This window comes from Tachyglossus aculeatus, chromosome 5 (assembly GCF_015852505.1).
Source record: "Tachyglossus aculeatus isolate mTacAcu1 chromosome 5, mTacAcu1.pri, whole genome shotgun sequence".
NCBI lineage: Eukaryota > Metazoa > Chordata > Mammalia > Monotremata > Tachyglossidae > Tachyglossus > Tachyglossus aculeatus.
This window is the reverse complement of record NC_052070.1, coordinates 80,040,314-80,112,402: the sequence shown is the minus strand read 5'-3', so window position 1 is coordinate 80,112,402 and position 72,089 is coordinate 80,040,314. Positions and strand designations below refer to the sequence as shown.

The window sequence follows — 72,089 nt, the reverse complement described above, 5'->3', positions numbered from 1 at the left end:
AAAGAGAAAAGTGTGTCTGTATATATGGGGAAAGGAACTGGGAGGTGGGAGAGGGGTGAGGGAGAGGCACACAGGAGAGAGAGAGACAGAGAGAGAAAAACAGAGGAAAGAGGCAGAAAGAGACAGAGAAAGACAAAGGAAGAGACATAGAGACAGCGCTGGGGAGAAGCTGACAGAGACAGAGACAAAGAGAAATCAATCAATCCATCATATTTATTGATTGCTTATTGTGTGAAGTGTACTATGCACTTGAGGAAGTAAAAAACAACAATTTAACAGACACATTCCCTACCCACAATGAGCTTAAAGACTAGAGGGGGAGATAGACATTAATGTAAATAAATACATTTTGGATATGTACGTAAGTGCTGTTGGCTGGGAGATGGGATGAATATATCTATAATTCTATTTATTTATATTGATACCTGTTTACTTGTTTGGATGTCTGTCTCCCTGCTTCTAGACTGTAAGCCCGGTGTGGGCAGGGATTTCTCTCTTTATTGCTGAATTGTACTTTCCAAGTGCTTAGTACAGTGTTCTGCACATGGTAAGTGCTCAGTAAATACGACTGAATTAAGGGAGCAAGTCAGGGTGACGCAGAAGGGAGTGGAGGAAAAGGAAAAGAGGGCTTAGTCAGGAAAGGCCTCTTGGAGGAGATGTGCCTTCAACAAGGCTTTGAATGGGGGTAGAGTAATTGTCTGTCAGATATGAAGAGCCAGAGAAGGAAAGAGAGGCAGAGCGACAGAAGGAGACAAAGAGACCAAGAGAGACAGAAAGAGACAGAGACTGAGAGAAGCAGAGAGCAATAGGGAGAAAAGTCCATTTAGAGGACATGACTTCAAATATAGTCAAGCAAATTCAAGCACAGCCTCTCAGTAGGAGCTTGTGGGCACTGGACACAAGCTCCCAATGTTGACACAAGCTTGCCCACACAGATAATTCTCCAACAAAGTGAGTGGTTTTAAACTATTTTGAGGAGACAACATGCCGCCGCCCAAGGGGATGACACAAATGAAGGTGATTCCAGGCTGAGGTATTGTCTTTCACAACTCACCACAACTCCCACTGGGTAAGGAAGTGAAAATGGTGTCAATTCTCATTGCAGAAAGTCTGCTGAGCTTGGTGGAAATTTCATTAGTGTTTGGGGAAGACCAGGAGTGTGTTTGCAGGAGCTGGCAAATTGGGCCCCAGCAAGAAGGCCACTTTTCATTTCTATGTCGGTTCATTTTTGGTTTTGTTTTTTGGTTTGGGGTTTTTAAAACACGTTTGCTTTGGGGGAAGAAGGAGAGTAATTCGCAGTGGGGTGCATAGGAGGTGGAAAAAGTTGCCTAGGAACATTTTCCAGCAGGAGATTGCCAAATTGCTGAAGTGATTCAGAATGACTGAAGCAGCATGGCCTAGTGGATAAAGCATGTGACTGGGAGTCAGAATCTGGGTTCTAATCCCAGCTCGCCTCTTCATCTGGTGTGTGACCCTGGGCAATTCACTTCACTTCTCGGTGCCTCAGTACCTCAGTACATCTGTAAAATGGGGATAGAGATTTTGAGCCTCATGTGGGACATGGACTGTCTCCAGCCTGATTAGATTGCATAATAATTATAGCATTCGTTAAGTGGTTACTATGTGTCAAGAACTGTACTAAACACTGGGGTAGATACAAGATAATCAGGTCCTACATGGGGCTTATAGTCGCAGTAGGAGGGAGAATGGGTATTGGATCCCCATTCTGCAGATGAGGGAAATGAGGCCCAGAGAAGTTAAGTGATTCACCCAAGGACACACAGCAGGCAAGAGGCAGAATCAAGATTTATAATAATAATAATGGTATTTGTTAAACACTTACTATGTGCAAAGCACTGTTCTAAGTGCTGCGGAGGTTACAAGGTGATCAGGTTGTCCCACGGAAGGCTCACAGTTTCAATCCCCATTTTACAGATGAGATAATTCAGGCACAGAGAAGTTAAGTGACTTGCCCAAAGTCACACAGCTGACAGTTGGTGGAGCTGGGATTTGAACCCATGACCTCTGACTCCAAAACCTGTTCTCTTTCCACTGAGCCACGCTGGATTAGAACCCAGATCCTCTGATTTACAGGCACGTACCCTTTCTACTAGGCCATGCTGCTTCCCTATCCCATGTATCTACCCCAGCACTTAGTACAGTGTGTGCCAGAGAGTAAGCACTTAACAAATACCATAAAAAACCCCAAACCCCCAAAATATCCAGAAATCTGGGAATGTGCCCTTCCCTGGGCTTCCATCTTGGCCTGTCAATTACCTGCCACTACCTGCCACTGAAGGCACTGGGTGAAAGAATCAGAGCTTTCAGCTTTATCACATGCAAAGCCACTGCTCTAAGCTCAGGGATAGGCCTACGAGATAACATAGGAAGCGCTAACAGAAGCAGGTGCTAACAAAAACAATGTGGCCATGGGCTAGGAGCATGGGCCTATGAGTCAGAGGCACTGGGTTCTAATCCCGGCTCTGCCACTTGTTTTCTGTGCGACCTTGTTAAAATCACTTTACTTCTCTGAGCCTCAGTTTCATCATCTGTAAAATGAGGATTAAATCCTATTCCCTCCACCTAGACTGTGTCCAGCCTGAATATCCTCTATCTACCCTAGTGCTTAGTAGAGTGCTTGGCCCAGAGTGAGTGATTAACCAATGCAATAATAATATTAGTATTCTCACTATAGGCTTCCAGATTAGTTGTCTAGTTGGTACTTTGAAAACGAACCTTCCAAAACCAAGTCTGTATGAATTTGGTAGACGTGTTTATTTCTCATTGAGGCTAGTTTCCTCGGTCTTCAATGCCAAGATAATAATAATAATAATAATAATAATGGCATTTGTTAAGCGCTTACTATGTGCAAAGCACTGTTCTAAGCGCTGGGGAGATACAAGGTGATCAGGTTGTCCCATGGGGGGCTCACAGTCTTAATCCCCATTTTACAGATGAGGGAACTGAGGCCCAGAGAAGTTAAGTGACTTGCCCAAAGTTACCCAGCTGACAAGTGGCGGAGTCAGAATTTGAACCCATGACTTCTGACTCCAAAGCCCGGGCTCTTTCCACTGAGCCATGCTGCTTCTCTGTGACTCTGAGTCTCGATGACTCTGTGACTCACCTTTTTTGATTCAGGGAGCTCAGTACATGATCTGTTGCCCTGGAAATAATCATTTGGGACAGAAGAGGTGGAGATAATTTTTTAGGGTATCTCTTCAGTGGTTACTATATGCCAGGCACTGTTCTAAGCATTGGGGTAGATACAAGGCAATCAGGTTGAACACAGTCCCTGTCCCACACGGAACTCACAGTCTTAATCCGCATTTTACAGATGAAGGAATTTAGGCACAGAGAAGTGAAGGGACTTGCCCAAGGTCACACAGCAGACAAGTGGGGGAGATGGAATTAGATCCCAGGTCTCTGACTCCCAGGCCTGTATTCTATCCACGAGGCCATGTGAGTTATAGTGAAAAACAATTCCCTATACGAATGATATCAGATGCTGATGCTTAATTGTTCAGAAACAGGAAGAAAGCTAAGAAGCTTAAAGCACATCAAAGCAATGAGCCAGGACTCTGAATTCCTTGTTCTAGTAGGTGCTATAATTTTGATTTAGTGTCAGACCCTGAATCCTTTGCCATAAAAATACTGTAAAACCACATCTCCCTAAATTCATTTAAATGTCAACATTTGATGGACACCGCCTGTGAAATAGCCCCAGCCTATCTCATATACAAGTTCACTGGACTGGAGTCTCCATTTTACTTCCATGACGGGAGAACTCAATTGAGTTTAATCAAAGGTACTTGTGAAGCAGATTGCTGATGGGCTGCAGAGGAGAGTTGAGGCATCTCTATTGCTGCTGTGCAACCTTGGGCAAGTTACTTCACATCTTTGTGCCTCAGTTCCCTCATCTGTAAAATGGTGACTAAAACTGTGAGCCCCATCTGGGACAGGGACTGTGTCCAACCCTATTTGCTTGTATCCACCCAGAAGTTAAGTGACTTACCTAAGTTCACGCAGCAGAGTGGCAGAGCAAACTCTCCTAATGAGGGGTTTGGAAGGAAGCCTGTGAAGCTCTCCAGGAATCTGTGGATCATGTAACATCAGTACTCAGGTTAGCAATGTAAATGGTGCCCAGTATCTCTCTTTTTCCCAACCCAACTGGTACCCCCCTTCTTGTATGGCACAGTGGATAAAACATGGGCCCCTAAGACCACATCCCTGTGCATTTGTGAGATCCAACAAAGCGGGCTGAATGCTATTCATCACAAAGGACCCAAGAGAGTCCCAAATAAAGGGCCTGAGACCAAATATGAAGCATTAACATTGCCAACACTCTCCCTATTAGGGATCGGTTCAATCCGGTAAGGTGGTATGTAACATTTACTTACGCTGCTGGCTCTTTGCCAGCTCAGGTCAAGTTCAAATACTTAAATGCCTGCTGGTTAGTTATTGGACCAGAAGAAAGTCCAGCTGGTTCTGATTAAGCCCAAGGAGAGCCGGTTCTTCCCAGGGTGGCCCCCACAAAGACTCCACAGGTCCTGGGGCTGCTGCCCTTTCCAAGGGCCAAGGTTCTTTCTTGGCAGAAAACAACTTTCCAGTTCAAGAACAGGGTTAGTTCCCCTAAGCAGGCTCAGAAAAGGGGGTTCCTGGGGCTTTTGCAGACCACGAGTGTCTTCTTTGCAAATTATCATTCTGACAGGTTAAATGTCAATGAATCTGGAAACACAGATTTACAGTCCTTCAAAATACATACGAGTTCAAAATATAGGGGGCATACCAGATGACAAAATTGGGCTGGATCTGAATCCTTCTGGAAGCATTTTGTGAACTGGGTAAACCCAGGAAGCCCTCTGTGACTCTGAGGCCTGGCCATTTCCTTTGCACCAAGCAAAAAAACAATCAAGAGAAGCAGCGGGTCCTAGTGGATACAGCAAGAGCCTGGGAGTCAGAAGGACCTGGGTTCTAATCCTGGTTCGGCCACTAGTCTGTTGTGTGACCTTGGGTAAGCCACTTCACGTCTCTGTGCCTCAGTTACTTCACCTGTAAAATGGGGAATAGGACTATGAGCCGCATGGGGACCTGGACTGTGTCCAACCTGAATAGCTTGTAGTAAGAATAATAATGTTGGGTAGGGACTGTCTCTATATGTTGCCAATTTGTACTTCCCAAGTGCTTAGTACAGTGCTCTGCACACAGTAAGCACGCAATAAGTACGATTGAATGAATGACAGTATTTGTTAAGTGCCATGCACTGTTCTAAGCACTGAGGTAGATACAAGGTAATCAGGTTGTCCCATGTGGGGCTCACAGTCTTAATCCCCATTTAACAGATGAGGGAACTGAGGCCCAGAGAAGTTAAGTGACCTGCCCAAGGTCACACAGCAGACAAGTGGAGGAGCAAGGATTAGAACCCACGATCTCTGATTCTGAAGCCTGTGCTCTTTCCACTTAGCCATGCTGCTTAATCTACCCCAGGGCTTACTAACAGTGCCTAGCAAATAGTAAGGGCTTCAGAACTACCATTAAATGGGATCCTTTCTCATTGAAACCAGGCCCAGCCCCTGCCGGAGAGGGGAAACTGATTCTCTGTTGATCAATACCTACCCAGGTGGATTTGTTCCCCCTGACAGGCAGTGTATTAGGCAAGAGATAATGAGGACAATAAGACCGCCTGACACAAAAATTTCAGTAGGAAACAAGCAATTACACTAGGACAAACATTCCAAATGCCAATCACAATCATCTGAACACATAACAGTGATTATAGAATGATAACAACAAAGGAAGACATTAAAGGCTTGCTTCTTCAAAAAAAAAAAAGAAAGAAATGAACTGCCACTTTTTCCCTCTCAGTGTATGAAGGGGTGGGTGTTTTAAACATATGCTTTTTTTGTGTCAATTAGTTATCTTTGTCTCCTTGTCCTACAGTAAATTGGAAAAACCCAAGCCTAGTAAAGTACTTATCCCAGACACATTCTCATTCACAATAGAAAGAGGAAGTAATGACTCAGAAAAGAGTCAGCCAACTCCTTCTGATCTGGCTCTGGGCTGGTGTGAGATTTCTGGGAAATAGGCAACTTCTAAGTATATGACATCGGTGATTATTCTAGAAGCAGCATGGCACAGTGGTAGGAGTCTGCGCCTGGGAGTAAGAAGGTCATGGGTTCTAATCCCAGCTCCACCACTTCCCTCTTGTGTGATCTTGGGCAAATCACTTAACTTCTCTGTGCCTCAGTTACCTCATCTGTAAAATGGGGATTGAGACTATGAGCCCCATGTGGGACAGGGACAGTGTCCAATCCAATTTGCTTGTATAAACCCAGTGCTTAGTACAGTGCCTGGCACACAGTATACACTTAAATATGACAATTATTATGTCCTTACAAAGAATGACCAGAGGTGGGAATGGAATTAAAACTAGCAGATTTGGAAGACTTTTTTTTAACGTGGTACTCGTTAAGCACTTACCATATTCCAGACACTATACTAAGTGCCGCAGTACATACAAAACAATCCAGATTGGATACAGTCCTTGTCCCACACAGGTCTCACAGTCTTAATCCCCATTTAATAGATGTGGTAACTGAGGCACAGAGAAGTTAAGTGACTTACACAAGGTCACACAGCAGACAAGAGACGGAGTTGGAATTTGAACCCAAGTCCTCTGACTCCCAGATCGATGCACTTTCCACTAGGCAACACTGCTTCTCCATTCATTCACTATCTACACCTTGTTGTCAAGATGGTTCCTCATCCTTTTCCCTCCACTCACCAACTCTTTATGGGCCCCAGGGCCCCAGAAGGAAACCAGGGTCATCTTCAGGAGCCCCCTCCTTCCTCTCCCCCTCGTTCCCCTCTCCATCCCCCCCGTCTTACCTCCTTCCCTTCCCCACAGCACCTGTATATATGTATATATGTTTGTACATATTTATTACTCTATTCATTTTACTTGTACATATCTATTCTATTTATTTTATTTTGTTAATATGTTCTGTTTTGTTCTCTGTCTCCCCCTTCTAGACTGTGAGCCCACTGTTGGGTAGGGACTGTCTCTATATGTTGCCAACTTGCACTTCCCAAGTGCTTAGTACAGTGCTCTGCACACAGTAAGTGCTCAATAAATACGATTGATTGATTCTTTCATTCATTCAGGAGCTGGGCTGGGCCTGGTTTCAGCCATATGGAGCCTTTCTTGGTTGCTTGGCTCAAAGTTGACCTCTCTGTTTAGTATTAAAGGAAAATGCCCCTCTCCTGAGGTAAGTGCTGACTCCATCCAGAGAGATAGTGCTTCTTACAGTCATCATTGATCAAAATGTCCCATGGCAGCTGGGGCCACCCCAGAGGACAGTGGGCTTCTCTTGAATGAACTGTTTCCTAGATTCTTTGGCCACAGGGCTAGTTGACCTTTAGTTAGTTGAACACGTCTGCTGTGACCTTGGGCAAGTCACCCTACTTCTCTGTGCCTCAGTTACTTCATCTGTAAATTGGCAAGTAAGACTATGAGCCCCACGTGGGACATGGACTGTGTCTAACCTGATTAGCTTGTTTTAACCCCAGCACTTATTATATTGCCTGGCACATAGTAAGTGCTTACCAAATATATTAAAGAAAAACTTAGTAAAATTGATTTCCTCGGGACCTTGGCCCAAGGTCTTATCAATCAATCAATTAATTATTGAGAATTTAGAGTATGCAGAGCACTGTATTAAGCGTTTGGGACAGTAAAATATAACATAGTTGGTAGACACGTGCCCTGACCACAATGAGCTTACAGTTCATTCATTCATTTAGTCATATTTACTGAACACTTGCTATGAGCAAAGTACTGTATTAAGCACTTGGGGGAGTACAATATAACAACAAACAGGTGCATTCCTGCCCACAACAAGCTCACAGTCTAGAGGGAGCTTTTTATGGTATTTGTTAAGCCAGATACTGGTCTAAGCACTGGGGTAATACAAGGTAATCATGTAGGACATAGTCCATGTCCCACATGGGGCTCACAGTCTTAATACCCATTTTACAGATGAGTTTACTGAGGTACAGAGAAGTTAAATTATTTGACCAAGATCACATAGAGGACAAGTGGAGGAGCTGGGACTAGGACCCAGGTCCTTCTGACTCCCAGGACTGTGTTCTATCCAGTAGGCCATGCTGCTTCTCTAATTTACTGTCTAGAATGCAGAATCCATTCAGAGATATTGAGTAGCCACACAGTATTTCCATTCACATACTATGTGACCTTAGGAATGATGCTTGCCCTCTCTGTGCTTCAGTCCTTCTGTATGGGCTGGTGGAGGAGGCATGGGAGATATGGTCTATTGGAACCCACTAAGACAGAAACAGGCACCCTGATAACTTGGGAGCAAACAGCAGGTGTTCAATGAAGAAAACAACCACTGCACCCAGTAATTAGCAAACATATATAGAGTGTACCTGGGCACAGGGCGCTATATCTGCACTGTAGTGAAGAATTTGTTTCAATCGTCCCTTGGAGTTCATCCATCATCTATTACTTAGCCTAAGCAGCCCGATTCCAACCTCCTACCTTATGACATGGCTGGTCCCAGGAATGTTAATGGGGGTTTGGTCAGAACCTATCTTATTGTGCCCTTCTCTCAACCTTACACCACCCAACTTTTCAGGTGATAGGGAGATTGACTTAATTGAAAGAACATGGCAGGAATTTTCCCATTAAAAATATCCCTCTCCCTGCTCTCCCTCACATCTCCCTTCTCCCCCCCCCCCATTCACCCACTCTCCCCTCATCCCTCCTCCTCTCTTTCCCCTCCCACTTCTTCATCCTCTCTCACTCCATTGCTCTCTCTCCCTCCTGCTCTCTCTCTCCACTTCTCTCCCACTCGCTCCTTCTTTTGCCCTTTCCATTCCCCCTTCCTCTCCCCTCCCCCTTCCATCCTCTCTTTCTCTTCTCCCTCCCACTCCTTCACCCCCACTCCCCAGTCTTTCTCCCTATCACTCTCTCTTTTTCTCTCTTCCCTCTCTGGGAAAGACCTCCAAGAGATTCTTTTTTTTTTCAAGCAAACAACGCTCTTCATGATTAAGTACAGCTCCTTCTTATCTAAATAGTCCACAGATGTATCGGCGACAGGAACTTTCTGCTCCTATTAGGAGTTTGCTCTGGGACCCATCTCCTCCTGGCCAGCTTCTATCTATCCTTGCAGATAGAAATGAATAACTAATGAATTCTTTAGTAAAAACCCCTCTGCTGGCCAAACTGTCCATCCGGGGCTTTTCTAATGCTGTCAGATGATCAAAGTGGTGGGATTTCTCCCCCCTCCCCACTTTGAAATTTTTTTGGTCCCCCTCTCAAGTTTGAAGTTGCCCAGACACGAACATAAGGAACTTGAAAAACCCAGTTCTATCATCAGATTTCTGATCCTACTTTAGCTGTCAAGGTAAAACTTCTAAGGAAACTGCATCAGAGTTTACCACCCGACCTTGCTTCATTAACCCCAGTGAAAGAGAATAGGGGGAGCCCACCACGGGGAAAGAGAACTCAGAGTTGCCAGGGGATGAACTGAGAAAGCACAGAAGGAAAGCTCGACAGGATGTCCTAATTAGAGGAGGCAGCAGAAAAAAGAATCCCTCTGACATTGTTTGCTTGTTGTGAGGGTTATATAGAGGGCATCCAGGTGAGGATTCCCCTATTTCTCTTTCCCCACCTCCTGTGAGCGTCTCTCCTCCTCCTTCCCTCAACTCTTCTTCTCCTCTCCTCTCTTCCTTTCCCTCCCTGCTCCCAATGTCCCACTTCCCCCACTTCACCTCTGTTGTATTGTTCTCTCCCAATTACTTAGTACAGTGCTCAGCCACATAGTAAGTGCTCAGTAAATACCAGTGATTGATTGAGTTCCCCCATGCTCCACCTCCACCTTTGCTCCCATTCTCACAATGTTGTGACACCCAACCTCCTCTCCTGTGATACAATTAATTGATCAGTGATATTTACTGAGTGCTTCCTGTGTGCAGAGCACTGTTCTAAGCACTTGGAATAGTGCATACCATAAAGCTGCTGACAGGAAATCTTCCATCAAGGAGCTCACAACCTTACCTTTCATAATATTGGAAGCAGCAATCCCTGGGCTGACTGTCTGACCAATCTTTCTCTCATTATTCTTCCTTCTTCCCCAACATGTTCTAGTTTTCTCTCCCTCTCTCTCTCTCTTCCCTACCCCCAACTACATCACACTGTCTCCCAAACCCAACTTCAAGACCCCATTTCCCACCATTAAACTTTGAGTGAGAAGGCAGTCCATTCAGATTTTTGGATTTCTTCAAGACTACCAGCAATGTGGCTTAGTGGATAGAGCACAGGCATGGGAGTCAGAAGGACCTGGATTCTAATCCTGGTTCTTCCATTTGTCTGCTATGTGGTTTTGGGCAAGTCACTTAAATTATCTGGGCCTCAGTTACCTCATCTGTAAGATAGGGATAAGACTGTGAGCCCCATGTGGGACATAGACTGTATCCAACCTGAATAGCTTGTATATTCTCCAATGTTTAGTACAGTGCCTGACACAAGGTAATGTTCAAGAAATCCCATGAAAAAAAATATTTGCACATTTCACACTTTTTCCTCTGTCTTTCCTTTTTTTATTCCCCCATCAACCTATCCTTCTTTCTTATTTTTCACATGTGCATGTATATGGCCTCTGCTGATCTACGTAAATGTGTGTATATGTGGCTGTGGTTGTGAAAGTGATTGAGTTTTTGAGTGCACATACATACATGTATTTGCTTGTGGCCACAGAGGTGAAAGAGCATTTTTCCAGGGAAGAAGGAGGAAACCAACCCTGAGGTTTCTGGAGATAAGGGATGCACCTGTGGGCTTTCTAGGGTTGAAGCAGTTTCTGCTGGTGTAAAGAAACCAGAGGCCTTATTGAGCTGAGGAGTCTCAAGTCTCTGAAGCAAAAGCCCCCCTGGAAGACACAGGGTTGATCTCCTCTTTCCCTCCTTTTCCCTAGCAAAGCAGCCTTGTCAGTAGTCCTGCCCAGGCTCAGGAAACTACTCAGGAACCCCTGGGCCTCAGACTCCACTCTATCTGTATAGCCCTGTCCAGCAAGGCCAGGCAAAGGTGACCAGAAGACTGGTTACCTCAGGTGGGATTGGGCTAAGGCCCAAGAGAGCAACATCAGAGGGAGCAGGGAAGAGCAATCAGAGAGAGAGAGAAAAGAACCAAGGAACATTGCTAGAAAATTCATGCATTACTCATTTCTATGTGTAGATCATATACAAGTTGCCACAGATTGGCAGGAGATGAGTCCCAGAGCAAAACCCAAAGAGGATCAGAAAATCCCTGTCACAGATATATCTGGGGATTACCCCCAGATACAAATACCCCACAGATACATCTGGGGTAAACAAGGGACTCTACTCCCTGGTCTTCTCTTCTCTTGAAAGTAAGTTAACGACCACAAGTTAACTAAATGTATTGTCTTGAAAAGATTCCCAACTGGGCAAAACATAGGAGTGTGTCTCAGCTCCACTGGGTCAAAATATTTTTGTTAGAAGAGACTTTATCAACTAACTTTATGGTATTCTCCTGTGTTTAGTATAGTGCTCTGCATGCAGAAAGCACTCAATAAATAGAAATGACTGGTTGATTTGGAGATGCCTCTGATTGCTACTGGTCTTATACTGTTGTGCATTCGTGAAAGCTGTCATAATTGTGGTATGTTAAGCTCCTACTATATACTAAGCGCTGAGGTAGATACAAGATAATCAGGTCCTGTATGGCGTTCACAATCTAAATTAGAGTGAGAACAGGTATTTAAACTTCATTTGAACTGAGGCACAGATAAGTGAAGTGATTTACCCAAGGTCATACAGAAGACAAGGGGAAGAGCCAGGATTAATAATAATAATAACAATAATGATGGCATTTGTTAAGCACTTACTATGTGTCAAGTACTGTTCCAAGTGCTGGGAGGGATACAAGGTAAACAGGTTGTCCCACACAGGGCTCACAGTCTTAATCCCCATTTTACAGATGAGGGAACTGAGGCACAGAGAAGTGAAGTGATTTGCCCAAAGTCACACAGCTGACACAAGTGGCAGACCCGGGATTAGAACCCAGGTCCCCTGACTCCCAAGTCCAGGCTCTTTCCACTAGGCTACACTGCTTCCTCTGTCATCTCTGATTGTTTCTGGGCCTTCAGTCTTTCGCTTCTCCCAGCAATGACTTCTAATGGAGGAAGAGGGGAGACAGATGAGGAGCATGATAATTGCATTGGGGGTAGCCTGGATCAAAGAAGGCTGGAAAGTACTGATTTCAAAGAGTGAATTTACCTCTAGTGGGCTGGATGTTTTTATTGTATTTGTTAAGCACTTACTGTGTCAAGCAATGTTCTAAGCATTGGAGTAGAAACAAGTTTATCATGTTGGACACAATCTCTGTCCCACATGCACCTCACAGTCTAAGTTGGAGAGAGGAGGATTTAATGATGAAGAAACTGAGGCAAAGAGAAGTTAAGGGACCTTCCCAAGGTCACATAGCAAGCATTTGGCAGAGTCAGGATTAGAACCCAGGTCTCCCAACTCCCAGGTCTGTGCCCTTTCCCCTAGGCCACGTTGCTTCTCCTTGCCAACTTCTGAGAATGGTTTTTCAGACACTATGAATAAAAATGACTGACTTTCAAATTTGTTTACTGGCAGATACAAAGGGGCAGAGAGCAGGTGCTCGGGCTGGTGCTGGGAAAGTATCAGTCAATCCGTGGTATTTATTGAGCTATGTACAGAGCAGTGTACTAAGTGCTTGGGAGCATGAACTACAACAGAATTATCAGACATGTTCCCTATCCATAACGAGCTCACAGTCTAGATGGGAAGGATGCAGGGAGGATGAGTGTTCACCTGGGAGCCATTCTCCAAACTAATGATGGACTTCACATGCAAGCAGTCACTGCTTTAAACAAGAAGAGGCAGGTAAAGCAGAGCTGGGTGAGGCAATGTGGGTTGCCTCTGGGATTCCTCCTAGTGTAAACCCAGTGTGGCAGCAGCCAGTATTTAGATATTCAAATCATGTTTTGGCCAAAATCAACTCTAGTTCACTCTTGTGGACTCTCCTTGAAATTGTTATTGGTTGGCCACCCTGGCAGTGGATGAGTGAGATGTTTTTGGACTGCAGAACCTGACCACCTAACATAAGGAAGGAGGAGGAGGGTCAGATTCAGAGGAGCAGACACAGTGTATTTCCCAGAACAAAACAGCAAGACCACTGTCCTGGAATGTTAAATCCATTTGCCTTTCTCTCACCCTGGGCAAACATCTGGACCTCAGCTTCCTCTTGTGGAAGGAAGATTCAAACACCAGCCCAACTTGCCTTCCCCCCCGCCAACCCCATATGGCTCAGAGAGGGGATTTGGTGATTTACCTGATAGGACAGGTTTGGAGGTTGATGCTTTATGCAGATGACATAGGCATCCCCACAAATAGCAAACACTTCAATTCAAAAGGATTGAGACTTGTTCCTAGACCTTATTTTGTCTGTGAAATCGTGCCATCTGAATCATGTGGGACATGACCCACATTTCCTCAAACAGAGACCATTCCCATGGAGGATGAGGTGGCTATATCAGTGGTGGGGTATTGATGACCAAAGCCTTTGGGTCACTCTGTGGAAAGCCCAAGGCAATTTAGATAAAACCACTGTGTGTATGCAGAGATTTTGGAAATGGGTCCTTGAGGTTTCACTCACTCTTTCTTTAGATTGATCACTTCTGAAAAGTACCAGACTGAGGGTGGGACTTTATCAATGCACTTGGGCATCTACTTCATCATCATCATCATCATTATTGGTGTTTCTTGAGTTTTTACTATGTGTACTAAGCACTTAGGAGAGTAATCAGTTGTTCTCATTCAGGAAGAATGAGTTCAAAGGTTGGTCCAGGATTTTTGTTTGTTTGTCTTTTAAACGGTGTTTATTAAGCACTTACTATGTGGCAGGCGCTATTACTTAGCCCCAGGGGTAGATACAAGATAATCAGGTTGGACACAGTCCATGTCCAAGGTCTGAGATTGGGAGATGGTCCAGTAATTGGGAAACTGACTATTCCCACAGCTGCCCTGGCAAGCCAACTGTGACTGAGGAGATGTCCTCAGGCAAGAGTTGGATGATCCAATCTGGAACAACCTGAGCAGTTTGGCTTTCATGGCAGAGCAGCACCTAGAATCCTTTGGAAACTTGAGCTGTTTAGATTTAATCATCAATAGTTTGAGGGAGAAATTGAACAGTGGAGGCGACTATAGTCGGCAAAGTAGCAAGCGTCGGTCCGCCCTAGGTGCAGATACTAAGGGGAGGGGAATTACTCAAGAGAAAGAAGCCAGGGAAAGAAACTCTGGCAGGCCAGAAAGATCAGGTTTGGTTGAACCTCCTTTGAGAATGGGATCATGAGAAACAAGAGGCAAGCGCCGATGAAAGTTTGTTTAATAGCGGTAGATGGTGAGAATGCACACTGGGCAATCACTCTGGTTTTTGCTCCCGAAAACCTTGTTGCTTGTTGTTTGCTTGTTCCAGACTACCCAATCCTCATTTGAAAGCCATAAAACTGAGATTAGAAAATAACGTCTTTATAAAAATATGAAGAGTTGGGGGTGGAAAAAAGAAATCACATTGCCATTGATTAATTGAGCAAATTTTAGTTAACTGATTATTGATACATGACAGGAAAAGCATGAGAATAAGATGTGTAACAAAAGTGATAACATCAAAACATCTGGTAAAATAATGCAGAACAAGAAACACTGAAATGAAATGGAATGTAAGACATTTTTCACAGTATTCAAAGCTTTCATATAAACTTGGAATATAAAATAGGCTATATGGGGACTCCGGACAAAAGAAAACACAGCATTGTTGAATGGATCTGTCTTCATTAAGACACAGAGGTGCACTGTTAAAACCAAAATTCAGTAAAGTAGATATGGTGTGTGCTGAATTTCAGGGACATCCACTGAAATGGCCCAGGGCACTGAACACACCGACAGGTATTAGGTGTCTGATGAGAAGAAACAGTTCCCAGTTTTTGAAAGCAGGAAATTCACAATTTAGAGTCAAGTGAAAAGTTAAAATTCTTTTGTCATGTCTATGCCTGAGCCACTGTGGTCAAGTGCAAGAGCTCCAGATGGCTTCTGCCTCGGAGGGGATCTCAGTGCACATCTACCAGCACCATGCAGTCCAAAGCGGAAGTCAAAAAGAACAAGAACACTTTCTCTTTAAATTAGCAGTACAGTGCAGAGTACCTTTTTTGTAATGGTTTGGAAGACCCTCTAGGCCTTACCATTTGTCCTGGAGAACTCTTTACTTATCCAGAGCGCTTGGTACATTATCTTGAAAGCTTACTCTTGCAACTTTTGCTCCTGTTGGCTTGAGGTAACAGCATATTATTTGGAAGTCTTCAATCCAGAATCTTAAAGTGATACCAGCAATGAACAATGATGCCTGTTGTTCTTTCAGAACATTTTTCTCCCGGCTCCCACCCAGAAAATGCCAGAATGCTTAAAGACCTAATTACTTTATTTGGAATACCTTTCTTTGGCCTCCATGTTTTTCAGAAATTGGTACTGGGGATGGGCAAGGTGGTGGCGAAAATTTCAAAAAATGAAAAGAGACTTCAGAACATACATGGTAGAAGTAAAAAATCTATGGACCACCACCTTAATGCCAAACTTGCTACTACAATTCACAAACTGAAGACTGTTGCTTTATACATTTCCATTTCTTATTATTTAAATCTTTCTTAAAATTTCATTTCTATGAATCTCCTCGTAGACATAATATCCATTCAGTCCTTCGCACAGATCTGCAGAAACTGCTGTTATATCAAAACCATTTAAAGAATATCACCCCTTTGAAAAAGAAAAGTTCCACACATCACACATACACGTCTCCTCAAGGACTTCCTTATTTCAAAACAGGAGATGGGTAAAGAGCAGAACGTGATGTACCACCAACCAAATCTAAAAACCTAGAACCTCATTCTCATGGGCTTGTTCTGAAGATCAGTTACAGCAGGAAAGAAAAATGACTATACTCCTAATCTATGTACGTACAAATGTCAGAAAAAATATTAACTGAAATATAATATATAAGGTCTGCTAATAACCTTCTGCTTTGTTAAAAAGCCCAGAGTAAAACAAAGGAACAAGGAGTGTTAAGATGACACTGTCACTAGTTTTATATATGGTTAATTACACTATGACTCTTTCACTGGGGTAGCCAGGGTGACAGATGAAATCTTAAGAACAGAGCTCTTCAAAATAACGACTCTTTCTCCCCTCCTGGGCTACAGTAATTGCAACACAAACTCCCCTCCCCACCACAGACACAGAATCCAGGCACAGACATCTTCCCAAAGGGCTCAGTAGCTACAAGATTATGGATTTCCTTAACCACTCGCTGATTTAGCTTGTTTTCAAAATCCAGTAACTAACCACCCCATGCAGGGCTGCACAAAATAGAATAGAAAGAAGAAGTAGAAGTTGACTTGTCTAAAACTGCTTCCTAAGGATTTGGTCCTGAACCGAGACTGGTTTTGAAATGATGATTGATCATCATCAGTGGTATTTATTGAGTGCTTACTTCGTGCAGAGCACTGTACTAAGTGCTTGGGAGACTACAATTCAAACTGAGTTGGTAGACACATTCCCTTCCCACCAAAACTGATGTGTCCAATTTTCAAATTTCACTCGCTTGTCCTGATGAGTTTCATCCCTCCTAATTTAGCTTTATACATGAATATTTTAGCTGAGGACTTGCTATGCAGAGATAAATAACAATGAAAAATGGGCAGGGGACCAGGTGGGTTATTTGGGTTTGTCTTTTAAAATCTGGACAATCCAAGCTTAATTTAGAGTCTCTTTTGGGTTATAAACAAGGAACCTAAAGCACGTTGTTTTCTGTTGGTTTTTTGAAGCCAAAGAAATAATGAGAGGGCATGCAGAAAAGTTCCCCCCCCACACCCATAGACAGACGATCAGACAGAAACCTTCAGAGTGGCCTTCAGTCTCTTCCAGAAATCCTCTTAGCAACCATCCTTCTTAGATACAAAACGGATGCCTTCCCTAGTCCCCGGTGGCAGCATTACTGACATGGTAAGAATCCTTAGAATTTTTGTTGGGTCCCCATCGCTTCTGTCCAGCTCTACGCAGGTCTTGTATAACAGCCAGGCAGAGGGATAAACAGCCCTGTTTCCCCAAGGAGTCAAAGAGACTGTTAAAAAATATATATATAATCAGCCTTTCTTTACTTCTCTCCCAATATAAACTGTTCCTTTCCTTGGATGAGTGGAGCTTTGTAAGACTGTTTTATTTTATATATATATATATATTGGGAGCAGGAGAAAGGGGCTATTAAGAATTGTTTTCCTGGGTTTTAATTTTAAAATGCTATCATTATAGGGCATTGCCTCTTCTATGTGCCCCTACAGCATACCTCCTCTCTACAGGAAAGGATTATCCTCCTATTTCCCAGATATGTTCTCACCCACTTGGTTCGCCAAATAACTAGAATTGGTTTTGTCCTCCAACCTAGCTCCTGTTAACTCCTCCGGCAGTCTATCGGGGAGAGAGGAACGTTGCAACGCTTGGTATTGCCTGTTTTTTCTTATTGCGGTCTACCTTGTGAAATAATCTCATTTCACCTTTCCTATCTGTTCCTCTGTTGCAGCCTCCTTACCGCTGACAGAGTTTCTCCATTTAAACAGACATGCAACTGGTATAAATAAATCGGCACCTAGTTTTACGCAGGGTGCTCCTGACATCTCAGGACAAAAAAAAAAATGGCTTTGTGATCACCCTGGTCCCTCCCACACCGCGCCTCCTGCTTTCAATATTGGCTTTACAGGGGTGGCTCTGAGGGGCCTGGGGAGGTGGGGGAGGGTAGAGGAATGCTGGAGTGGAGGCTTAGAGAAGCTATAAACACACAAAAAGAAACAAAATCAACTTGGGCACAACATCCACTAGTAACAGAAGGAGCAATATGTGTGAACCACCAAAGTTTCCAGGGCTGCCTCAAGTCCTCCCCACCCTCGCCCTTAAAACCCTCTTCCCTCCCCCCGCCCAACCCCAACCCCGAAATTCCACCCTGGCTGAGGATCATTTGAAGACCGACTGAAACGTGGGGCACTCGTGATTTTTCATTTTCTTCATGAAGTTTTTGAACTCCTTATTTTTCTTATCCCACTTGTGGATCGCCGTCAGCAAGTACTGGGTCTTCACCTTGCGGCCCATGATGAGGAAGTGGTTGCTGAGGTTGTCCAGCTGGTGGCAGGGACAGTCCGCTCCATTCTTTAAGTACAGGACCAGCTTCTTCAGCTCCTTCTTCTTAATGGGGCCCAACTTCAGTGGCTTCTTCTTCTTGGGCACAATCTTTTTGTCTCCATTTTCTTTTTTCACTTCCTTTATTTTCATCCTCAGAGCTAGAGGGGGAGAGGGAAACACAGGGAGGGACAGAGGGATGACATTGAGTTTCAGTGCATATACCCCACCCACAAATTGGCATTTGTAAACTTCGGGGGATCAAAAACACCATTCATTCATTCATTCATTCATTCAATCATATTTATTGAGCGCTTACTCTGTGCAGAGCACTGTACTAAGCACTTGTGAAGTACATGTCGGCAACATATAGAGAAGGTCCCTACCCAGCAATGGGCTCACAGTCTAGAAGGGGGAGACAGACAACAAAACATGTAGACAGGTGTCAAAATCAAAACCATGAGATCAGAAACTCAAAACTTGAGAAGCAGCGTGGCCTATTGGATAGAGGCCAGGCTGGCCAGTCAGGAGGACCTGGGTTCTAATCCTGGCTCTGCCACTTGTCTGCTGTGTGACCTTGGGGAAGTCACTTAACTTCTCTGTACCTCAGTTATCTCATCTGTAAAATGGGGATTAAGACTGTGAACACTTTGTGTACATCATTATTATTATACGGACTGTGTCCAACCTGATTAGCTTGTATCTACTTCAGTGCTTAGTATATTGCCTGGCACATAGTATGTGCTTAGCAAATATCATAAAAAAACTCCTTGAGGGAAGGGATCATAGGTACTTATTCTATTACCCTCACCCAAAGGCTTAGTACAGTGTTCTGCACACTGTAAGTTTGCAATAAACCTTTTTGATGGATAATTTAGAGGGCAATTTGCTGCCACCTTGCAGTAAATTGAAAGGCAATATGGAAGCAGTTAAAAGGGGTCACTTTTAATAGAACAGTAGGTTTGGTTACCCCTAGGTGGGACACACTGGAAGAGATTATGCCTTCTGTTAACCCTCCATTAATGTATTTTTATTGGGTAGAATCCTATGTACTTCCCAAGCGCTTAGTACAGTGCTCTGCACATAGTAAGCGCTCAATAAATATGATTGAATGAATGAATGAATCCTTAGGCCCTAACAAGATCCCTTTACTAGGAGCACTGCATGCACTGAATGCACTGGGCATTCTGTTTGACTGATGTAAACAAGGAGAGCAGAAATAAAAATTTCTTTCTAGAGGGGTGAAAACCAGTCAGGGGAGGAAGGAATTCATCCACACACATGAACACAATATCCCAAAATTCCCAATCCTCACTGGCACATACACCCCTTCTCTCCTGTGCTGAATAATCCAACCCTGAAAACCTCAACTTTCTTAACGCAGCCCAGGAGATGATAGCAATAGGAAAATATTTAGCCCTCTACTGGGTAGGAAAGTTTCGTCAGTGCCTGATTACCTCACTCAATTCAAATGACAGCAAGACTTCCACCCATAATCCAACAAGGAAACATTTCAATTAGAGTTTAAACCCAACACTTCAGATGTTGGCGATGTGAACAGGCAGGATAAATTAGCTGAGAAGGCTGGTCTGCACTCCCAATTTTAATGTATTTGGAGCAACTCACTAGATATTATAGCAGTCCCTGGTTTCTCCCCTCAGCCCAATGGAGACAATAGCTGTTTGAAATATGAAGGATTTCCCCATTTGGAAAAGGCTTTTGATCCCAAGTCTGGTTAGTCCTGCCTGGACTGGAGAGTTTTTGTAGTTAAAAACAAAACAAAACAAAAAGACACAGTCCAAAGTCAAGTCTCCAAATACAGAACATCTAAATGAAGGCTCATTGGAAAAAAGATTTGGCTCACACAAAATTAGGCTCATAACTGTCTCCAGGTTCATTCAGGTCTCTGAACTGATCATTAGTTTGTAAAATGGGTTTCTGCTCAGTCAATTCTCTTCCCTCTAGATCAGGTGCATTTTCCTTCTCCTCTCCAGTTTCTGTACAAAAGATGATGGGGCCTCCAGATCCTCCCCAGTTCAAGCCTTAGTTAGTCCATCCCATTTGGATGGATCTGGCCAGGCTGGATTACCATTTTCAGTTTCCCCGTCCATGACTCCCTAAATGCACAACAGTACCTGCAGAAGCTGAGGAGAATAAAACAAGTGTTTCTTTTTTTTCAATCTCTCTCCTTCTCACCATCTCTTTCCCTGTGCTTCTCTGTCCCTCTCCCTGAAATTCTGATTAAAGCATAAATCTGCTTCAGGCAGAGAATTGCTGATTCGAATGCAGGGCTTTATACTGTATCCTGACATCCACAGCACAGCTGTTTGAACCCTCTAACAGGCTGGAGGAGAATGGAATTGCTGCAAAGACACCTATGACACAACCTTTGCATTGACCACCTTGTCCCTGGGTCCAACCAGAATCACCTTATGTGCTTGTACACTCCAATTTGCACAACTCGCTGTCCCCATATCTTCTGGGGCAGAGATGGAAATATGTTTTTAGACACCAAACAGCTGTGTTTCAGGTCCTGGGTACTAAAGGTCCATAAGTCTGAACTAATAGTCAAACTGCTCTCTTAGGTATTTGGAATTATGGAAGTTGTTAAGTGCTTACTATGTGCCAGGCACTGTACTAAGCGCTGGGGTATGTGCAAGGTTGAACACAGTCCATGCCCCATGTGGGGCTCACAGTCTTAATCCCCATTTTAGAGATGATGTTAGTGAGGCACAGAGAAGTGAAGCGACTTGCCCAAGGTCACACAGCAGCCAAGAGGGATTAGCTCCAGGTCCTTCTGACTTCAAGGCCCAGAGCATCCTTCCACAGAGCATCACTCCTTAGCAACCTGGATATCTTTTACCTCTACCAGGTTCTCTTTGGTCTTCCTATTGTGCGAAGTCTTCAATAACCTGCACTTCCCACTGCTAGGTTTAACCCGCTCCTCAACTTCTGTTTTTCCTACTTCCGACTAGGAGATTGACAATGAGTCAGATGAGAATTTCCTTCCAATTCTTCCTCTCAGACTTTACTTGGGGCGGAATTCCAAAGTCGACACAGAACCCTCTTGGGTAGGAAAACTCAGAGAGGAAGCGAGGCTCAGGAACTAAGCAGCAAAGGGGAGCCAGGGCTCTGATCCCGGCTCTGCCCCTCCCTCCTCAGGGACCCTGAGTCAGAAAGCTTCTTTTGTCTTTGTTTTCCCCTTTGTAAATCACGGGGAGAAAGACAGGCCTACCTTGCAGGTGGGGAGGAGAGAAATACTCCAGTGAAATAAAATGACTGTATAACCCTCTATGTGGAGAGCTGAACGCCAAGGCCCTAAAAATGGGTTTACTTTTTCATAAGTCCCTGGGTTACCAGAAAAACTGGTGGAGATCTTTATTCAACTATTTGGGGGTGAGGTGGGTGGAGAAGGCGAGGGGGAGAGTTGTTTTGTTTGGTAATTGTTTCTAGAAGGCAAGTTCCAGGCGGCTGCACAAGTGCCTGCAGCTGGGAAACAAGCCTCCCCCAACAGTGACGACCGTGTCAGGCAGAACGAGACATCCGGCCCTCACAGCCGGACCGCTCTCACCCAAGCAGAAGCGCAGAGCAGCCAACGGTTCACGCACCTTCCTTTGGAGCACCGCACTCCATAGGAGATTGCTTCGATGGAAAATATTTCTCATTTGGTTCAGTTGCTTTTGGAGTTAATCACAACTTGAATCAGAAATTAATGTTCTTTTGCCATGACCATGTAGAGGAATTTAGTTTACATGGGGTGGGTGGGAGGGGGGAGGGAGGTGGAAATGTGTTCTACATTAAAATAATAGTTTCTTGCCATTTGTCTCTCCCTTTTTTGCGGGGGGGAGAGCACATATGGCCAAAAATTACTAACATCTTTCCATCTTTTGAGGTTTATTTTAGGGATGCAGATTGCAAGTATTGTTTTTATAGGTGATTAGCTGTCCTAGGTGGACTTTCCTCTACATTCTGTATGCATTTGTAACCACACCCACTGCAGTATCTGAGGTGGCTAGAGGGAGCAGAGAGAGCCAAAGCAGTCTGACCCTTTGCTGGTCTTCAGTCCCAGCTCCCATTCTCCCTCTCCAGCTTGTCAGCAGTGAAAGGATCCAGAGAGCTCTGGAACCTTTCCCCAGTTGCCATTTTTTCATATGGTATTTGTCAAGTGCTTACTGTGCCAAGCACTGTTCTAACTGCTGGGGTAAATATAAGCTAATCAGTTGGACACAGTCCATGTTCCACATGGGGCTCACAGCCTTAATCCCTGTTTTACAGATGAGGTAACTGAGGCACAGAGAAGTGAAGTGATTTGCCCAAGGTCACACAGCAGACACATGGCAGAGCTGGGATTAGAACACAGATCCTTCTGACTTCCACCCTGTGCTCTATCTACTAGGCCACGCTGCTTCTCTTAGATTTGGGAATGGTGGCAGAGGGAGCAGATGAACATCCTCAAGAGTCAGCAACAGACTCTATGTCCACCTCTATGTCCTGAGCCACCCCAATGGCAGCAGTGCATGTTTCCTCTTGCCAGAAGTCATACCGTATTACTCCATGCAGAACAGCAACAGTGAGTACTGATATCTGTCACTCAATCAATGGTATTTATTGAGCTCTTGCTGTATGCAGAGCACTGTACTAAGAGCTTATGTCCTTGGTAGGATTTTCTTTGAGTTTAGTTGCCATATATTTAAAGGAATTCAACAAATCAACACCTTAGATTTTCCCTAACATATCTTGATTAAGCATCATTTGTTCTGATTCCCAACATTCCTGATAATTGCAAAGTCTTAACCTAAATGTCTTGGCCAACAGATTAAAAGGCAAGAAGAGGGCTTGCTTGGAAAACACAAAGCTTACCTTGAACAGGCTAGGTGATCAACCATCTCAGACATATCTAGTGGAAGTATCTAGATTTAGCCACATCCTAGAATGTGGTGATTGATCCCCTCCAGGAAATGGGGTTTGCAAGGTGACTGGCAGAGGGAGAAAACAGAGTGGGAGCCCATTTTCTAATGCTCACAGTTATTCCTACATCTTGGTCTCTTGCGTAGGCAATTCCAGACCAATCAATCAATCGTATTTATTGAGGGCTTACTGTGTGCAGAGCACTGTACTAAGCACTTGGGAAGTACAAGTTGGCAACATATAGATACAATCCCTACCCAACAGTGGGATCACAGTCTAAAAGGTAATATCTAAAAGATACCATTCAAGGCCAGCAAAAAGTGCAACTCATCAAGAACAACTGTGCAAATGGGACTTGGCTATCATTGACAGAGTATCATCAACTGAATAAGGGGGTCTCCAAATGTAGACCCTGCATTTTGCATACATGAGCCTGGCTTTAATAATAATAATAATAACTGTGATTATTTAATAATAATAATGACATTTATTAAGCACTTACTATGTGCAAAGCACTGTTCTAAGCGCTGATTTTTTAAGTACTTACTATGTGCCAAGAACTGTACTAAGTGCTGAGGTAGAGACAAGATAATTAGGTTCCGCATGGGGATCACAGTCTAGGTAGGAAGGAGAACAGGTACTGAATCCCCACTTTGCAGATGAGGGAACTAAGACTAAAAGAAGCCCATAACCTTGGCATTGTCCTCAACTCATCTCTCTCATTCCATCCACATATTCAACCTGTTACCAAATCCTGTCGGTTCTACCTTCACAACCTTGCTAAATCAATCAATCAATCAATCGTATTTATTGAGCTCTTACTGTGTGCAGAGCACTGTACTAATCGCTTGGGAAGTACAAGTTGGCAACATATAGAGACAGTCCCTACCCAACAGTGGGCTCACAGTCTAAAAGGGGGAGAAATTCACCCGTTCCTCTCCATCCAAACTGCAACCATGCTGATCCAAGCACTTATCCTTGACACAGCATGATGTTATGGGTGAGCACAGTCCTGGCAGTCAGAAGGTCATGGAGTTCTAATCCCAGCTCTGCCACTTGTCTGCTCTGTGGCTTTGGACAAGTCACTTAACTTCCCTATGCCTCAGTTACCTCATCTGTAAAAAGGGGATTAAGACTGTGACATGGACTGTGTCCACCCTGATTTGCTTGTATGCACCCTAGTGCTTAGTACAGCACCTGGAACATAGTAAGCACTTAACAAATACCATTATTATTATTATTATTATTATTATTATTATTGCATCTGCCTCCTTGATGACCTCCTGAACTCCTATCTCTCCTCTCTCCAATCCATACTTCACTCTACTGCACAGATCATTTCTCAACAAACACGTTCAGTCCACGTCTCCCCACTCCTCAAGAACCTCCAATGGCTACCTCCAGTGGATGCGGAGGTTCTCTTTGAACCTCCGCATCTAAAAGAAACTCCTTACCATTGGCTTTAAAGCCCTCAGTCATCTTGCCCCATACTACTTCACCTCACTAATCTACTATAGCCCAATCCACACACACTGCTCCTTTAGCACCAGTTTACTCACTGTGCCCCAATCTCATGTATCTTGGGGATGACCCCTTTCCCATGTCCTCCCACCAGCCTGGAACTGCCTCACCCTCCATATACACCAAACCACCACTCTATCCACTTTCGAAAGATCATTAAGGTCACACCTCCTCCAAGAGGCCTTCTCCATTTAAGCCTTCTTTTCCCTGGCTCCCTCTCCCTTCTGCGTTGTCTATTCACTCAGTTCTCAGATCTTTGGACATTTTTACAATGGAATTTATTGAGCACTTACTATGTGCAAAGCACTGTTCTAAGCACTGGGGAGGTTACAGAGTGATCAGCTTGTCCCATGGGGGACTCTCAGTCTTAATCCCCATTTTACAGATGAGGTAACTGAGGCCCAGAGAAGTGAAGTGACTTGCCCAAAGTCACACAGCTGACAAGTTGCCCTATGCCCAATCCCATAACACTTGTGTACACATCTTCAGAGATTATAAATTACTAAGTTATTCATATTCATAATAATAATAATAATAATGGCATTTATTAAGTGCTTACTATGTGCAAAGCACTGTTCTAAGTGCTGGGGAGGTTACAAGTTGATCAGGTTGTCCCACGGGGGGCTCACAGTCTTAATCCCCATTTTACAGATGAGGGAACTGAGGCACAGAGAAGTTAAGTGACTTGCCCAAAGTCACACAGCTGACAAGTGGTGGAGCCAGAATTTGAACCCATCACCTCTGACTCCAAAGCCTGAGCTCTTTCCACACCATTGCCCAGATCCATTTTCTAAAATGTCATTTTACAAATGTCTCCTCATTCCTCCCTCAAAAACTTCCAATGGAGAAGCAGCATGGCCCAGTGGAAAGAGCCCGGGCTTTGGAGTCAGAGGTCATGGGTTCAAATCCCGGCTCCACCAATTGTCAGCTGTGTGACTTTGGGCAATTCACTTCACTTCTCTGGGCCTCAGTTCCCTCATCTGGAAAATGGGGATTAAGACTGTGACTGTCCCCTTGGGACAACCTGATCACCTTGTAACCTCCCTAGCACTTAGAACAGTGCTTTGCACATAGCAAGCACTTAATAAATGCCATTATTATTATTATTTCTTTGAGAAGCAGCGTGGCTCAGTGGAAAGAGCCTGGGCTTTGGTGTCAGAGGTCAGGGGTTCAAATCCTGGCTCTGCCAACTGTCAGCTGTGTGACTTTGGGCAAGTCACTTAACTTCTCTGTGCCTCAGTGACCTCATCTGTGAAATGGGGATTAAGACTGTGAGCCCCCCGTGGGACAACCTGATCGCCTTGTAACCTCCCCAGCGCTTAGAACAGAGCTTTGCACATAGTAAGCACATATAACCTCCCCAGCACTTAGAACAGTGCTTTGCACATAGTAAGCACTTAATAAATATCATCATCATCATCATCATCATCATCAATGGTTGCCCATTCCTCTCCACATCAAGAGGAAATCCTGCCCATTGGCTATAAAACACTCAATCAGCTCTTTCCCTCCTACTTATTTACTCTTCTCTCCCACTACATCCCAACTCTCAATCTTCACTCCTTTCAGGCTCACCTATTCACTGTTCCTTGTTCTCAACTCTCCTGCTGCAGACCTCTGGCTCATGTGCTCCCAGGTGCCCAGAACTCCCTCTTTCTTCATATGCAAAAAGACCATAGTTCTCCTCATCTTCAAAGCCCGTCTATCACATCTGCTTCAAGAATAATCTCTAATCTTCCCACCTTTTAACTCCCAGGTGTCCCTTCTGCACTACCTAAGCACTCAATTTAATGCAACGTATGTAGCCCTTATGTTTCTATTGTATATGCTCTATTACCATCCTTATCCATAATTTAAGTGTCTTCCTCTTCACTAGATTGTAAGCTCCCTAAAGACAGGGATAATAATAATGGTATTTATTAAGTGCTTACTATGTACCAAGCACTGTTCTAAGTGCTGGGGTAGATACAGGATAATCAGGTTGTCCCACGTGGGGCTCACAATCTTCATCTCTATTTTACAGATGAGGTAACTGAAGCACAAAGTTAAATGACTTGCCCAAGGTCGCACAGCAGACAAGTGGTGGAGCTGGGATTAGAACCCACATCCTCTGTCTCCCAAGCCCATGCTCCTTCCATGGTGTCTCCTAGCTTTTGGGTATTGTCTCAAGCTCTTAGTACTGTTTGCTGCACTCAGTAATAATAATAATAATGGTACTTGTTAAGCGCTTACAATGCGCCAAGCACTGTTCTGTCCCATATAGGGCTCACAGTCTTAGTCCCCATTGTACAGATGAGGTAACTGAGGCCCAGAGAAGTGAAATGACTTGCCTAAGGTCACAAAGCAGACATGGGGTGGAGACAGGATTAGAGCCCAGGACCTTCGACTCCCAGGCCTGTGTTCTATCTAGTAAGCCATGCAGCTTCTGGCTCAATAAGTAGGTGCACAATAAATGCTATTAAAGAAAAGGCTGCACTCTTCACCATGGAGTTCACCTTCACCTTTGTGGCTATTTTGTTTAGCAACACCTGGAGCTGGTGGGAGGCTAGTGAAGCAGCATGGTCTAGTGCATAGAGCACTGCCCTGAGAGTCAGAAGGACCTGGGTTCTAATCTTGCCTCAGCCACCTGTCTACTGTGTGACTTTGGGAAAGTCACTTCACTTCTCTGTGCCTTGGTTAACTTCTCGTGCATTGGTTACCTCATCTATAAAATGGAAATTAAGACTGTGAGCCGTATGTGGGACAGAGACTGCATCCAAACTGGTTATCCTGTACCTACTCCAGAGCTTAGTATAGTGCCTAGCACATACTAAGCACTTAACAAATACTATAAACAAACCTCATTTCACTACAATCACATTTCACAAATCTACTGACTTCGGAGACCTGTGTGAGAAGCCTAGGATTGGAAATCACTTTAGATTTTTCTCTTCATGAAGAAAGCGTCACAGGCACAGAAAATTCCACTAGGGCAAAGCTATTTCTTTTAGGTGCTATAGTTTTTTGGATAGCATACACCTGTGGGACTAGAAGACATATTCTGCACTCTGCCTTTCTTGTAAACATAATGCCGGATGAGCAATTCAGAGTCCGTTGGCCTAATCATTTGATTTTGCAGTGTGCTAAATCCATATGGGCTTAATCTAAGGTACAAAATTAAAAAGAAGTATTTAGAGCAAAGCACCTTGTGTTGTGGTTTTACTTAAAAGAAACGTATCTTAGCCGTTCTGGCAGCGATCTGGGAACATCAGAGCGGCAGAAGGTAATGGCTTTGGCATATCTCCTTTACAATAAACACCTATACGCTCTACAGGAGGAAAGAAGAATACAACAGCTTAAATGAAGTCAATCACTGGGATTGATTGAATCTTGGCTTCAGATTTGAGGTTGAGCTGCCAAGACAAACAGCTTTTCCTGCCACAGAAGCACCCAGTTTCCAATTTCCCCAAGTTTTCCTGCAAATAACTGTCTTGAGTGAGAGAGATGTCTCCAAAGCAGGGAGAGGAACGGTGGAGAAAGAAGAAAAGGGCAACTCAGATCTAACTGAAATGGACAAACCACAAGATATTCAAGACCCTCCAAGAAATATTGAAGGAGATTATTTTGGCTTCTTGGTTCCTACTGGGGGATATTTTGAGTAATCTATCTTGGATGATGATTATTTAACTAAATGAATAAGGAAGCTGCCCCCAAAGGATCACATGAGGCTCATTCTGAAGCCAGGTGCAGTTGGACCCAAGTGTTCCAGAACAGAGTTTATCCTGAAACAAAAAAATTAATAAATGTGGTATTTGTTAAACTGTTACCAAGTTCCAAGAACTGTACTAAGCACTGGGTGAATGGAAGGGGGGAGATAATCAGGTTAGACACCCCTTGTCCCACAGGATACTCACAATCTAAAGAGGGAGGGAGAACAGGCATTTAATCCCCATTTTACAGATGAGAAAATTGAGGCACAGAGGTGTTGAAAGGTCACACACCAGACAAGTGCCAGAGCTGGGAATAGAACCTAGCTCCTCTGACTCCCGGCCCTGTGCTCCTTCCTCAAGCCCGGGACTAATTCTCAAATTAGTGGCCCAAAGGACTGAGGTCTAATTATGTAACCACTGCTTTCCTTAGTGGAGAGACTCTTCAGAAGATGGGCTTTCACTGCCTTTGCAGCCTCCAAAATTATAATCTATTTTTGCACACAACAGGTACTTAGTAAATAGGATTGATTGACCCAATTCCAGGCAGGCTACCTTAAGTGAACCTGCCCCACCCCTGCACTCCCCAACTTTCTGCACCCCACCCTCACCCCATGATCTTCTGACACCCTCCCCTTTCACTCCAAATCCACACCATTTCCCCTTTGGCAGATGTAACGCAAGAGATCACAGCCCTGGTAAAGACCTCATTATGGCTGCAAGATTTGGGATGGGAGTTAGCAGAAGAGGGAAGTCCAGTGGGGAAAGAGCCTCCAGTTTGTTCTATCAAGTCCCCTTCTTCCCCTCTTTCTCTAGCTGACCTTGGGCCCCCTGATTTTCTAGACCAGGGACTGAAGACTCCTGGTTAGGAGAGGGGCCAAGGGGATGGCAGTGGCTACAGCGGTGAGGTCCACCACACTGGAGTCACAGAAAATAATTCAGAAATCGATCCACAACAGGGGAGGGTCCATGAAGCCTGTGGGAACAGAGATGGCTGGGCTAGGAAGGACGAGGTTAATTCCCGGGTGAATTTGCTAAATTCAGGTTGGAATAGTGACTTATGTCCCGCTGACTTGAAACCTAGGAATGAACAATTCCCAGCTGAGGGGCCCAATCCAAAATCTTGGACTCACCTCAGCCTGAAAATCTGGGACAACCCCAACACTTTGATAAGTTCCCTCAGATCTCACTCCTATCCTCTCCCATCTTCAAAGCAATGATGAAGAGATTTCTGAGGGGGAAATCTATGGAGCATATCTCCCCAAAAGGCTACTTTGAATGCCCCCTGCCCAAACCCATCCTACTGATAGATGGCAAGAGGGACATCTAGGAACTTGACTTAGAATGAATAGGGTGTAAAGATGAGAACTCATAGTTTCTTGTATTTTTATTAAAATCCAAGCCAGCTCCCTTGCTCTGGTTACTTTAGCCTGGGGAAAAAATTGTCAGTTGGTGAACTAACAGCACTAGTTCGGTAAGGTCATCGTTCTCTGACACCATTCTCTCATGGTTCTCCTCCTATCTTCCTGGCTGCTCCTTCTTATTCTCTTTTGCTAGAACCTCCTCTACCTCCTACCATCTCGCAGTGGGGGGGTCCCTCATGGCTCAGATCTGGGTCCCCTTCAATTCTCCATCTACACCCAATCCCTTGGAAAACTCACTTTTCCCATGGCTTCGACTATGATGAAGATTTCCAAATCTGTATCTCCAGCCCTGAACTCTTTCCTTCTCTGCTGTCTTGTATTTCCTCCTACCTTCAGGATATCTCTATCATGATGTCCTGCAGACACCTCAAATTTAACATGTCCAAACAGAACAACTTATCTTCCCACCTAAACCCTGTCCTCCCCATGTCTTTCCCATGACTGTAGACAATACCACTATCCTCCCAATCTCACAACCTTGTTAACTTGGCATTGTCCTCAACTCATCTCTCTCATGCAACCCAAAAATTTCATCTGTCACCAAATCCTGTCGGTTCGACCTTCACAACACTGCTAATTCCACCCTTTCCTCTCCATCCAAACTACTACCACGCTGATCCAAGCACTTAACCAGTCCATACTACGCTCCACTGCATGGATCATTTTTCAAAAAAAAAAAAGTTCTGCCCATATCTTTCCACTCCTCAAGAAGTTCCTAAGGTTGCCCATCCACTTATGCATCAAACAGAAACTCCTTACCACTGGCTTTAAAACACAATCAGCTCACTCCCTCTTACCTTATATCACTGACCTCTTGCTACAGCCCAGTCCACATACTTAACTCCTCTGTGGCCAGCTGTGCCCTGATCTCACCTATCTTGCCACTGACCCCATTCCCACATCCTCTCCCTAGCCGAGAACTCCTTCTCCCTCCATACGCACCAGACCACCTTTCTCCCCACCTTCAAAACTTTATTAAGGTCACATCTCCTCCAAGAGGCCTTCCCCAATTAGGCCTACTTTTTTCTGGCTCCTTCTCCCTTCTACATCGCCTAGGCACTTGGCTCTGTGACCTTTGGGCATTTAATATTCTCCCCATTCTTAACCCCAAAGCACTTATGTTCTTATCTATAAATTATATATTAGTTCAGTGCTCTGCACACAGTAAGTGCTCAGTAAATACCATTGTTGATGAGATGATGATGATGACCAATAGGGACTGTTTTTCCAACATAAGGAGCCAAGAGGGAGTGGGAGAGGGGAGGGGGAAGGGAAGGGGGGAAAGGAAGGAAAGGGAGAAGGGAAGAGAAAAGGAGGAAGAGAAGGGACGAGGGGAGGGGAAGCAGAAGAGGTGAGGGACAGATCTCCCTAACCATGTGATTTGCACCCTGCCATCCCATCTGAAGAAAGTGAAATTCTAGAATTCAAATGCCTACTTTAGCCCCTGCTTAATACAAGATTTCTGGAACCAAGGAATGGACAAGACAACTTGAATTTTGAACACCCCCATTTCCCACCAGATATAATTTGGGGAGAAAAGTTGAGCAGCTGAAATATATGCTTTCACACCATAACAGTGAGATAAACTCCTCTGGCCTTACAAATGAGTGATTAGATAATTCCTAAAATAAATACAGATAATAAACCAGCTGGGTCCTTCCCACTTTGAATAGACCACATCTCACTTTCCCTTAGGCCACAGCCAACCATTAGCCCCTCCCACTGACAAGGTTTGCAAAGCTGTCTACACAGCACTAGAGGGAAGCAGAATAGCCCAGGGGATAAAGGATGGGCCTGGGACTCAGAGGACCTGGGCTTTAATCTCAGTTCCATTACTAACCTGCTGTAGGACCTTGGACAAGTCACTTTACTTCTCTGTCCCTCAAATTTTTCAACTCCAAAACGGGGATTCAATACCTGTTCCTCCTCATGGGGCCTGTGAGCCTCATGTGGGAAAGGAACAGTGTCTGAACTGATTAACTTGTATCTACCCCAGTTCTTAAAACAGTGCTTGACACATAACACAACACATTTAACAAATACCATTTTAAAAAAAATGGAGGGTCAGACTCACTGGTGCTTACTGTCTGAACTAGCAAGACCATTTCCCCCATAGACACTTTTCCTTCAGTAAGTCTTAATTCTGCAAACCTGAGTCTGATTGTATCAGTTTCCACCTTGGAAAGAAGTGGAAAATGCTCTTCTTTCTCAGCCTCTCTAAATAATGAGGAAGCGAGATATTTTTGGAAGATCAGGACAACAATTTGTAGCTGTTTTTCAGGGTTACTGTTTTCCTACAAGGAAATAAAAGTCCTCCGTACCAATGCTTCGATTTGAGGACCCAGATGTGTAAAACCCTTTACAGCAATCAGTGCAACAAGACCTGGTGGGCTGGGCTCTGGATCATCTGGTTTCCGTTCCTGATTTGTATGGCCTTGGGACAGTTACTTCTGTATCTGAAGTGATGAAGAGCTCAATACTGTCTATACAAAATTGAACATCTCTTCTCTCCAGATCCTCCCCTCAGCCTAGATTTCCCATCACAGAGGACAATATTCCCTGTCTGAAGCCTGAAACTTTGGTAATATCCTTGCTGCCTCCTTCTCTTCCTACCCCCGTATTCAGTCTGTCAGCAAGTCCTGTCATCTTTCCTCCACAACGTTTCCTGTGTCCACCCATTCCTCTCCCTCCAGAATAGTTACCGTGCTGGTCCAGATACTAGTCATTTCCTTCGTGGCCAGTTATATGAGACTCCTCGTTGATCTCCAGCCTCCAGTCTCTCCTCTCTTGAGGCCACACTCCACTTTGTTGCCCAGATCATTTGTCTAAACTGTCAATCTGCACTCATCGTCCCACTCCTCAAAAACCTCAAACAGTTGCCCATTCCTCTCTGCATCAAACAGAAACTCCTGATCATTGATTTTAAGTTACTCAATCAGCTCTTTCCCTCCTACTTACATGCTCTTCTCCCAAACACTCCACCTTACACTCCTCATTTTTCTCCAGATAACTCACTCATTGTGCCTTACTCTCAAGCCTCTTGCCATCACCCTCTTGTTCATGTCCTCCCCAATATTAGAAGCTCCCTCCCCTTTCATCTCCAGCAATCCACAGCTTTCCTCATCTTCAAAACCCTTCCGAAATCCTACTGCCCCAGGGAAGCCTTCCCTGCTTAATTTATATTAATTATATTAATTAAATTAATTTCTAATCTCCCCAATTTTTCCCAACTGCCCTTTTAGCACTGCTGGTGCCTTTTAAGCACTAAAATACTCTCAGCCTCCTGAAGTATTTTTGTACATATCTTACATATCCTGTCACTTAAGAACTAACTCAGTTCAGATCCCCTTCTTCAGAAGCAGCATGGCCTAGTGGAAAGAACATGGGCTTGGGATTCAGAAGACCTGGGTTCTAATTCCACTATGCCACGTGCTTGGCTGACCTAGGGAAGCAGCATGGCTCAGTGGAAAGAGCCCGGGCTTTGGAGTCAGAGGTCATGGGTGCAAATCCTGGCTCCGCCACTTGTTAGCTGTGTGACTTTGGGCAAGTCATTTAACTTCTCTGTGCCTCAGTTCCCTCATCTGGAAAATGGGGATTAAGACTGTGAGCCCCACGTGGGACAACCTGATCACCGTGTAACCTCTCCAGCACTTAGAACAGTGCTTTGCACATAGTAAGTGCTTAATTAATGCTATTAAAAAACCCATCTCTGTGCAGTTTCCTCACCTGTGAAATGGGGATTAAAAACCAGTTCTCCCTCCTGCTGAGACTGTGATCCTCACTTGTATTTGCCCTAGTGCTTAGAACAGCGCTTAGCATGGTAAGTGCTCAAATACCATAATTATTATTAAATACCATAATTATAATTCCATCTATCTGAAATTCATTTTACTATTTCTTTTGCTAGACTGTAAATTCCTTGAGGGTAAAGATCATGTCTACTAACTCTACTGTACTCGCCCAATCAGTCACTTATTACAATGTTCTACACACAGTCGGTAGGTGTTCAGTAAATACTATTGATTGGAAACATCCCTTAAAATTCATCATTCTGGAAAATTGTTTCAGTGAGTGACTGGGGCACTCCATCATTTTGGAAGATGGATACTGTCTAAATACAAGGGGATGTTATCCTTTTGGTGTTGCTGAGATGAATTGTCAGCCACCTGCACAAGTAAGCAGGGAATGTGTCTGTTTATTGTTGTATTTTACCCTCCCAGGTGTTTAGTAATAATAATTAATACTTGTAGTATTTGCTAAGCACTTACCATGTGCCAGGCACTGTACTAAGTGCTGGGGTTGATACAAGCAAATCGGGTTGGACACAGTCCCTATTCCACGTGGAGCTCACAGTGTCAATTCCCATTTTACAGATGAGAAAACTGAGGCACAGAGAAGTGAATTAACTTGCCCAATGTCACACAGCAGATAAATTGTAGAGCTGGGATTAGAGCACACAATACAGTAAACACTCAGTATATTCGACTGACTGACTGAAATTCAGAGACAGCAAGAGAGCTTAAGTCCATTGTGACAGAGTCAGAGAAAGGCTCTGACCGGTCTTGGAGATGGAAGGAGAAGGTGGGATAAAGTCCCAGAAGGGAACTGGGAAGTGGAGCACTCAGATGCTCAAAATCTCAGCCCCTTTTGTCCTCCTTGGAATTCACACCTCCGAACAACATGCTCCCACCAGGATAGTTTCTAGCCTAGAGTAGCCGCGGCAGCCGAGTAAGAGGAAAGACAGCCTTCTGCTGAGACATCCAGAAAAAAACCTTCCTGAAGGCAATGGTCAGTGGGCAATTGGTCCAGTGATAAAGCAACCTGATAGATCATCTCAAAAGCCAGAGAAATAGGCAAAACAAAATTCTGACAAACCTGGCCTACAGATAAGGAGGTTAATTAACCAGTCAATAGTTACTGAGCACCTACTCTGTGCAGAATACTGTACAAAGCACAATATAAGCAGTGTGGTCTAGCGGAAGGAGCATGGTCCTGGGAGTCAGAAAACCTAGATTCTAGTTCTGACCCCATTAGAGGCCTGCTGTGTGACCTTGGGCACACTTAACTTCTTTACGCCTCAATTTTCTCAACCACAAAATGGGGATTAAATACTTGTTCTCCCTCCTACTTACACTGTGATCTCCATGTGGGACAGGGATTCTGTCCAGCCTGATTAACTTGTAACCACCCCAGTCTTAGAACAGTGCCTAACACATAGTAAATAATTAACAAATATAGTAATAATAATAATAATAATAATAATAATAATAATAATAATAGAGTTAGAAAACATGATCCCTGATCTTAAGGAGCTTACAGGCTAGTAGGAGAAACAGATAAAATAATTAAGCATGGTGAGCAAAAAAGAGAATAGAAAGATAGATATGTGGATGAGTAGAGTATCCAAGTCTATATATAAAAAATGGTCTTTATGTGGCTGAGAGCAGAAGTGGTGAAAAAATGCTGAAGTAGTAGTTAGAGGGACATGACCTGGGGAGATGAAGAATATATGTAGGAAGGCCTCCCGGAGAAGGTGGAATTCCAGAAAAGTTTTGAAGATTGGAGAAGTGTGATTTTGTGAGTTTTTTTTAAAGGTATTTGTTAAGTGCTTATTATTCCAGGCACTGTACTAAAGCACTGGGGTAGATACAAGATAATCAAGTTGGACACAGTCTATATCCCAAATGGGTCTCACAGTATCAATCCCCATTGTCCAGATGAAGTAACTGAGGCACAGAGAAGTTAGGTGACTTGCCCAGGGCCATACAGCAGACAAATGGCAGAGCCAGGATCCTTCTGGCTCCTAGGCCCATGCTCTATCCATAGGCCATGCTGAATTTGATAGGGGAGGGAGTTCGAGATAGGAGTCAGAGGTGGGAGAGATGAGAGTGAGGCATAGTGATAAGGTGACCTTGAGGGGAATGAAGAGAGTGGATGAGTGAGAGAGAGAGCTGATGGATAAATAATTAAAGTAAGTGTTCCCTTCCAACTTTACTTAGGACTCAGTTTTTCCCATGACTATACCTGATATATGGTGGATCAATTTAACTTAATCCATTTGTTTGTTAGATATCAGGACTGCAACCAGTTTTGGGTCACTCTGGGGCCTGAATTCCATTCCCAGAAGGTTCCATTCACGCATTTAATCATATTTATTGAGTGCTTACTGTGTGCAAAGCACTATACCAAGTGCTTGAGCACTGTACTAAGTGCTGGGCTGCTGATTTGCCCAGGGTTAACAGCAGCTCCGATATCTAGTTACAGTCAGGTGGACTATACCCCGTTTGCATGTCAAATATTAATTCTGCCCCACATCCCAGGATGGAATTATTGATTCCAGGGTTAGCTGTAATCTAATGAGAGGCAGAAACTTGCCTATCTGCTCATCAGCTGTGGGGATAGGCAGGGCAGAAAACCTTGTGAAGCAGGTTTCTTTGCCTATCACAGAACAATCTTGGTACCAATCACTTTGGAAGCTTCTGTAAACCAGGTGCCTGCAGGGATGATTCTAGGTTAGGTGTGCACTGCAATTTCAAGAACTTGCTCTTTCTGCCCCTCTTCTGTAGGATGTTGTGTGAGACAGAAATCTGTTCACCTGTCTCTCCCCCTAAAACTAACATAAAAGATAATTTGAATTTGTTGTTTTCTGTTCTCTCATACGCAGCCACAAGTTTCCCCAACTCAGGCCCAGAGTCTTAATCAATCCTTGATATAACCTTTTGTATTTTCTCACCAATCAATAATAAGCCACGATAAGGTACCAGAGTTGCATTACAGTAGACGCAGAGTTCCACGTATGAGAAAGCATTCACATTTGGGCTGGAAGTCAAATAATAAGTTGCCATCTTGTATTTCTACTGTGCCTCACTAAAAAGAACTCAAAGTAGTTCCCACGGTGCGGTATTTAGGCAAGCAGTCTATTCCTTCATGACCTCCAATGGCATATCTCTATTTGAAAGCATCTCCCTGGTCTGGATGGCCCCATATGGACAGAAGCCTTTCTAGCCTCCTTTTGAGAGCCTCTTGACTATTTCTAACAAATCTTGAGCCGGTTTTGATCATTTTAGCCCAGGCAGGGAAAGGGTCTGTTGTACTCTCTCAATACTGTACTCACTGGTTAGTACAGTGCTCAGCACACAGTAAGCGCTCAACAAATTCGATTGAATGAAGTGAATGAATGAATTTCCCTCCTTGGGTGGCAGAGTTGATCTCTCCTCTCACCTCAGATGTTCTGGACATGTCTTACGGCCCTGCATTATCTTTGGCTTCTTCCACAATGCTTGCCTGCGGCGTTATAAATTATATCCGTAAAGCTTACTGAAGTGGATGAACAGCAGACTTGATGTCTATATTTTTGTTCTGCTCCGTACCGATGGTACGATATGCCAGGAGCTAGGATGCTTTATTTTAAGTTGGTGATCGCTCATGTAGAATTCCATTCGCTGTGCCAAATCCTCCAGATAATGGCAAGACTTTATTCAGGCAGAGTAGCTGCATCAATTCTCCCTATTCTCAGACAGAGGGCACATTTTCCTTTTACCCTTGGGATAGCACTGTTTCTTGGGTAACAACTATTCTCTGTTTTCACTCTTCACTTCTCCCTCAGACATCCCCCTAATTAATAATAATAATTATAATAACAATTGTGGTATTTGTTAACACTTACTATGTGCCAAGCACTGTTCTTAACACTGGGGTACCTATAAGGTAATCAAGTCATAAACAGTCCCTGTCCCACATGGGGCTCCCAGTCTTTATCCCCATTTTACAGATGAGGTCACTGAGGAACGAGGAAGTTAAGTGACTTGCCCAGTGTCACACAGCAGACATGTAGTAGAGCCGAGATTAGAACCCATGTTCTCTGACTCCCAGGCTGGAGCACTTTTCACAGGTCACTTATCATGATAAAGAGAAAAACCCACAAAGGCCGAAAAAGCCAAGTCCCAGCTGGAAATGAGTCGAGTGCTTGGAGAGCTGAAAACTCTCTAGCCCCTGAACTGAATGGCTCCCTTGTAGCTGGAAAGAGTTAGTGTGTCTCCTGAAGCATGTAGTTTGCTACCACAGAGGCTGTCCTCTGAGCGCCTACCTAATTTAACCTCCGCTTTCAAGGGGCCTCTTTTCCCCAGAGGTGAGTCCTCAGATTTGGAAAAGCCCAAGCCATAAGGATAGCAACAGACGGTAATGCTATCTCTGCCATGACCTTCTCTGACCTTTCTGCCTAAGTGAACTCATCCCTTCTCAAGTATCCTCTCAATCACCACGCCCTGGGGAATGTTTCCTTTTGTGGGGAGGGAGAGATATGAAGATTCATGGGGATGATAAGAGTAGCTGCCCCTGCCAGTCCAACACACACACACACACACACACACACACACACACACACACACACACACACACACACACACACACACACACACACATGCCCTTACCTGATTGAATCCTGAGATTCAGGGATGACTTGACCCAGCCTTCACTCCCATTTGACTGTAAACTCCTTGTGGGCAGGAATCGTGTCTACCAACTCTACTGAACTATACTCTCCCAAACATTTAGTACAGTGCTCTGCACACCATAGGTGCTCAATAAATACCATTGATTGACTGTTCCAGGAATGTGAGTGGTGTTCCTACTGAGGAGTTAGCTTCTCGAGGGTAAGGAACATGTATATTCATTCTTTGGCCCTCTCCCAAGGCTCTGCATCCAGTGCTTAATAAATTACAATGATGGATTGATTGATTGAACCCTCAACTCAGGGTATAGTGAAAGCCAAAGTTGAATCATCAGCTTCATCAATTTCAGCTTCCCCTTGGCCTTGTTATGGGTGCCTTTAGCAATAGACCAAGTGAGTTCCGTATTGCATCAGTCGGAGAAATAGGGATCATGGAGGAAGAGAATGAGGTCAGAAGTCAGTCACAAAATAGCAGAAGGAGAAGGAAGAGGATAGATGGGAAAGGAGATATATCCTGGTGAAGCCAGGATCTAAGAGGATGGAGGGTGACAGAAGAAAGAGAAAGGGAGAAAGGACAATGGTCCCGGAGGTGGGGGCAGATAGCACAAAAAGAAACTGAAATCCCTGTGAGGTTAAGGGCAAAACTGCCAAGAAAGAAGACGGCTGGAGGAAAGTTCCCCTTCTGGGGAGCTCCAGTATCTAATCCCCAAAAGACCGAGGGAATAATATTATTTGCCCTTGCAAGTGTTAAGAGTTAGTTGGCCTTCTCCAGAAAATACAGTTTTCCTCTTCTAAGAGTCCTGGAGACCTGTATCAGGGAACAGACTATCTGCAGCAGGCAAAGACTACAACCAATGCCCAGTGGCTGGGCCTTGAAGAACATCTAGCTGTCTCTTCCATGCGGATTTGTTTGGGATCACTTTCCAAAGGGAGAGGCCCTCTGCTCAGCACTCCCAAGATGCAAGCAGCAGTATGTGCATGTTTTTGCTCTTCCCTTTGGGCAGGGACAGCAGAGAAGCAGCATATTCTACAGGATACAGAGCACAGGCTTGGGAGTCAGAAGGATCAGGGTTCTAATCTTGGCTCTGCCCCTTGTCTGCTGTGTGACCTTGGTGAAGTCACTTCACTTCTCTGTGCCTCCGTTACCTCAACTGTAAAATGGGGATTAAGGCCATGAGCCCATTTATGACAGGGACTATGTCCAATTTGATTCCCTAGATTCTACCCCAGCACTTAGTACAGCGTCTCTGTCCTCCCCATGACTTTCCCATCACTTTAGAGGGCACCACCCCTTTTCTGTCTCACAAGCCTGTAACGTTGGCATTATCCTTGACTCTTCTCTCTCATTCAACTCACATATTCAATCCATCACTAAATCCCGTCGGTCCCACCTTCACAACTTTGCTAAAATCTGCCCTTTCCTCTGCATCCAAACTGCTACCATGTTAATACACTCACTCATCCTATTCTGCCTGGATTACTGCATCAGCCTCCTTGCTGACCTCCCAGCCTCCTGTCTCTCCCCAATCCAGTCCATACTTCACTCTGCTGCCTGGATCTTTTTCCACAAAACCGTTCAGGACATATCACCCCACCCCTCTCAAAAAACTCCAGTGGTTGCCCATGCACTTCCACATCAAACAAGAACTCCTCACCTTTGGCATTAAAGCACTCAATCACCATGCCCCCTCCTACCTCACCTCGCTACTCTCCTATTACAACTCTCTTCTAATGCTAATCTTCTCACTGTGCCTCAGTCTTGCCTATCTCACCATCAAATCCTCACCCATGTCCTGCCTCTGGCCTGGAATGCCTTCCCTCCTCAAATCTGACAATTACTCTTCCCCCTCAAAGCCTTATTGAAGGCACATCTCCTCCAAGAGGCCTTCCCTAAGTACCCTTTTTCTCTTTGCCCACTCTCTTCTGTGTTGCCCTGACTTGCTCATTTTGCTCTCCCCCTGGCCCCCAGCCCCACTGCACTTACATATATATATATATATATATATATATATATATATATATATATATATATATCTGTAATTTATTTATTTGTATTAATGTCTGTCTCCCCTGGCCTCCAGACTGTAAGCACACTGAGGGCAGGGAATGTGCCTGCTTATCGTTATACTGTACTCTCCCAAACAGTAAAGTGCTCTGCAAACAGTAAGCGCTCAATAAATACAATTGAATGAATGAATGAATACAGTGCCTAGCACATGGTAAGCGCTTAACAAATGCTACTATCAGCAGTGGCAGTAGCATCCATTTGCAGTGGCTCATCATCTTCAAAGCTAACCTTTTGCATCATCTTCCCTTTTTCCCTTCCAGATGCTCTTTTCTTCTTTATGTGTTCTCTCACCTGCACCCTGCCCCAAACAGGACCTCCAGGGCTCTGATGAGTCTACTCACCTTTCTGGAAACTTGTGGGCTCTCAGTGTACACACACACACACACACACACACACACACACACACACACACACACACGCCTATACTCTCCCTCAACTAGAGCTGGCCAATATGCCAACCATCAGAAAGATGGGCTCCTTTTGGTGCCTGAACAGCTCAAAGCTGGATCAATCACTTCATGTAAAACACTTGGTTGAGGTAAATATGACAACAGGGACATTGATAAAGTTGTTCCTCCTAGGGCTGAGGCTCGTGAGGAAGAAACAAACCTTGGAAGCACTGCCCAAGGCAGCAGAGATTTTTTCCTCACCCCCATAGGGCCAGGTTTGGCAGATCATCTAAGCCTGCTTCTTTGTCCCAGCCCAGCTCTCTAGGGTTTGGCCTAGGGGCATCAGTGGGGTGTTTTCTTGCAACAGGCATTTTTGGGTGAGGTGGGTACCCAGAGCAAGGAGGACATGTCAGCACACATGGAACAGGTGAGACACCCTGAAAGCTTTTCACATTTCCAGGAAATTTATTTATGCCCCTGGATCATCCATCAATCTCCCAGTCCAGTCCCCAAGACAATAGCTACCATTCCTTGGACCACTCAAGCACCCTCCAGGTTCTGCTCCTTGAAAAGTCATGTGATGTCAATGCCTCTTGATGTGATTTAATGCCTTCCCGTTCGGCTCAGTTCCAGTCTAAGAAAATCACAGATTTGCAAGCAGCTTCCCAATATTACCCTCATGACCCCTTCCCTTTAGCCCAGTCCAAAGGGCTTATGGTGCAGATGAGCTTGGGAGGGGGACAAGACCTTTCGTTTGGACCAGCTTCCCAGGACATGCAAGAGGTCTCAATCTCTATCAGAAAGGGAGATAGGGGAGTGAGAGGAAAAAAAGAAAGAAAACTCCTCTCTTTCTTAAGGCTGACTCTTCTTTCCTTTGACTAATCTCTCAAAACAAGGAAACCTGCCAGAAGACACATTAAGGCTGTAAGAGAAGAAGGCTGAAGGCGAGGCCCTGTCAGTCACAGGGAAAAGTAAATAGCTCGTATTGATTTTACTCCCTCTCTAGTGCAGCGAGACTTCCACACTCAGCAGGTTCTACTCTGAAACTCCAGAGATGGCTAGGAACAATAAACACAATAACCAGAAGAAACAGGCCCGGGAATCGGTTCCCGGGGCTCCTGGGGTGCATACAGCCTGAGTGGAAGAGGGTGGTCCAGTCAGTGGTCCCCCCGTGGGCAAAGACAAGCTTCCAAAGCTAGCGGGGGGCCCGGAGTCAGGGGGAAATGTCGGGCCCCACGTTTCACTTGTTCACAGTGCGGGAAACCCAGGGAATGACTTCAACCTTCCATTTCAGGGCAGCCTGGCCTGACCGGGCTCTGCTGCTGGCCTGCTGCATGACTTTGGGCAAGTCACTCAATCTCTCTAGCACTCAGTTTTCTCATCTGGATATACTTGGAGATATGATGCCTGCTTTCCTTGCCTCTTTGTGCCTGATCTGAATAATAGTTATGGTATTTGTTAAGCGCTCACTATGTGCCAAGTCCTGGCCTAAGCTCCGGGGTTGGTACAAGATAATTGTCAGTCGTAATGCCTGTCCCCCATGGGGCTCAGAGACCAAGTAGGAGGGATAAAAGGTAGTGAATTCCTATTCTACAGATGAAACAGGCACAGAGGAGTGAAGCACTTGTCCAAGGTCACATGGCAGGCAACTAGCAGAGTCAGCGTTAGACCCCAGATCTTCTGACTCCCAGGCTTGTGCTCTTAACACTAGGCAGGATGCTTCTCTCGCATCTACCCTCAGTGCTTGGCACATATTAAGTATTTTATACCATATGGATTATTATTCACCCTTAAATATTTTATTCTTCCAACTCTCACTATCTGCTTCCACGGCGTCCATCTCTGCTCCCTTTCCTTGCATGGGAAGCAGAGCCTACCTTACATTCAGCAAGGCCAGTGGCAAAATTGGGCTTATAGTTTAGCTCCTGGGCTGCTAGGCAGCCGTGTGGCCCAGAAATTCACACTGTTCCCCCAAATTAGGTCTCTGCCTCCCACAGAATCCCAAATCATCTTAATGCTCTGACTGGATGCTGGTCCCCATAACTACTGGCAACAGGGCAGGCTCCTATATGATAGAACATTCTCCAAAGGAAAGAAGGACAAGGGTGACATTTTTAATGGTATTTATTAAGCGCTTATGATGTTCCGGGCCCTGTATTAAGCACTGAGGTAGATGCAAACTAATAATGTTTTTTTGTTTGTTTTTTGTGGTATCTGTTGAGCGCTTACTATGCGCAAGGCATTTAAGCGCTGGGATAGATACAAGGTAATCAGGTTGGACACAGTCCCTATCCCATATTCACTCATTCATTTGATCGTATTTATTGAGTGCTTACTGTGTGCAGAGCACTGTACTAAGTGCTTGGAAAGGACAATTCAGCAATAAGAGAGAAAATCCCTGCCCACATCGGGCTTAGAGCCTTGGAGCTCACAGTCTTAATCCCCACTTTACAGATGAGATAACTGAGGCACAGGGAAGTGAAGTGACTTGCCCAAGGTCACATAGCAAACAAGTGGCAGGGCCAGGATTAGAATCCAGGTCTTTCTACCTCCCAGACTCGTGCTCTATCCATTAGCCCACACTGCTTCTCTGAAACAGAGTTAGACACAGTCCGTGTCCCACATGGGGCCTCGCAGTCTTAATCCCCATTTTACAGATTTTACTTGACCAGGGCCACACAGCAGACAAGTGGAGAAGCTGGGTTTGGAACACAGATCCTTCTGGCTTCTAGGCCTGTGCTCTGTCCACTAGGCCACACTACATTTTTACTGCCAAAAAGACTCCAGAAAGGCAGAATGTAATGGACTCTGGAGGTAAAAGATACCATTCCTAACACACTAACTCCTGTGAAAAAAACAAATGACCAGTGGTCATTCATTCATTCAATAGTATTTATTGAGCACTTACTGTGTGCAGAGCACTGTACTAAGCACTTGGGAAGTACAAGTTGGCAACATATAGAGACGGTCCCTACCCAACAGCGGGCTCACAGTCTAGAAGGGGGAGACGGACAACAAAACAAAACATATTAACAAAATAAAATAAATAGAATAGTAAATATGTACAAGTAAAATAGAGTAATAAATATGTACAAGCATATATACAGGTGCTGTGGGGAGGGGAAGGAGGTAAAAAGCTTTGTTTCACAACTCAACACCTCCCTTTCTACAACCACTTCCCTGCCAATTCACAATGAAGTGCAGCAGGCCTGCCCCTGCTGCCACTCCTCAAACCCCAGATTCAGACACAGGCAGGCACTCATATATGCTAGTTTAAGGTCTCGGCCATAAAGCAACACAAAGCTCCCAGTGCTATGATCAGAGCATTAAAACCCCCTTGCTTTATTCAGTTGAAAATACCAGAGTGACTCATTCAGATTTAGCGCAGGACCAGAAGTGATGACAAAATGATCCAGAAAGAAGGACTGTGGCCAGTAAATCAAAAGTCCTGGATTCTTTCTCTGGCAAAGCCGCTGGCCCCCGAGGCTTGACTTTTACATCTGTCAGTAATGGCAATAATACCTCCTTTAGTTTGTAAGCTCATTGTAGGCAGGGAACGTGTCAACCAACTCTGCTATATGGTACTCTCCCAAGTGCTTAGTAAGCGCTCAATAAATATGATTGATTGATTGTTTCCTTCCTGAGAGAGGTGTTGTGAGGCTTGGCTTCATAAACAATAAATGGTATTTATTGAGTGCTTACTCTGTGCGGAGCACAGTACTAAGCTCTTGGGAGAGTAAAATATAACAGAGTTAGTAGACAGGTTCCCTGCCCACAAAAGAGTAGGTGTGATGAGAAGTGATGTGGACACCACAGTGGAGCAGGGCATTCCTGGGAACCTGTCAACAGAGGACGTGGATTTGGATAAATCTTCACTTCATGTAAAGAACGTGAGCAGTTTATGGACCAGGTTAAAACAGCTGTTAGCTACTATGGCAAGGCCCATATTACTTATTACCTTGGGTCTGTGGACAAATTCTGTCTTCCCAGGACTTTTCTCTAAAGGAAGTGCTCCTTTCCTTTGTGATCCTTATGGAAAAAGCAACTGGACTCCCAGGTCCAAGAGGGGCAATAGATCGTTTTAGTGTTTCAGAAGCAGTTTTGTGGCAGAAGGTAATATCTCTCCCTTTCAATCTGCAGTTCTGGAACTGGACAGTGGCTGGCAGAGAGGACTCCTTTATACCACCCAGAAACCACTGGCCGTGATTCAGGAAATCCATCATGAAACAACTGAGGTGGATCCAGGAGGCATATGGCAAACAGAAGCAGTTTAGAACTGGTGGCAGGGATGTAAATTTTCCTCTTCCCAGGGGACTCCCCACTCTCCCAGTAGCTGGGAAGAGTGAGAAGATCCTCTTCCTCTACGACCTCTCTGGGGAAAACTAATCCAGAAACCACCAAGAGATCTTTAAGCTGGGGCTTCTTGCAGGGTCCGCCTGAGGCTATTTGTCTCCTAGCTCGTGACTGGTAAGTAAATCACCTGAACTAACACAGAGCAAACTCACCCAAGCTACTTCCATTCACTTCAGAAAGTTTATCCTAAGACTATGTTCATTTAGCTTCCTCAAGCAACAGTTGGAACTCTCTGCCTTCTCCACCTTGGGCGGTGCTGCCTCAGAGTTTTGAAAGCTTTCTCCTCATTCCCACCTTAATAATGACCATAACTGTGGTTTTTGTTAGGTGTTTAGTATGTGCCAAACACTCTACTAAGGGCTATACAAAATAATCACATCAGACACACTCCCTGTCCCACCTGGGGCTTGTAGTCTCAGAATAAGGGAGAACAGGTATTGAAACCCAATTTTACAAATGAGAAAACAGAGGCACAGAGAAGTTAAGTGACTTGTCCACTGTCACACATCAGGTAAGTGGCAGACGTGGGATTAGAATAATAATAATAATAATAATAATGGTATTTGTTAAGCACTTACTATGTGCAAAGTACTGTTCTAAGCACTGGGGAGCTTACAAGGTGATCAGGTTGTCCCATGGGGGGCTCACAGTTTTAATCCCCATTTTACAGATGAGGTAACTGAGGCACAGAGAAGTTAAGTGACTTGCCCAAAGTCACACAGCTGACAGTTGGCGGAGCTGGGATTTGAACCCATGACCTCTGACTCCAAAGCCCATGCTCTTTCCATTGAGCCACGCTGTTTCCCAGCATGTGATCTGTGACCCAGATCTGTGATCTTTCCATTAGACCACACTGCTTCACCCACTTTATTTGGTCCCTTTCTTCCTACAAGCAATTTGATTACACCATCCCTGGTAGAAGTTGCTGATTTGGTATTTGTTAGCAGTTTGTATATGCCAAGCAGTGCACTAAGCACTGGGGAAGATATAAGACAGTCAGGTTGGACACAGTCCCTATCCCTCATGGGGCTCACAGACTAAGTGAGAGGGAGAAGAGGTATTTAATCCCCATTTTACAGATGCGTGAACATATTACAAGGGCATAAGAAATGGTAAGCAGCATGACCTACTGGAAAAAGTAAGGGCCTGGGAGTTGGAGGTCATCCCAGCTCTGCCACTGGTCTGCTGTGTGACCAAGGCCAAGTCACTTAACTTTTGTGCATCTCAGTTACCTCATTTGTAAAATGAAAATTAAGACTGTGAGCCCCATGTGGGACATGGACTGTGTTGTCTGAATACTGTTTATCTACCCCAGAACTTAATACAGTACTATTACCCCTCTTGGACCTGGGAGTCCGGTTGCTTTTTCCATAGGAATCACAAAGGAAAGGAGCACTTCCTTTAGAGAAAAGTCCTGGGAACAGAGAATTTGTCCACAGACATGAGGTAACATTTTTTTTTTTAAAAAAAGGAGTAATAGTGTAAGCGTCTCTGTTAATTGAATATCTCTGATTATCCTACGTTCTTCAGCAGTTGTTTCTAGTTTTATTTCCAAGAGCTCTTTTGGACAACTTTCTATTTTCCTGTTCCACTGCCATCACACAATCCAAATTGTGATTTCATACTTTACCCACCTTTCAGACCAAGCCAGCAAATATTTCTTAAGCGCTTGAAACATGTTCAAGCATCTGGCCACAAATAACTTGATTTCTGCCTCATTTCCCTTCAGAAAATCAGGGAACAGGCCTACCAACTCTGTTATATTGAACCCTCCCAAGCACTCAGTACAGTGTTCTGCACACAATAAGCATTCAATAAATGTGATTGAGTAATACGCCCTTTGATCCCTCTCCTCTCCCGGTTGCTTCTGTTTCTGAAGACCCCCATGCAAGTTATGGCAGGCCTTTGAGGGTGCCTAGATTCCACTTAAGAAAATGCTAATTGAATGGATAGAAACTTGAACTGGGATAAAGGGGAGCTGAGTTTGAATCTGAGTCCTGCCACAAAAATGTGGTTGAAAACAATCCGGTTGCTCAATCCCTGCCCTAGTTCTCCCCTTCTACGTACCCCTCGCTCCCACACCCCAGCTCCACACCCTTCAAATCAAGACAATGGGGATAATAACTGCACCAGTCTTCCTGCTAGGAAGACGTGCATATTCATTCTTTTAAAGCCGTCTTGTTCTCACTGATTGCCGGCCCCACGGGGGGAAGTATGAAAGCTCGCTCTTGTTCTAATTGAAATTTCTGCCTGGGTTTGCTTGGAGGGTCTGAATGGCCATAGCTAGGCAGGCTCAGAGTTCTAGGATGGCACCTCCAGCAATTTCCACAAGTAGGATGAAGTCTGACCAAGCTCAAAACCGAGATGCTCTCACTCCCTTTTCATTCATTCAATCGTATTTATTGAGCACTTACTGTATGCAAAGCACTGTACTAAGAGCTTGGGAGAGTACAAAACAACAAAAAATGGGCACATTCCCACAATGAGCTCACAGTCCCTTGCTGCCCCTTCCCCAGAGAGGGCAACCTCCCCTTCTCAGGAAAGGAATAAATGTGGAGGGAAACCCGAGCTGCCCGTTTCTGGTTCATTTCCCCCAGAATTCATCATGAGGAAATTTGTTGGATGCCCAGGGAGTCCCGCTGAGCCTTTTCTCTCTGAACCAGGAAGTCTCAGTTTGCCAGCACCAAGTGGTTCTCAAACCCACTCAATAAATACAATTGAATGAATGAATAAAACCCGGAAAAACGGCAGCGAGGCTCAAACCCACACATCTGAGCCCCTGAACTGGCCTTCCTTATCCGCCCCCATAATTAGAGATAAGCAAACCAGCCGACATGATGTCAGGGTCCTTCAGAGCATAGCAGAGTGACAGCTCCAGTGACAGCCTCCTCTTACACAGCAAAGCTTTAGTTTAAATATTTATTGTATGAGTCTGGCTTTCACACGGAATTTGTAACCTGCCAGTTACCAGTGTTTACCTTGGTAGAAATTCACGGGAAATCTTAGTCTGAACAGCCCCGGAGTTTATTTTACTGCCAGATAAACAGCTTTCTTTGATAAATCATCCATGTGACAGTATTCCTGAAAGACTAAACAAAGATTTCAAGAGCAATCTATAGCCCTTTGAGAAGCTTTCCAAGAGCTAATGCTTCTTTAATTGGCTGTTCAGAGCAGGTTGGGACAGGGAAAGTCCAAAGCACATTGACACGCCGTTCCTTTCTCCTTCTGTAAAGCTGGAGATTGGATTTACTATGACAATTTCTGCAAAATTGGCAGGAATCTAGGCAGGGTCTTGAAGCCCATTTACTACTTCACGCACCTTATTGCAGGGGGTTACAAAAGACATTAGGTAAATGTCTAACATATCTACTGGGATGAAACCAAAATGGAAATAATGGGTGAGAAAAATTCCAGATCAGGGAGGTGGTGGATAGGGGGAACTCTGATGGGAGAGAAGACACCAGAAATGTTAAAGAGTTTAATCAACTCTTGCCCTTAAGATTTTTTTTTGTGTGAGGAGAGCTTATGAAGCAACTGAGAGAATGCCTGTGCCAGTTGAGAGCAAAATAAGAAGGGAGAATGATGCAAAGAGAAACCGGGGGGAGTAGAGAGCCAAGAGAAGCAAGGATGCCCTATTGGAAAGAGCGGGGGCCTAGGAGTCAGAGGACCTGGGTTCTAATCCCGGCTCTGCCACTTGTCTGCTGTGCGACCTTGGGCAAGTCATTCAGCTTCTCTTTGCCTCTGTTTTCTCAACTGTGTAAAATGGGAATTTAATACCTCCCTCTTACTTAGTCTGTGAGCCCCATGTGGGACCTGATTATCTTGTATCTACTCCAGCACTTGGTATTGTGTTTGGCATATAGTAAGGGTTTAACAAATCCAGTGCTTAGAACAGTGCCCAGTGCTTAGAACAGTGCACATAGTAAGCACTCACCATTATTATTATTATTATTATTATTATTATTAATACCACAATTATTATTACCATTATTATTCATGCCATTGTTTTGGAGATGAGGATGCATTTTGATGGGCTCAATCATTTATTAAGGGCTTATTGTGTGCAGACCACTGTACTAAGCACTTGGGAGAGTACAACACACCAGAGTTGGTAGACATGTTGGGAGGCTCATCCAGAATGGCAAAATATTTGGAATGAAATGTATATCCCAGAGTTGGGATGTAAGAAACCAAAAAAGGTCCAAGCATTTAAATTATTTCTCCACCCTCCCACAACCCTGACATACCAAGAAACTCGAGTAGGGGAAAGGGAGACTCACAACCAAGAGGATCTTGTGGCGTCTGTTCACTTGGCAGCTGCCTGTCCAATCCAAGCTAAAAGGCAAGCGTCCCAGCCGGGAGTCCAAAACCCAGAATATCAGCACCTGATCCCTGCAGTTGGCCTCCAGCCCATCTGACCATGGCTACAGATTGAAATTAGCCAGGAGCCCTCAGGAAAGCCTTTGGAGGTGTTTGACGTTAACAATGGCTCACTACTAAAGTACTTAGATATTACAATAATAGCCACAAGAGAAATTCAGGGAGAGGTTAGGTCAGACCCATCAGAAATAATAATGGCAATGATAATAATAATAATAATGATAACGTACTTGTTACAGGCCTATGTGTCAAGCACCAGGCTAAGTGTTGGGATAGATACAATGTGCTAGGCCACGTTGCTTCTAATATAATAAGGGGAGAAAGTTTAACGTCTCCACATCTTAGCCAACCAGCTCACCAATCAATCAATCGTATTTATTGAGCACTTACTGTGTGCAGAGCACTATGCTAAGTGTTTGGGAGAGTACAATACAACAGTCAGTAGATACAGTCCCTACCCACCCGATCCCTTTTTCATGGACACCCCCATGTGTCAGGGAACAAAGAGAGTTCCAGAGTGGATTCTGAGATCTGGGCACAAACTGTAGCATCCAGAGAGTTTGGGGCCTTCCCAAGAGAGGCTCTGGCCAGGGCAACCTGTTTCAATTTCCATCCTGGAAGTCTGCAATGTGCGACACAGAGAGGTAGGCAAATTAATTTCATGAACTTGTCCCCGCCAGCACTGAGGGCCTGAATAGTTCTGGTTTGGCCTCGCACTTGTGCATTGTGTAACCTGGCCCACTGCATGTGAAGAATATTTAGGGCAGGACATTGACTGCGAGTGTATGGTTTAAACTTCCATTTCACTTAACAAATAAATAGCCCCATGTTTTCCCACAAAATGCTATAACGACTCATTCCAAGCAGTCAAATATCTGTGGATGTGATATATAGTTTGGAGATCTTCACTAACAATAAAAACCAGTTGTTTCCAGTCTGCCAACTCCACTCCAGGGTAACAGCTCATTCTCCCATGTCTATTTAATTTTACTTTGACTAAACTAGATTTCTAGATGATACGCTTTTTCCTCAAAATACAAACATATACACCCACACACACCCCGAGTGAGTACTTGGAATAGTCCTTGGGCTTAAACAAGCAGTCCATATTAACTCAGTACAAACCTCTCTTATTCTTTGGAAATTATATCTGCTTGCCCCATTTTCCTGCCATCCTTTACTGTGGTGGGAAGGGGGGGAATCCCTTGAGTGTCATGTTGAATTACTGGGCTGGTAGTCAAGGGGCTCTTATTTTTTGGAGGGAAAGTTACAGGCCATGACTCTTGGGTCCCACCCACCGCAAGCAAGATAAACCTGAGTTTAAGTAGGGTGAGGAGCTACCAACTTAGAGAGTAGCCAAGCACCTTGAAGGAGAGGAGAGTCAGAAATGCAAAACTGCATGGAGGTAAGGTGCAGGGAGTTTAGAAAACATTCCTCCTAGAGAGCAAAGATACCCTTTGTCCATAGAGAGAGAAAATAAACTTTCAGACTGAAATCTCAAGCCCAGAAAAGCCAGAGAAGCAGAACAAGTGGTAGCTGTGAAATGTTTTGGAAAAGGTACATCATTATGCAAGTTTATTTTTTCTGCCAGAGAGGCATAAGGGTGTTTACAGATCCTGGAGCACAGAACAGGCAGGAGTTAATGGCCTAAGGAAAAGGATCCTGACCTCAAAGGAATTACAAATTATATCATCATTGCTTGGAATAAACTAACCTGGAGGAAAGATGGCTGTTGAGCATTCAGCTATTAGCAGCTGGACCACTATGGTGGGAAAACTGGATTCTTGTCTCTTGGTGCTCAGATTTGGGTGCCTCAAAAGATGCCGAGAGGCCAGAGAGAACCACTCGTGTGTTACTACAACCTTCGCAGCTTTACCTCACAACCGAAAAGGAAAAAAAAAATTTAGAAAAAATAAACCCATCCAGGGCACCCCAGCAGGTGGGCAGGCAGGCTGCCATGTTGGATTCAAAGTCCAACATTTGGCTTCCAACATCTGTTACTTGATCCAGGCTGATCCGGCCCCATTCCTGAACAGTGGACACACACAGGTGTTCCTGCTGATGTTTTTCCCTGTTGGGGAAAAAAGAAATGTGCTTGGAAATAAGGATGTGTGGCTAATCAGACCTGCAGGAGGGTGGGCAGTGTGTTGCTGGGAGGGAAAGTAATGAACTGGGGATGCCTGGCTACAGAGGCAGCAGGCCTACAGGGCTGAGGATGTCTGACAGAGGGCCAACCATGCCAGTTCAGCCTGAAGGAATGGACACTGTGCTAGGTGGCTTTCTGGAGTTCCAGGAAAGTTATTCATCATTGTGGAAGCCAAGGATGGGTAAAGCTGAGTTTTACGGGAAAAAGCCACCAACTGGTTTCCTCCCTCCCCTGTCATGGGCGTGCTTGGGTCTTCCCTCTAATCAGCACACCGTTGTTCTCCTCTGCTAGCCACGGTGCAGTTAGGTGGCAGATTTCCAGCGGGGTTGTGTTTTGGTGGCCAGCTTGGCCCCAGAAAAGAAAAAAAATAATCATTTTTACTACTCTGTGGTGGCTTAAAAGAGGAACAGTAGTTTATGCTGCAGGTAGAAGACCAGAATACAGTATCAGTTGGATCTGCTTTTTGCTTGTTCTTGTGCCTGGGAGGAGATTAATGTCTCATTTTTCCCAGTCACGGAGGGCTTACACAAAGTCATTTTCATCACCCCAACCCAAAAAGACCCTCTCCCCTTCTCAGATCCCAGAAAGAGAATGGCCCCTTTCACCCAGAGTTGCGGTCCTGTCTGATTCATCACCCAACCTCTAAAGTCCAGACTGGCTACAATACCTGGGCTTGTTTCTAATTCCTATAGAACGGGAATACCAATTTCTGCCATTAACAACACATTAGTGTGGGAAGGCTCAGTGCTAATGGTAGTATCCTGAGTCTCCCACAGACTCCAAAGCCCTGTGGCATTAAACCCTTCAGAGTCTATGAAAAGGCAGGCAGGCAGGCCCCCTTCCCCCCTCCCCTCCCTTTACACACACACATACACATCCCATGCCCCCTTCCACCATTTCATTCTACTGGATAAATTTTGGCAGATTCTTGAAGAAAAGAAACTCAGCACTTTTACCCATTCTCCTGGGTTGCCTCCAGCTCATCTAGTTACTGCACAGGCCTTGGCGTTTCAGAATTAGTGACGGGAGACAGGCTTGGCAGGCAGGAGGATGCCAATTCCACGTGGGTGGGTCCCAAACAAAATACAGACATAAAGGCAACAGAGCTTTCTGGGCTGAAGATGAGAGACAAGAATGCTCTCTGAGTTCTAATCCCCCCTCCCTCTTCCCCCATTCATGGGGTTTCCTCCCCAAATTGCTTGATCCCTTTTCTTCAGATTAAGGAAGTGAAGAATTAAGAAGGGTTAACAATCCTATCCTCCCGGGGGTGTGGGAAGGATTAGCTAATTAGTAACTAGAAAGCATTTTGAAAATTAAGAGGATATTGTATAAATCCTGAAAGACAATTCTAGAATCTGGTTTTCCTCAAAGGGGAGAATGAGAAAGGGGAGAATGAGAATCTGAATTTCTCCATGGTAACTTAGAAATCCGATGAATCTGGACCCCCTCAGCTACACAGACTGGAAGTTCAGAATGTGCCTAGTCTCATCCTCTGAGCAGAGGCTGCTGGCTTTTCCCGAAGCACCAAGTGAGACAACAAGAGTCCTGGGAGAGTTTCCTTTTCTGATACTGCATGTCAGAAAGCCCACTGTCCCGAGTATCAAGAGGCATTTGAATTGACAAGCTTTTTTGGAAATATAGGGAGCAATCTCAGAGCAAAGATGAAATCTTAACATGGCATCCCTCATCTCTCCTGTCTTACTGAGATTTTTCACCTGAAACAATGTGTCAGGATACATCTGGTTGTCATTTCTTAGGTAGAGAGTCAAGGTGCTTAAGTGGAGTTTTTGATACTCATTTTCTAAAGTAACCCTCCATCTTAAAGCCATCTTTGGCTCCAAGCCCCTGTCATCTGTAGACTGAGGGTTTATTCAGAAGAGGGCCTCATCACTTCATGGAGCAGTCAGACTCTGTGCTCGAAGCAAATAATCAGACCAGGCGAACTCTACTGCTTTACATTTGCAGTAATTTATCAGGCAGATATAGCAGGGTTATCCTCAAGAATCTGCACACTACATTCAGGTGCTAATCACGAAGAATAATAAAGAGGAAAATTTCAAATGAAAAAAAATTGGAATTTGAGCTTCCCATGGAGGCTGCTGCCCAATTTCATAGAAAATGGAACACTTGAGACTTAAGATATAAAGTGCCCAGTACCCCTCAGAAACAGAAGCCCTCACTGTTTGAAGATTGAGCTCTTCCCTTCCCACATCTCCAGCACCTGAGAGATTTCCCAGAGCTTCATGTATCATTTCTCTTGGCCTTGTCCTCGGAACTGGAGAGAGTTGGAAGTAGACAAGTGGTCATTACACAAACCTACCTTTGTGTCTTCCCAGCTTCCAACTCTACACCAAGTCCAAGCACAGAGCACCTCATAATTCATTCTTGAGCTAGTCCACTCAGCTGGGTAAGGTTTCCACCTCTATGGGAACTGGGAGGACTGGGTTTTGCTGTATTAGAGGATGGAGGTTGACTAAGATTTCCAGGACCCTGTGGCCTCTGGGGATGGAACTCTGTTCCAGGCCTGAATGGGACAAGTCACAAATTGATTAGCTGCCTCACTGGACTTTGATGCCGATGTTGATTGCAAGACAATGGTGCATGAGAAGCGGTGTAGCCTAATAGAAAGAGCAGGGCCCTGGGAGTCAGAGGACCTGGGTTCTAATCCCAGCTCTGCCATTTGCCTGCTGTGGACCTTGGGCATTTCACTTAACTTCTCTGTGCCTCAGTTTCCTCATTTGTAAAATGTCGATTTTATACCTGTTCTCTCTCCTACAGAGACTGTGAGCCCCATGTGGGACAGGGACCATGTCCAATCTAATCAACTTGTATCTACCCCAGTGCTTAGAACAGTGCTTGACACATAGTAAGTGTTTAATAAATACCATAATCATCATTATCATCATTTTTCCTAAGGTGCAAGCATAAGACTTTGTGTTTCATTCCCCACAGGCAGCAGTCAAGGTTGTCTTTATCTTGTGTCTCCTCACTATATCCAGGAAAGAAGAGACAGGGCTCCAGAGTGGAACAGCTGGACCCTTGGGGACAGTGGGTGGATCCCATCAGTGATTAGTGAAGATGCAGGACAGGGTCTATCCTGCTCAGGGACAAAAATCTGTTAGGCATGGGAGTGGACATTCTTGCTCGCTCCCTGACGGGCAGCCCAGTACAGAAATGACTCAGGGTCCTTGACAAATGCACTGAGTGCTGAGTTTTGCATCATCCCAGGCCCCATGATTCCTGGGGAGGAGGTCGGGGGATGCTTCTGGAGGTGGGAGGAAGGGAGCCATAGATTCACAGAGGGAAAAGGGACTTCAGAAAGCCAAAGAAGAGGCAGTGAGGCCTAATAATAATAATAATGGCATTTGTTAAGAGCTTATTATGTGCAAAGCACTGTTCTAAGCACTGGGGAGGTTACAAGGTGATCAGGTTGTCCCACAGGGGGCTCACCATCTTAATCCCCATTTGACAGATGAGGTAACTGAGACCCAGAGAAGTGAAGTGATTTGCCCAAAGTCACACAGCTGACAATTGGCAGAGCCGGGGTTTGAACCCATGACCTCTGACTCCAAAGCCCGTGCTCTTTCCATTGAGTCACTCTGCTTCTCTAGTGGAGAGGACACAGGACTGGGAGTCAGGAGACCTAATTCTGGCTCCAAAACTTGCCTGCTGGGTGTCCTGGAGCAAGACACTTAACTTTTCTCTGCCTCAGTTACCTCAGGTGTTCTTCCTATCCCCCTTAGACCATGAGCCTCCTGTGGGACAGTGTCTGATCTGTTTGGATGGTATCTATCCTAGCGCTTGGCACATAGTAGGTATTTAACAAATACCACATGCATTATTATTATTGTTATTATCATCATCATCAATCATCAATCGTATTTATTGAGCGCTTACTGTGTGCAGAGCACTGTACTAAGCGCTTAATCACCGCAAGTCAGTCTCCCCCTTCACCCCTGGCCTCTGGAAATAGATAACCCAGAACAGCATAAATAATACTACTGACAACTGTGGTATCTGTTAAGCATTCACTATATGCCAAACACTGAACTAAAGGCTGACCTAATAAGCAGAACAAATACAGCTCCTGTCCATTTTGAGACAGTGTACGCGGGAGAAATAACAGATAATTTATTGCCCATTTTACAAATGAGGAAACTGAGACATAGAAAAGCCTCAGAGCAGGCAAGCAGAAGAGCTGGGATGGGAACCCAGGTTTCCTGACTCTTGGATGCATGATCTTTTCCAATAGGCCCCACTGCTTCTCAACATCCCAGAAAAAGATTGGCCAGGCAATAGCTAACCGAGAGACTCACCTTTCTCCTCTTCCACCCCGGTTCTTGTCCCCTCCCAACATAGGATCTCCCTTTCCACCAACTGGGTTGAGCGGCCTTCTCCCTCCCTCCTCTCTTCCTCCCTTCAAGGCCCTACTGAGATCTCACCTCCTCCAGGAGGCCTTCCTAGACTGAGCCCCTTCCTTCCTCTCCCCCTCATCCCCCTCTCCATCCCTCCCATCTTACCTCCTTCCCTTCCCCACAGCACCTGTATATATGTATATATGTTTGTACATATTTATTACTCTATATTTATTTTGCTTGTACATATCTATTCTATTGATTTTATTTTGTTAGTATGTTCGGTTTTGTCTCCCCCTTTTAGACTGTGAGCCCACTGTTGGGTAGGGACTGTCTCTATCTGTTGCCAATTTGTACTTCCCAAGCTCTTAGTACAGTGCTGTGCACACAGTAAGCGCTCAATAAATACGATTGATGATGATGATGATGATGATGATGGGGAGCCTCCTTTCTGGCTGCGGTTGTCTCCGAGTGGAGTAACACTGACACCCGGAGGCAGACTTAGAAACCACCAGACCAACCGGTCGTAGGATTTCCAGAGAGGTTCCCTGAATCGTCCGGTGGTGATTGAAACCCTAATTCCGTGTTACCAGAGTCTGTGATTACCGCGGTTCAGGGTGGGACGTGGCCAACCTTGTAGGCCTTCCCACAGGGCCCAGTGTTGAAGCAGTAGTAGTAATAGTAGCAATAATAGTAATAGTTGAAGTGGCAATAGTAGTAGTAATAGTAGTTGTAGCAGTAATAGTAGTTGTAGTAGTGAGCTGGGGACGGGGGAGGCCTCGGTTCCCTCCCCTGTAAAATGGGGATGGTCCTCTTCCTCCCTTCAAGGCCCTACTAAGAGCTCACCTCCTCCAGGAGGCCTTCCCACACTGAGCCCCCTCCTTCCTCTCCCCCTCGTCCCCCTCTCCATCTCCCCCGTCTTACCTCCTGCCCTTCCCCACAGCACCTGTATATATGTTTGTACATATTTATTACTCTATTTATTTTACTTGTACATATCTATTCTATTTATTTTATTTTGTTAATGTGTTTGGTTTTGTTCTCTGTCTCCCCCTTCTAGACTGTGAGCCCACTGTTGGGTAGGGACTGTCTCTATGTGTTGCCAACTTGTACTTCCCAAGCACTTCGTACAGTGCTCTGCACACAGTAAGCACTCAGTAAATATGATTGATTGATTGATTAGTAATGGTAGTAGTGATAGCAGTAGTAATGGTAGTAGTAATTGTAGCAGCGTGGCTTCGTGGAAAGAGCACGGGCTTGGAAGTCAGAGGTCGTGGGTTCTAATCCCACCTCTGCCACTTGTCAGCCGTATGACTTTGGGCAAGTCGCTTAACTTCTCTGTGCCTCAGTTATCTCATCCATAAAATGGGGATAAAGCCCGTGAGCCCCATGTGGGACATCCTGATTACCTTGTATCTACCCCAGCACTTAGAACAGTGCTTGGCACATAGTAAGTGCTAAATACCATCATTATTATTAGTAGTAGTAATGGAAGTTGTAGTAGAAGTGGTAGTAATAGTAGTACTAGTAGTAATAATGGTAGTGGTAGTGAGAAGCAGTTTGGTCTAGTGGATAGAGCATGGGCCTGGGAGTGAGAGGATTTGGATCCTAATCCCAGCTCTGTCACTTGTGTGCTATGTGACCTTGGGCAAGTCACGTAAGGTCTCTGTGCGTCTGTTCCCTCATCTATAAAATGGGGGTTTAATACCTCTTCTCTCCCCTACTCAGACTGTGAGCCCCGTGTGGGTCCCTATGATCTTGTATCTACCCCAAGGCTTAGTTCAGTGCTTGACAGACTAAGCAGTTAATAAAGTATGACACATTTTTATTACCATTATCGTCATTATCATCATTAAATGTTGGGAAAGAATACACAGATGGGAAGGCCTTGGAATTACCAGCCGGTCTCTCAAGAATGAGGTGAGAGGGATGCTAGGTCTGTAGCTTCCAGAAGGTTCCCAAGAGATTGCACTTGGAACTGTACCCTTCAGGCAAGTGGTATTCACCCCACTCTCAACCCCATAGAACTTATATATCTCTATCATTTATTTATATTATTATCGGACTCCCCCTCTAGACTGCTAGCTCTTTGTGGTCAGGGAAGTCTGTTGTACTCTGTTGTACCAAGCCTGTTGTACTCTTCCTAATGCTTAGTACAGTGCTCTGCACACAGTAAGTAATAAGTACATACCCTGATTGATTGGCTGAGTGAAGACGACAGGGGAGATTCTGAACTGCCCCTGTTCCTGGGTGCCTGGTGAGAAAAATTTGGCGACCCCTACACCATGGCATCTCCTGACCCATCAGCAAACCTGCCCGATGGCCATTCTGGAGAAAAGTGTGAAGCAGCATAGTGTAGTGAATAGAACACAGGCCTGTGAGTCAGAAGATCATGGGTTCCAATCCTGCCACCACCATTTCTCTGCTGCGTGACCTTGGGCAAATCACATCACTTTTCTGTGCCTCAGTTACCTCATCTGTAAAATAGGTTTGAGACTGGGAGCCCTATGTAGGTCAGGGACTATGCCCAACCCGATTTGCTTGTAATTACCCCAGTGCTTAGTACTGTACCTGGCCCTTAAATACTATAAGAATAATAATAATTATTATTATTACTTTTAATATTAAGGGTGACCTGAATCAGAGGAAGCCCGGCCTGTTCCCCTGCCCACACCAAGAGAAGCCCCGTCCTGCTCTGTATCAAAAGTCAGTCAGTTGTATTTGTTGAGCGCTTACTGTGTACAGAGCACCATACTAAGCGCTTGGGAGAGTATCATATATAATAGACACATTCCCTGCCCCCAATGAGCTTACAGCCTAGAAGACTGTAGAAAGGAACCTAGGAGGTTAACTGGAAGCGGACTGAACACGTCCTTACCGAATTCACTCGCACAGAGATGTTCTATGATGGCTTCAGATTTCATCTCGTTGTCACACGGAGGACACACCGCAGTTCCTGCAGGAGAAGAGAACAGGTCAGACACCAAGGCCCCTGATGGAGTCCCCTATCATTTGGAGAACTTGGGCCTTTGGAGGAAGACAGTGGGTACTGTTGGCCAGGTATGGGCTTGAAAGAAGCCTTATGAGGCTAAGGTGACTCTCCTCAGCTGTAGGCCAGAGATTAACTGGTCCATCCAAACACCATCTAAATGAGCACTGCAGGAAACAAAGGAAAAATCAGTCACACTTACTGAGTACCTCCTGAGTGCTAGGCACTGAATTAAGTTCTTAGGAGAGTACAAGAGTAGCCAGATTTACTATCACCAACCCCAAGAAGTACATAAACAAATGGGGAAGAAAGACTAATAGACAGAAAGATAGGGATAATCAGAGGAAGAGCAAGGATACAACTGGAAACAATGCAAGCACATCAGAATGAAATGGTCAAACAAATTACTGAATGAACAGATTAAAAATATAAATATACAGCTATTCATGATTAAAAGTATAAAGTATACATCTTTTCATGAATGCAAGTGTATGAGAAGCAACATGGCCTAGTGAAAAGATCCCTGGTCTCTGAGTCAGAGGACCTGGGTTCTAATCAGGGCTCTGTCACCTGTCTGCTGTGTGAGCTTGGGCAAGTCACTTAACTTCTCTGTGCCTCAGTTACCTCATCTGCAAAATGGGGATTAAGACTGTGAGCCCTATGTGGGACTGGGACTGTGTCCAACGAGATCTTTTTCCTTTCTTTTTTTTTAATGGTATTTGTTAGGCGCTTACTTTGTGCCATGAACTGTACTAAGCACTGGGGCAGATACAAAATAATCAGGCAGACACAGTCCATATCTCACATGTGGCTCACAATCTTAATCCCCATATTACAGATGAGGTAATTGAGGCCCAGAGAAGTGAAGTGCCTTGCTCAAGGTCACACAGCAGACAGGTGGCAGAGCCGGGATTAGAACCCAGGTCCTTCTGACTTCCAGACTCATGCTGTAGCTTGTATGTACCCCAGCTCTTAGTACAGCGCCTGGTACATAGTAAATGTTTAACAAATACCATTAAAAATAAATAAATAAAAAGTGCTGAGGGGAGGATTAAAGTAATCAGGTCCTAAGGGTGGGTGCTATTTAATCGGGGAAGGCATCCTGAAGGAGGTGGGATTTCAAGAAGAGGTTTAAAGTTGAGGAGAGTTGTGGCCTGGAAGATTAGCAGGGGAATGAGCTAGGGGTCTGAAGTGAGAGAATCGAGAGCAAGATACACTTAGTAGGAAAGTTGATAAGAGTGGCAGGGGCAAAGAGTGAGATCAAGGTGTGGGAGGTGAAGAGAGCAGATAGGTTAGAAACAAAGAACTGACTAAGGGACTTAATGCCAATGGTAAGGAGCTTCTCTTGATGCAGTGAGAGGTGGGTAATTACTGGGGTTTCTAAAGAATCGAAGGAAGCAAAACGTTTGCCTCACTAATAACAACTGTGGCATTTCTTAAGCACTTATGGTGTGACAAGCACTCCACTAAGTGCTGGAGGTAGCTACAAGATAACCAGGTCCAGTACAGGGGTCACAGCCTAAGTAGGAGGGAGAACAGATATTGAATTCCCCTTTGGCAGCTGAGGGAACTGAGGCACAGAGAAGTGAACTGTCTTGCACAAGGTCACACAGCAGACAAGTGGTAAAGCTGGTAGTAATAATGATGGCATTTATTAAGCGCTTACTATGTGCAAAGCACTATTCTAAGCACTGGGGATGTTACAAGGTGATCAGGTTGCCCCACGTGGGGCTCATAGTCTTCATCCCCATTTTACAGATGAGGTAACTGAGGCCCAGAGAAGTTAAGTGACTTGCCCAAAGTCACACTGCTGACACTTGGCAGAGCTGGGATTTGAACCCATGACCTCTGACTCCAAAGCCCGTGCTCTTTTCCACCAAGTCACGCTGCTTCTACTAGAACCCAGGTCCTCTGACTCCAAGGTCTGTGCTCTTTCCATTAGGCCATGCTGCTTCTCCCTTGCTAGTTGGGTAATTGTCAGTATTGTTTCCACAATGAGGACTTTGTCTAACTGCAATTAGTTTAGTTTTATTTAGTCTCATATGATTCTTTTCCTCTCTCTCTGGCCACCTCAAGCCCCAACTCACGGTCAAGCCAACTGAACCAAACCCAGCATCCAGGGGTTGCCCCAAACCCACGCTCGACTGAAAAGAATCCAGTGGCAATTCCCCAACCCCAGCCCTACGCATCCCGACCCCTTAAAGGGCAAGGTTTACAGTGAGGGTCTCTGACAGAGCAGGAAGGAAGTGGGAGTCGGGGGTGGGGAGCAGCAAAGGGGAAGAGCTGCCAAATGGAAGAGAAGAAATTGGTGGGGGGAGACATCGTACTTTAATTAGTGAGTGCCTGCAAAGTGCTTTGAAGATGAGGAGTGCTGGGGAAGTGCTAAGGATTGTTAGGGTGATCTTCCGGGCCTGAACTAGGCTGGGCCCCTCGATGTTAGGATGCTGCAGCAGAGACGGGGCAAGAAAAGGGGATCATCCCTCTGGTGGTGGAAGTCCAGGGATGAGAAGGGCACCCACTGGCCAATATACAGAACAATTTTGGAAGAAACAAAACACGGTCCCTCGACCATTCATGAAGACTGCCGTAGAAGCAGCATGGCTTAGTCACTTCACTTCTCTGTACCTGTTACCTCATCTGTAAAATGGGAATTAAGAGTGTGAGCCCCATGAGGGACAGGGAAGGTGTCCAACCTGGTTAACTTGTATCTACCCCAGTGCTTAGAACAGTGCTTGACACATTGTAAGTGCTTAACAAGTGCCATTATTATTATTATTGTACCTCCAAATCGTTCTGACTCATACCCATTGGTGGGCAACTGTGCAGCCACTAGGGACCTAGGGAGCCTAGGTTGGGGGACCGATCGGTGGCAAACTTCAAAAAGAGGGGGAATAGGGGCTGGTTTGGTGGGCTGGGGAGGAAGAGGAACGTTGTTATGATCAATTCTCTAGGATGATGTTCAAAACAGCGATTACTCCTACTAGATAAAAAAACAGGCTTCCCAAACTCAGAGCTGGGATCGCAATGAATGTGAGGAATTGTGCAGCTCACCGAACCGAGTCCAAATGCAAAGAGAGCATAATTCCCACTCAGTACCTCCATCCTCTGTCTAGTGAGCCCCAGCACCACACCAGCAACAGTGTTTGCCTGGTACCACGTAATCTCGTCCTTGTTCTCTACATGATTCTAGCCCAGCCAAGTAGAGATAGTCCACAGTAAACTCCAGTGAGTAGTGTATTCTAGAGTAGGGTTTACACACAACACGTACACACATATACACATACATTTTGATTGCTCTCGGGGACACACACCCAAAAAATGTGTCGAAGTCTGGTGAATGACCAGACATCTTTCCAGAGCAAGAATCAGTACTTTAAAAGGAGAGAAACACACAGTTTTCCATCAGTCTGTAGAAATTCACTTTTCACCTCGTGGAAGTTCATTTTACACCCAAGACTGGTGAATTGATTTAGAGAAAACTCTATGGATACACTGTCAGAATGATTGCAGATAGAGGTGGGGCGCTCTGGGACAGATGCATCCACAGTGTCACTAGGGGTTGGAGACGACTCGACAGCATAAGACGAGAGAAGACACTACCAAAGAAGCCAATGACAGGTGGTAACTTTTTGTTTCCTGGCTCTATGCCAACGGGATAAATGATGGGCAGAGGGCATCTCTAGTGGAGAGTCACCATCACCATGTGTCAACATCACCATGATCTAACGGGCTATTATTACTCTGTATCCTAGTAGGGAGAGGAGTGTTCTTTATTTTCCCTTGAGGGTTTTAGGTGAACAGCCAGAAGCCAACACATTGTAATGTCACAAGAATCTAATCTGAATGGGCAAGAAAGTACAGAGCCAGGCCTTCCAGGATATTGGATCCCCTCTAGATAAACTCAACTTCTCTGCTCTGCCTGGAAGGCTGCATACCCAATACCAGCATTTAGAAGTCAGGGCAGAGTAATTTCCTTATCGTTTCTAACTAAGCTTGGACCTTGAAGGTCAGTTTATTGCTTCTCAGGCTAGTTAGTTTGTAGGAGACCTCTGTGTGTTTTCAGCATCGCTTTTCCCCCTTTTGACTGTTTCCTTATGGACGTCTCTGGAGCAGCTTTAGTCCAGGGGGAGAAGAAGGAATGTGTAATGTAATATTAATCTGTGACTCTCCTGATGTGTCCTTGAGGCCCTGCGGGCTGGGGAGGCAGAAGGAATTCAGCAGGTCATCCATCTGAGAAGCGGAACCAAATCCCGATTTTAAGGTACTAATAAAAAAAATTAAGGGAGAAAAAAGAAACTGAAAGGCTTCATTTTTATTAAAATTTCCAGGTTAGAGAAGGTGGGGGGAAGGGAAGTTAGGCAGCGGGGTCAGGACTCAAGTGATCGAGAAGTCAAGCCTTGTACATCCGAAACTCAGGAAGATCAGTTAAGAGCTTTCACTTTTTAAGAGACAGGAAAAGAAAGTCTCTTTAAATGTCCGAGCTCATCATCCACCACCTGGATACCGCAGTCCCAGGAAAGGGAGAGAGAAGTTTTAAAAGGCAGAACTTTGACAACTGTAATCTAGTTTTTAAAAAAGGGACATGTGGGCTTATGGGGGTGCCTCACACACACACACACACACACACACTCACATACAGTCTCTTCTGGCTAGCCACACAAAGCGGAGGAGAAAGAGCCCCAGGAATACTGGGAGGATGGCGACTATGCATAACACTTGTGAAAAATCATTCCGGATGTTCAAAATATGCTCAAAACCTATAAAAATAAGTAAAACCAAACCAAGATGTGCCCATTTTTAAAGCTTGAGTCGACAAAAGCTGTTTAAAAACTTTGGGAGGGAGAGGAATTTTCAAGCTACGTTTCTAAAAGACTCAAGATGGATTTTCTCTGAAAATGCAGAGCTGCCTCTCCAGCAGGCCTGACTGAGAGAGCAGCTTGATTCCCTTTCAGGTATGAAAGGTCATCAGCCCTGGCTTATTCAATGTATTCAAGTTCAAGTGGAAACATAGGTCAGCCCAAACCCCCAAATTCAGGGTCGGGACAAAGCTGGAGCAGTGTCCAGCAAGGTGAGATTGGAAGGCTGTGAGGTCATAGCTGGGTGCCTGAAGTTATTTCTCTGCCTTCTACAAGGTGAATAGACATTTGATTAGTGCTCACTTCGCAGGTGCTATATTCGCATCCTGGGCGAGGCACCTCTTCTGCCACTAACTGCAGGGTTTCATTAGAGGCGAAGGAGGCTCCCTGCTCCCCCGGAGCTGATCACAATGTCACTAAGCCCATTCACATGCCCGCCCTGGCTCAGACCTGCCACGGGTCTTAGCTGCTTGAAGGGACTGTGCTTGAAGGGATTGGAGCTGCCCCTGCCGGGTCTGTGGTCAGTTGGGAAAATGTCTTTCAGAAGGCCTCTTCTGGCAACTTAGCCGTCTTCCTTACCTGAGTCTGGCAGGGATGGGAAGAGGAAGAGATACATAAGTGGTGCAACAGTCAACGGATTGCTACTAAATGGTAATTTGTGACAGCAGCACTCCTGAGCAAAAGGCACCATAAAGGCATCTTTTTTTCTCCCCTCTTTCCCTCTAAATTCCCCTATGCAGCTGTTTCTGCAGTGGCAGATCCCCTCTCCCCACTCCCCGAACAGGGCGGTGTTCCCTAAATCCCAGATAATGGGGTCCCCTTCCTGCCCTAAAGAGGGGCAATTGACGGAGGATCCGCACAGGGCAAGGCGAGGGGGAACTAAATCCCTCCAGAGGAAAAAGCCTGTTCGACTGAAGGGGATGGTTCCACCAGCAGAACATAAAGTGCTTTGTTTGCTCAAGGTAATTGCTCCGCTCTGGCGAAGGTCTGGATTTCCCTTCAGGTTAGCCCTGTGAAGAAACGGGGGCGGGGGTGGGTGGGGGGGGAAAGGGGTACAGAGGGGCCGCCCCCAGCCTTCTTCATTGAGCTTCGTCGTCCTTCCCTCCAGCCCCTGCTCTGGTTTCGCAGAACATCACTACCATCACAAACACTGGCTCTCTTAAATCCCATTAGGGGAAAAAAAAAATAAGTGTAATTAAGTTATGGTTCCCCTCCACACCCAACCTCTAAAATCCAGGGGCCCTCACGCCTCTGTGGGTGCGATTCTGTGTCTTTTAAAATGCTTTTCCTGTCGTGCTTTTTAGGGTCTGCAAATTCTGAGGGGCCAGCCGCACATCTGTTCTCAGCAGCCCTGGACTTAACCAGTCCGGAGTTCGTAGGACTAATCCACACCCTAGTCGAGACAGTGGACATATTGCATTGCTTTTCCTCCCTTGAATTAGCCCCCCACACGCAAAAAAATAAAATTGTAGTGGGGGAGGAGGGGGCACAACTGGTGAAAATGGGTGGGGATTTTCGTCTTCCAGTAAAACATTGGTCCCCAGGGCTCTTTCTTAGAGGCAGGTTGGGGAGGGGGGGAGAATGAGAGAGGAAAAGGGAGCGTGAGCGAAAGAAAAAGAAAAAAAAAGAAAGTTTCAGCGGTTTCTAAATGCATTTACAGCCAGTCCGAACGCTGTCCCGGGGCTACTCTATTAAATGACTAAGCGCCGAGTTCCAACCCACCTCACTGTATCTGTGAAAATAAACAAAGCAGTTTCCAGTATTCTCCCAGCCCACATGCACAGACACTCCCTGGCCCTGCCTGAATTTTGGTTCTGAAGCTCAGAACCCCAACCTCCCTTTTCACGGCTTCGGGAGACTTCAGCCCCTCATTTGCCGACGACGAGGGCAAGAAGACCTCGCCCTCCAATTTCCAGATTGCCAACTTTGTTCCATGCGGGCAAAGGAGAAAGTCCGATTGGGTCCTGGAGAGGATCCTGGGCACCTGGGCTAGGGAAAACCACCTTAAGAGAGAGAGAGAGAGAGAGAGAGAGAGAGAGAGAGAGAGAGAGAGAGAGAGAGCGAGAGCAGGCTGGGGTAGCAGACGGGGGAGGAGAAGGAGGAGGATAATTCTATTTATCTACTTTGATGGTATTGACGCCTGTCTACTTGTTTTGATGTCTGTCTCCCTCTTCTAGACTGTGAGCCCGTTGTTGGGTAGGGTTTGTCTCTACCTGTTGCCGAATTGTACTTTCCAAGCGCTTAGTACAGTGCTGGACACACAGTAAGCGCTCAATAAATACGATGGAATGTATTGAGGAGGAGGAGGAGGAAGGCGCATTGCCTAGCCGCTAGCCAGCACGAATGATGGCACGGACTTTCAAATCCTCTAACAACGCAAAGCCTAGTTACTCCCTTTCGTAAGGGCGGTGAGCAAAAAGGTGACAGTCTTAGCCCCTGGACGGGGGGTTTTGACCTTTCCCACCCCCTCACCCCAATCTTGGGATCTTGGGGACCCCCGCACCCCACCAGAGAGGGCGGAGAGTCCGGCGTGGTTTAGCGGAAAGAGTCGGGGTTTGGGAGTCAGAGGTGGTGGATTCTAATGCGGCCTCCGCCACTTTTCAGCTGTGTGGCTTTTGGCAAATAATAATAATAATAGTATTTGTTAAACGCTTACTATGTGCAAAGCACTGTTCTAAGCGCTGGGGTGGGTACAAGGTAATCAGGTTGTCCCACGGGGGGCTCCAAGTTTTAATCCCTTCTCTGGGCCTCAGTTCCCTCATCTGTAAAATGGGGATCAAGACTGTGAGCCCCAAGTGGGGACAACCTAATGACCTCGTATCTATCCCAGCGTTCAGAACAGTGCTTGGCACACAGTAAGCGCTTAACAAACACCATCATCAGAGAAGCAGCGTGGCTCAGCGGAGAGAGCCCGGGCTTTGGAGTCAGAGGTCATGGGTGCAAATCCCAGCTCTGGCAGTTGTCAGCTGTGTGACTTTGGGCAAGTCACTTAACTTCTCTGTGCCTCAGTTCCCTCATCTGTAAAATGGGAATCAAGACTGTGAGCCCCAAGTGGGGACAACCTAATGACCTCGTATCTATCCCAGCGTTCAGAACAGTGCTTGGCACACAGTAAGTGCTTAACAAACACCATCATCAGAGAAGCAGCGTGGCTCAGCGGAGAGAGCCCGGGCTTTGGAGTCAGAGGTCATGGGTGCAAATCCCAGCTCTGCCAGTTGTCAGCTGTGTGACTTTGGGCAAGTCACTTAACTTCTCTGTGCCTCCGTTCCCTCATCTGTAAAATGGGAATCAAGACTGTGAGCCCCAAGTGGGGACAACCTAATGACCTCGTATCTATCCCAGCGTTCAGAACAGTGCTTGGCACACAGTAAGCACTTAATAAACGCTATCATCATTATGATGATGATGATTACCTTGAGGCTTGGAGGCTTCGGTGGCGTTGGGGGGGGTCATGGCGATGCAGACGTCTCCCTCGGGGAACTTGTCACACTTGAGCATCTCCGGCCAGTAGAAGCCGAAGAACTGCATGACTGGCTCGCAGGAGTCCCGCACGGCCTCGCAGAGCCAGCGGCACGGGTAGATGGGTCGGTCGAGGCACACGGGGGCAAACAGGGAGCAGAGGAAGACCTGGGTGCCAATGTGGCAGTTCTTGTTGAGAAGCGGTACCCAGCTGCTGGCCTGCTGCTTCACCTCGGCCATGGTTTCGTGCTCCAGCAGATTGGGCAGGACCATCTTCTTGTAGCCCACGTTGTGGCACAGCCGCAGGTCCGCCGGGATGTCCACGCACTGCGGGGGCTTGGTGTAGAATCGCCCACTCTGGTAGGACCCGATGTCCGACTGGAAGCTCACATAGTCGTACTCGCTGGCCAGGCCGCTGGCCAGGAGTCCGGCCACGAAGCAGGCCACCAGTACCCACACGGCCTGCCAACGGTGGCCCGGCAATCGACGCTCCCTGCCCATCCTGATCTCCGGAGTGGCGTGGATTTGGTGCTGGACTGGCCTCTCTCCCCGCTGGCCTAGGGTCCGGGCGAAGTTTGAGGCTGTCTCCGGGAGTGTCTAAAGGCAAAAAAGCATTCTCCCCCCACCCCCAACCCCCGCCCACCAGTCCCACCCTGTCCGGGAAGCTGCTGCCTAGTCCTCAACTTGGCTGCCCGGAAAAAAAAAAATCTAGGGATTTTTCAAGCTGGTTGTTGCGGGATTTGGGGGACGGCCGGCCACCACCCGATCTTCCCCGGCCTGGGGATGTGCAGTACCCACTCCGGAGGCTGCGGGATCGAGAGTGCCCCGTACTCTCGTCGGAGAGAGGTTTCTGAACGGCCTCCCTCCTCTCCCCCACTCAGCCAATCAACTCCCAGCTGTCCCTTGCTACACTCATTTCCCAACGTCAGTCACAGGCGCAATTAGCCAATCGTTTCCCTGGCGAGAGGGCCCCGTTGAGTAGAGCTAAATACAGGTCAACACCCCTTAAAACCAAACCGAAAAGAAAGGGAGAAAGAAAACGTTTAACGCTATAATTAGCTGGCTCTTTGCCAGGAGAAAAGGAGAGGACCGTAGTGGTTCTGGCAAACCCAAGATGTAGCTGAGCCCTTTCTTGCCTTCTCCTTGCAATGTCAGAGCACCGACCAGTTACAAACTGGTGGCTCACCTCCCAAGTTTCGTTGTCCGGAGGTCCGGTTCAAAACCAGAACTGCTTAGAGCTAATGGTTAGTGGGGAGGGGTGGAGCGGAGGTGAGGTTTTCGCTGCTGCTAATTCAACAGGCAGGTCAGCGACCAGACCCCAGCTCCTCAACATAACGAGTTCTGGTTTCTGCAGCTGTATCCCTGAGCCTGCTGAAAGGGTTTTGATTGGAAATCGTTATTGTTTTTAAAAGGAAGCCTTTTTCTTTCCCTGTCACATCTAGAAAAACAAAGTTGTGTGTGTGTGTGTGTGTGTGGTTGCCTCCAAACAATCCTGAACACTAGGAGGTTACAGTCTCTTAGTTGTCAGAGATATTATCTTTGTGCTCACAAGAATAAGTTCTGGATTTCATACTGCTCTTACAAAATGATCACAATTTGGAGAATTTTTTTATACGAAGCCAAAACATTGAAAACACATGTTCACTTATCGGCATTACTTGTATAAATACTGAGTCAGTCACTCAGACACACATGTTAAAATCAGGCTTGGTCCAAAAACACAAAGAAGAAAACAACAGACCCACAAAAGCGGAAACAATTTTGAAGACGGTCCAATATTAATTGGAGAAAAGTTCCAAAGGGATGAACCGTGGAGAACAGTCAGCACTGTTACCTAGCTGGCTGCAAATGAAACTCAAAGGGTCCCCTTCACTTCAAGCCTCCTGGTTTCATACTGAGGTTTTTTTTTTTTTTTTGAACCGCTACGCTATTTTCCTGAGCTAATGGGAATGAAGTTGAAGAAGTCCAAAAAGAGAGAGACAGAGACAAACAGAGACAGAGAATAAAGGTAACTCCACCGCAAAGGTTCTGAGGTGCAGAAAAGACTCACAGAGTTCACTTTTGTTCCACTTTGAACACACTTTAAGGTCTAAAGAGGGATGGAGGGCTCCCTGCAAGGGTTTCATAGTGGGCAGCGGGGTGGTGTGATTAGAATGGTGTGATGCTACCCAGAATGGCAAATAGCCTACGGGACCCTAAAATGTGAGGCAGGAGCTAGGAGCTCTGCCTGCCTGTTTGCTCGTTTGCAAAGCGGCAGAATGCTTCTGGGAAGCCTGTTCTGGACCCCGCAGACCTAATTTCTAGGTGGATGGATTCCAAATAAAACTATGGTATTTGTGAAGGAGCAAGACTTTCTTAAAGAGATATCACCCACAATAGCATCAGGCTCTGACTCAGAGGAGCAGGTATGGGACATCTACAGGTAGTTTCCTAGCTCTCCAAGCTGCAGAAAAAAACATGGGAGTCAACAAGTTAATCCTGAAACAATTGCTAATACTCTAACACTGGAGCCCAAGGCGGGTATTCCCCACAGGAGCTGGGGGAGAGAGGGGGGTGGGGGGTGGGGGGGGTTGCTGGTGTCCCATTGAATCTGTGTCTTCCTTAATTCAGGGGTAGGAAAATGCTCTTTGGTTTCTGGTTGTTTTCTTCTGACACTAGTCCTGCCCCCTCACCCAAAACTAAATTTTCTCCCTTTAAATAACACTTGAGCTGAACTTTCATTGGCAGAAAGGGGGCAAAGGCACTAAACCTGCCTGTTTGCTTCTGCTGGTGTGGGGATTCGATGAGTTTCTAAATCTGTGAACACCGATGGTCAATCCCTAATAGCCTAGCCACACCCTTCATTATTTCAAGGGATAAATGTAAACGAAGATGGTTCTCTTATATCTAAGAGGAATCATCTGAATGATCCCCAGCTTCTATCTGGTTATGTCTTCTTGACTGCTTAGCTAAACTTTTTTTTACTATTGTCCCAACTGTCTCTTCCCTCCAGTTTGTCACCACATACTCCTATTGGTTCAGCGATAGGCCTTAGAAACTAAGATAGGGAAGCAATTGTCTCAGAGACAAAGAGAAAGAAGGCCTACTTGTGTATCCTGGTAGCCAGGGTCTGGCACCTCCCTCTAGGGACCATCCCGGTGGCCCTGCAGATAAATGAACTCCTACCCCACGTTTATTCTCAGGGACAAAACCCAAAGGGAAAGACCCAGTGTCTCAGTCCACATCCACCTGACCACAACCCACATTGTAACTGCCTGCAGGAACCACTGACAGAATTAGCCTTCTTTCTGACAGTGAACAGAACTGAGAAGCAGTGTGGCCCAGTGGAACAAGCATAGTCCGGGGAGTGAGAAGACCTGGGTTCTATTCCAGGCTCTGCCACGTGTCTGTTGTGTGACCTTGGGCAAGTCACCGTGAAGCATTTTTAAGTGATTCTCTGGGCCTCAGTTTCCTCCTCCAAAAACCTGCTCTCCCTTCTATTGAGAGTCTATATGGGACAGGAACTGTATCCGATCTGCATATATTGTATGTACTCCAGTGCTTAGTACAGTGCTTGGCACATAATAGGTGCTTAACAAATACCCAATCGTTATTATCTTCCACCCTCTGTCAACCCATCCCCTAAAATGACCAAAAAATCCAATGTACGCTATCTAATTTTCTTTGGTCTATCTTGAAGGCACATGGATCTTCCTTCTATAAGTGGTGTTTATTCCTCCTTGTGCCCAGTGGTTCAAGCAGTACAGCCAAGGGATCCTTAAGAACTCCACCAGCCCAGCACAGAACTCCGCAGACATTAAATTCCTGAAGTATTGGAGCTACTGAAAGAAAGGCAGAGTCCCTCTCCCTTTCTCTCTCTCTCTCTCTCTCTCTCTCTCTCTCTCTCTCTCTCTCTCTCTCTCTCACACTCACTCTCACTCTCTCTGCTCCCTCCCTCCTTCTCTCTCTATCTCTCTCTTTCTCAATTTCCATTCCTGGTATGTTCAAATTGGTGAGGAAGCAAAGGAGAGAACATAACTTACTGTAGTGAAAAGCTGTAGTTCCTTTCTCTCTCTGCCAAGCTGGAGATTAAGAGTTAAACTGTCCATTCCTTCATGCCAGGAAGAAGCATTTCACTCTCTCCTGCCTAAGGACTCTAGAGCCTGTAGCTCTCAGCTGCCTCTCCTGGGCCACAGCCCCCTGTCCAGGTCTTTGCCCAGGTCCAGACCCTAGCAACTCTGAGAAGGGGAGGAAGCCCTGGGCCCCAAGCCTTGCCCTCCCCTCTGCAGAGCCCAGACTCCTTTTATATGCTCCGCCTCCTGCCCCCCTCCTCTGTGCTGCACTCAATTATTTTTATGATGTGTTGCTTTTATGGCAGACAGCCAGAGGATGCGCACACGTGGGACCCTCTACCCAAGCTGGGACAAGGTTTGGAGGGATGGGGCAGGAGGGAAGGGATCACACATGGCCTGAGACATATTTTCCCTCCTCTAGCGGCAGCCTCCTCTGTGGGAGCTAAGTCCTAGTCTTCCAGTCCACCCTCCCATGCTGTGCTCACCCCTCCACCCCCAAGATGCTGGGGATGTTGCCCTCCAAGCTCTGGGATCTCACTCCCTCTGTGGGCCTGGCCAGCCTCCTGGAGCCCAGGAGGGGCTAGAAGAATCAAGGAACATGGAACTGGGGAACCCTGTGAAAATATACTTGAGGAAAATGAAGCCACGGCACATCTCTGGCCCCAATTCTTTGAAAGACAAATCCAATTCTTCTTTAAACACCACTTAAATTCAGCATAGGCTAATGGACAGTATATGAGCCAATGGACAGTATATGAGCCTGAGAGCCAGA

The 72,089-nt window shown here is 45.5% G+C and overlaps 1 protein-coding gene across 1 annotated transcript; it reads right to left on the bottom strand.

Moving 5' to 3' along the window:
- Positions 1–18,101: 18,101 nt before the first annotated feature.
- On the bottom strand, positions 18,102–67,866 carry SFRP1 (secreted frizzled related protein 1). Its single transcript, XM_038746991.1, has 3 exons — positions 67,220–67,866; positions 58,840–58,917; positions 18,102–18,443 (listed from the first exon to the last, which is right to left on the bottom strand). The coding sequence occupies exons 1-3, from the start codon at positions 67,764–67,766 to the stop codon at positions 18,121–18,123; spliced, it is 948 nt and encodes a 315-aa protein (XP_038602919.1). The 5' UTR covers positions 67,767–67,866; the 3' UTR covers positions 18,102–18,120.
- Positions 67,867–72,089: the final 4,223 nt, after the last annotated feature.

Bases quoted from the DNA above. Each gene is read 5' to 3' on its own strand.
- SFRP1 (XM_038746991.1), bottom strand. From the start codon at position 67,766: ATGGGCAGGGAGCGTCGATTGCCGGGCCACCGTTGGCAGGCCGTGTGG. The intron at 58,918-67,219 runs GTAATCATCATC...CTTCTCCTGCAG, and splicing joins CGAAGCCTCCAAGCCTCAAG to GAACTGCGGTGTGTCCTCCG. The intron at 18,444-58,839 runs GTAAGGACGTGT...CTCCCCCTCTAG, and splicing joins TCTCTGTGCGAGTGAATTCG to CTCTGAGGATGAAAATAAAG.